The 72089-nt window shown below is 43.4% G+C and overlaps 2 long non-coding RNA genes across 4 annotated transcripts; one reads left to right on the top strand and one right to left on the bottom strand.

The window, feature by feature from the left end:
• Window positions 1-18887: 18887 nt before the first annotated feature.
• On the top strand, window positions 18888-55172 carry LOC142244102 (uncharacterized). 3 transcript variants are annotated; one of them, XR_012724439.1, is made up of 4 exons: window positions 18888-19012; window positions 45752-45894; window positions 47747-47859; window positions 54942-55172. It is a non-coding gene; the product is annotated as an uncharacterized LOC142244102 (long non-coding RNA). The 3 variants fall into 3 exon arrangements; XR_012724437.1 differs by lacking the exon at window positions 45752-45894 and having other exon boundaries at window positions 18888-18974; XR_012724438.1 differs by lacking the exon at window positions 45752-45894.
• Window positions 27633-41892, bottom strand: LOC142244101 (uncharacterized). The gene is made up of 3 exons (XR_012724436.1): window positions 41404-41892; window positions 35458-35543; window positions 27633-27681 (listed from the first exon to the last, which is right to left on the bottom strand). It is a non-coding gene; the product is annotated as an uncharacterized LOC142244101 (long non-coding RNA).
• Window positions 55173-72089: the final 16917 nt, after the last annotated feature.

The raw sequence follows: 72089 nt of genomic DNA, 5'->3' as shown, positions 1-72089 counted from the left end.
ACCCAGCATCACCCATCACTGACTAGATCCAACAGAATGATGGGATTTTTTCCAGTATCAACCTGTTGTATACCTTGATTGTAAACTCGAACTTAAATGTATGAGCATAGTGATTCATCCTCACTTATCCCACATACCATTCCTTTCATGAGCTGTTTGTAGGGATAAAGAGTTAAAAAAATTAATGTTTCAAAAATACCTACAGTTTCAATTACATTTCAGAATGAGCTGCAATGCTGAGTCACTGTTTCTGGTGATTGATTATATGTAGCAATATAATACCAAAAAAAGTAGTTATTTTGTTTTACTTTTGACAAGTACTTGAATTTACTTATAATTTGGTAATCTCATGCATGTTACCCTGTAATTGAAGGGTGACCATAAGGCGCCGTGGTGTTGAGGGGTAACCAAAATCAGGTATGGTCCCCTGGTGCAGAGAAGTAACCATCTTGAGTATGGTCCCCTGGTGTGAAGGGACAACCATGTCAGGTATGGCTCCCTTATTTAATGGGGTGACCATCATGGCAAGGCCCCCTGGTTTTGAGAAGCATTTACATTTTTAAGACCCTGTTAGGGTAGAGTAACTGGGGTAATGGTAATCACATTGTACCTACCTACAAACTAAATTGGTTCCATTGAGCCAAAAACAGTGGCTGGAAGGGAGAACAAGAAGAGGTAGTCATATTATTCAATACTATCTGCAGCTTTCATAGGGTGTGATGGGATAACAGGGCACTGGAGCACCTAGTTGTTCCTAATCACAGAGATACGTCTAATGGTGAAGATGTCTGGGCCGCCTCCTTTGTCCTGCTCCTGGCAAGCCTTGATCTATACCCCTTCACTCCCACCCCAGGGAAGGACCAGAAAGGAGTGGTTGAATTCACAGATATAGACAAATGGGGAAACCAAAAAGTCTATCACACAGCTAGCACACACGGAGATGTAAGACAATACGTGATAAGGATGTAATAAAGAGCAGGTAGGATATAACCAGATGACAAGAGGATTTCCAAAAGCAGACCAAGCAGCATGCAATAAACCACCAGCAACTGGACCACAATAGCACATGGACCGATTTAGCAAAAGCTATAGTCATCAGAGGAAGACAGGCTCCACCAGCTTAAAAAGGCAGGAAGTAACTGTGATAGGTCTCCCACAACATGAGATCCAAGAGGTAACCAAGCAGGGAGTAATTTTATCTAATAAAGGATGTAAAACTCATGGTGGTGAGCAGGCTCGACTTTGGGGGCCAGCCTAAAGGATGTCATACTGGTAACATCAATCAGGGGCAGGCACAGTGGTTAAACACAGGAATGAGGAAAATATGATCATTAGTGCCCTGAAAGTTTACTGGCTCTGTTTGAATGGCAAGCCAATGCTTGCTGCCCCTTTATGGCTGTCTGGCCTGGTGCTGTATGTCAGATAGCTGAGGATATCACAGTACTTGTGAATCCTAATGTACTAGCATTTCACCTGACTCCTACTGTGATTTTTTTGAATCCTGTGATTTAACCCCTTCACCCCCCAGCCTGTTTTCATCTTTATGACCAGGCCAATTTTATCAATTCTGACCATTTCACTTTCTGAGGTTATAACTCTGGAACGCTTCAAAAGATCCCAGTAATTCCAATAATGTTTTTTCGCAACATATTGGACTTCATGTTAGTCGGGATTTTAGGATGATATTTTTTATGTTTTTTTGTGAAGAAATCTGAAATTTTGCAAAAATTTGAACATTTCCCAATTTTCAAACTTTTAATTTTTATACCCTTAAACAAAAAAGTCACACAAAATAATTAACCAATAACATTTCCCACACGTCTACCATATTTTTCGGACTATAAGATGCACTTTTTTCCCTTCCCCCAAATGTTGGGGGAAAGTAGGGGGTGCGTCTTATAGTCTGAATGTAGGGCTGCGAGGAATGAGGCTGCTGCGGTGGAGTGGGTAATCGGCAGCACGAGCAGGCTGTAGCAGCCTGCCGTGACCACGTGGACCTGCTCTTTTAATATGCAAGCCCATCATCCCGCCCATTATCTCTCAGCGCTGAAGCCAGCACTGACAGGTGGGCAGGGTGATGGGCGGGGCATAGTAAACAGCCTGCCCGCATGATCACTCCTGGCAACTACAGCCTGGAGTGATCATGTGCGGCTATATTTACTGCCCCCCGCACATAATCATCAGCGTGGGGTGCAGTGAATCAGTATAACTCAAGGGCCACGATCTCTGCAGCACCGCGATGTCCTCCTGTCTGTGCTGGTGGTGGCTGTGTGGAGACTAGCGGTGCTCACAGTGATAACATCATCGCTGTGCGCATGTGTCCACACGCAGCCGGCAGACAGGAGGACATCGCAATGCTGCAGGGAGCATGGCCGGCTCCACACTCCAGCGCTGCTGCTGACACAGACGGAGGAGGAGCAATGCTGCAGGCAGTGAATGAAGGTGAGTATGAACGTTTATTTTTTTTATTTGCCACACCATGCGGGCCATATAGAAGGATGGGTGTATATGAGCAGGATGGGTGTATATGAGCAGGATGGGTGTATATGAGCAAGATGGGGGTATATGAGCAGGATGGGTGTATATAAGCAAGATGGGTGTATAGGAGCAGGATAGGAGTATATGAGCAGGATGGGGGTATATGAGCAGGATGGGGATATATGAGCAGGATTGGGATATATGAGCAGGATGGCTGTATATGAGCAGGAAGGGGGTATATGAGCAGGATGGGTGTATATGAGCAGGATCGAGGTATATGAGCAGGATGGGGTATATGAGCAGGATGGGGATATATGAGCAGTATTGGGATATATGAGCAGGATGGGGGTATATTATGAGCAGGATGAGGGTATATGAGCAGGATGGGGGTATATGAGCAGGATGGGGGTATATGAGCAGGATGGGGGTATATGAGCAGTATGGGGGTATATAGCAGGATGGGAGTATATGAGCAGGATGGAGGTATATAGCAGGATGGGGCCATATGCCAGGATGGGTTATATAGCAGGATGGGGCCATATGCCAGTATATAGCAGGATGCGGCCATATGCCGGGATGACGGTATATAGCAGGATGTGGGCTATACCAGGATGACGGACATATACTGTATATACAAGGCAGGAGGATCATTACTAGGCTGGGGTACCTTAGTAGAGAATTTGGGGATATTACCCCCATAACAGTGTCAGCAGCAGATCCTCGCCCCATAACAGTGTGCCATGACCACATTTTTTGCTTAAAATTTTATTTTCCTATTTTCCTCCTCTAAAACCAGGGTGCGTCTTATTGTCTGAAAAATACGGTACTTTACATTAGCATAATTTTTGAAACTTTTTTATAGGAAAGTTCTGATTTTTCCAATCAAATTTGCAAAACCATTTTTTTAGGAACCACATCACATTTGAAGTGCCGGCACTCACAGGAGATGAGCATTTCTGCTGATCAGAGCGATGCTGCATTTATAAAGTCCCCTGGGGGGACTAGTAAAATCAATAAAAAAAAAAAATATGAACAAATTATAAGAACCTAAAAGTTCAAATCTCCCCCCTTTCGCCTCATCGAAGATAAAACAATAAAAAAATTATATATATACGGTTGTATGATATCACCACGTTCATAAATGCCCGATCTATCAAAATATAAAATCAATTAATTTGATTGTTATACGGCGTGGCAAGAAAAAAATTCCAAAAGCCAAAATTACGTTTTTGGGTCACATTTTTCATTAAAATGCAATAACTTTCAATCCAAACATCACATCCACACAAAAATAGTATAATTAAAAATGTCTTCTTAAGACTCAAATAATAAGCTGTCATTGAGCTCTAGATTCCAAAAAATTAAAATGCTATGGGTCTCGGAAAATGGCGCTAAAAACGCTAATCTTTTTTGGACAAACGTCTGATTTCTTTTTCACTCCTTAAATAAAAGTAAAAGTTTGCATATTTGGTATCCATGAACTCGTAGTGACTTGTGGCATCATACTGACTTGTCAGTTTTACCATATAGTGATTGTGGTAAACAAAAGATCCCAAAAACAATAGTGCAATTGCACTGTTATTGCAATTTCAGAGCACTTGGAATTTTTTTTTCTCATTTTCCAGTACACGATTTGGTAAAACTAATAGTTTCATTCAAAATGACAACTCATCCTGTAAAAACCAAGCCTTCAGAAAAATAAAAAAAATTGATGGTTCTTGGAAAAAGGGGAGCTACAAATTAAAACGAAAAATTAAAAATGGTCCTGGGGGGGTGAAGGGGTTGAAAATAATAGTGTGATTAAAATGCTCCTGAAAAAAAATATCTGCCAAACCCTGTACTGCTGACTAATTGCACCTCAATGTGTTCCCTTCACAAAATAAAACTCCCACACTTTCCCTCTTATGGTACATAGCCTCCACAGTGTCCTCTGCTTTCCATACTGGGCCTTCAATTCATAATGTCTCCTCACATAGTGTCCAACCTATACTGTTCAGTGTCTATTGTGCCCCCTCCTCATTTCCCCACTCTGAATACTGTCCCCTCACAGTCTCCCTATGCTGCCACCTCTCTATACTGTGCTAACACATTTCTCCTCTATACTGTCACCTCGCACCAAAATTGTCCCTCCACACTTTTTTCTCCCCATACTGTCCTTTCTCCCACTTCTTACCCATAATCCCTCTTCACAATTTTCTCCTATCCAGAATGTTCCCTTACACATTTCTCCACATATTGTCCACTTACAAATTTTTTTCTGTATATCGTCCCCTCAAACATTACTTCCTCCTAATGTCCTTTGACAATATTGTCCCCTCACACTGCCTCCCATCCCTCATACTATCTTCTCAGAAGATTCCTCCAGTCAATAACACTCCTTTTTCTATGCCTCCCGTGGCACGCTTACTATGGAGTGCAGAAGTGACATCAACAGCGATGATTAATTGACCTAAACACGCTGCTGACGTCACTCTGATCCAGAGGTTTTGGTGGTCAATTGTATTCATGCCAGAAAGACAAGAGTACAATTTAATACCGGGAGCCAGCTTCTTACATTTTAATTGTCCTGTATTACAGTATATGTGTCACCCAGGGATAAGGGGTACTCAGATCCAGGCCAAGGGGTCACTTTTGTAGGTGTACGGTGGCGTGACCCGGTCCCAGGCTCCACAGCAAAAAGGGAATTATGTACAGGGGAATTGTAGATGACGCCACCCGTGGGTTGCGGTGATAAGATGGTGGCACCGCCGCTGCCTCTGGGAACCGTGCCCGGGACTGGTGGTGTGGGGCAGCAAGGAGGGATTCTCTCCACGGGTAGGGGAGGGGAGTTGTAGTCCCAGGGCCCAATTGGGAGTTGTGGTGGTGGCAGGGATTGCAGGGAATAGTACACTCACAGTTCGGTTACCGTGGTGCTGGATGAAGCTGGATTGATGTGGAGGGTCAGGAACGCAGATGGAAGAAATACTCAGAGTCTTTTGTAAACCAAATTGCTGGTAACTGGTGCCCACGGCTGCTGTGAGGACGGGTCCCACACCCGTGTGTGTAATTCGGGTATTTTTCTCCTGCCTGGTGTCTGCTCCGTACACAGGAAGCGGCTGGCCTATTCCTGAGGCCCTCACTGCCACTTCTCCTAGCCCCACACAGGGGCTGCTTCCAGAACTCTCTCCTCCTGCAGACTGACTTCAGCTCACACTCTGCTCTTTCTAAGGTCCTCTTTCCCCCCTCCCGTTTTCCTGGGGAGGGGGTGAGTGGGCCCTGATTGGCTAGTTTGTGTTTTTGTGGGAACTCCCCAAGGGAGTGTGAGATCTGCACCAAAAACATGGATGCAGACCTCTGTGACACCCTGGTTTTGCCAGGGCGGCACACACTCCCTTGGTTTAATGCAGACCGTCTGCGGGCTGCCCAGCGACCAGCGTTTATTTTTTTTTTTTTTTTTAACGGGAAAAAGAAAAGTTAAACATTACAAACATGCATCTTCCCACATCGGGAGGTACGTTAACTAAAACTTTAAACTGTTCTGCCACCCCCCACCTGCGGTGCAGATGGCCTCCTCCGGGAACTTGAGGACGCTCAACAGGGGTGACAGTCTATAAAACAGTCAACTTTTTAACTTGCGGGTAGCCATCCATGTTCCACTACCGTCGCTGCTGCCGCCGCCGCTCCCAGTACGGGGCATGGGTCCCGTGCTCCGCCTCCTGTGTAAGAGCCAGGCCCACTCGGATGCCCTCGGCGCCGGCTACAACCGGCCTTGCTAACTGCCGAGGGCTCTTTCTCTCACTGGCTTGCTCCTCCTCTCTGCAGGTGCACTCCGGCTGCTCCACAGACGGGACGGGGTACCTGGGAGCGGCTGGCGCCGCATCTGGGGCAGTCTTCCAATTGGGCGCCACCTCCGTTGCTGCCGAGCGGACTGCCGGAGCTGACGTCATCACCGTTGCGGCCGGGTGGACTGCCGGAGCCGGGTGAGATGTCATCGGGGTTACGGCTCGCTTGTCCAGGAACGGGATTAGGCAAAGTCCTGGCGTCCCTGCCTTTACAGTCCTGGTTACATGACAGGCAATCTTCACCCGCCCCCCCCCTTGGTCTTTTCGGGGCACTCTGCTTTCTTTCTGCACCGCTCTGTTTCCAGGGGGCGGGGCTTCACTCTCCCGCTCTTTTCTCAGAGAAGACGGCTTTGGCGGGAAACTTTACGCCCAAAGATGGCGGATTCTGCGATTTTTCAGCGGGATGTCGCTGACTTCAAGGCGCACTTCCACAGGTAAGTGGATGGATTCGATCCTGTTCGTGACGCCAATTTGTGTCGCCCAGGGATAAGGGGTACTCAGATCTGGGCCAAGGGGTCACTTTTGTAGGTGTACGGTGGCGTGACCCGGTCTGTGATCCCAGGCTCCACAGCAAAAAGGTGATTATGTACAGGGGAATTGTCCGTGACACCACCCGTGGGTTGCGGTGATGAGATGGTGGCACCGCCGCTGCCTCAGGGGACCGTGCCCGGGACTGGTGGTGTGGGGCAGCAAGGTGGAATCCCCTCCATGGGTAGGGGAGGTGTAGTCCCGGGGCCCAATTGGGAGTTGTGGTGGTGGCAGGGATTGCAGGGAATAGTACACTCACAGTTCGGTTACCGTGGTGCTGGATGAAGCTGGATTGATGTGGAGGGTCAGGAACGCAGATAGAAGAAATAATCTTTTTTAGTCTTTTGTAAACCAAATTGCTGGTAACTAGTCCCCACGGCTGCTGTGAGGACGGGTCCCACACCCGTGTGTGTAATTCAGGTGTTTTTCTCCTGCCTGGTGCCTGTGTCTGCTCTGTACACAGGAAACGGCTGGCCTATCCCTGAGGCCCTCACTGCCACTTCTCCTAGCCCCACAAAGGGGCTGCTTCCAGAACTCTCTCCTCCTGCAGACTGACTTCAGCTCACACTCTGCTCTGCTCTGCTCTTTTTAAGGTCCTCTTTCCCTCCTCCCATTTACCTGGGGAGGGGGTGAGGGGGGCCTGATTGGCTAGTGTGTGTTTTTGTGGGAACTCCCCAAGGGAGTGTGAGATCTGCACCAAAAACATGGATGCAGACCTCTGTGACACCCTGGTTTTGCCAGGGCGGCACATATACACTATATATGTCGATATATCTACAAGTCTCCTGTATTACACTATTGTGATAAATAGGAACTGCACAGATGATCTAAAATCATCCAGCAACTGTAGAGTTAAGGCTGCTAGAGGAGGCAGGAAGTATCTAGCAGTGATCCAGGGGATGCTGGTGTGAGGCCCTGGCAAAACCAGGTAGTCACACAATAGGCCCCCACATAACACCTTCCCTCACCTAGGCTACATACAGCCGACCTAAAACCCTAGTCACCCCCCTCAGGACAAGACAGGCTCACCAGTGGGTGGGACCAGGTGGTTAGGAAATGCCCACCTAGGGGTCTAGACAGCCCGGGGTGGGAAAACAAGTAGATTAAGTTTGTAGTTCAAGTTGAGAGGAGTGGAGGCTGGAGCTTTGTGTAGCTCCAGCGGAGGAGAAGTGCAAGTTGGACGGTGTCATGTTCGGAGCCCTGGTACCTTGGCTGGGTGGCAGACAGTGGTCTCCATCAGCAGGAGACAGGAAGATGGCAGTCGGAGATCCGAGGTGGACCGGGACAGGGTTGGAGCCTGCCGGTACCAACATCAGACACCTGACCCAGAAACCGTGTACAGAGGGGGTACTCGGACCCTGAAGCCAGGACCGGGACCAACGGCCTAGCTAATTATCCGATTGAGGGCAGGATTATAGGTCCCGTTCCAATCTAAGTCCCAAAAAGTAGACAACCACCCACAGAGAGGGATAGTGCCACCGCCAGGGCCTGTAGATCCCACAGGTCAGCGTCAGATGGGCACGGTTCCTCAAGCACACAACAAGCCGGGACCAGACTCCCGTGTTCCATACCGGGAAGTACAACACAAGCAAACACAGTGCAGAGGGAAAAAGACGGCGACCACCAGCCCGGCTGGGGACTAGAGTACAACCGCGGCCGGCCACCAGCACCTTGGTTTACCAAAAGACTCGTGTGATTTATTTAAGTGTGAGTAACCAATCATACCCTGGTACATCCGGGCACGCGAGCCCTTGCCATCACCATACCCTGCACAGAGACACTGGGCCCCAGGGCAACCATCCCTACCCAAGGAGGGGTTAACATCTGTCTCCAACTACATCGCCCCCGGGTAGCCCACAAAAGCAGCGGTGGTGTCCCACTTCACCACACACCGTGGGTGGCGTCACAAATTGAATACGGTCAAGGCCGTACAACTACGTCTCCCATTTTAGTCGGCGTGTCCACGTGACCCCTGGGTCCTGAGGATCAATCGAGCCACACAGCGGGTCCAGATCCGAGCAGCACCGGCTGCTGGCACGGGGGCGGCACACTTGGAAGCAGGGAGTATGTATCTTCCTCTATAAAAGGAAAGAAGTGTTTGTCTCTCTGCAAAGAAGAAGCAGTGCTGAAAAGTGTAGTGTATGTACTGTATCCTAAGAAAAGTGAAGCTACAGAGATCTGCCAGTTCAGGACAGAGACTGCCAGGAGTGGAGAACAACTTAGGATAGTTCAAAAGCAAACTCTGTTGTGCAGTAGAAGTATGGGGGAGAAGTGACTACAGGACTCACCCCTCCCCCTCACATCACTGCAATAATAAGGTACAGTGTTCTGCTCTATGTACATCCACTGTGTAAGGAGAAAGACTGTGTACAGAGAGAAGATAATCTCTAAACAGACTGTCATGTGTGTGATTATGAAAGCCCTGTGTAAAGATTATAAAAGCCTTCAATCTACTATTGCCTGGAACAGTGTTCTATAGCTGTGTTTTTGCTGGCAACTGTTACATCACCTCATGTATTAAAGATGCTAGTTAAGAGTGCCCTGACTTCATCCTCCAAATTTCCAAAGAACTCATGTTTACTTTGCCCAGCCTCCCAGTACAGAGTGGCAGACATACAACACCATACTTACATATCTACTGTACAATTCCCCTGTATTACAGTATACACTGCACCCACATATCTACAATTCCCCTGTATTACAGTATACACTGTACCCACATATCTACAATTGCCCTATATTACAGTATATACTGTACCCACATATATATATAATTCCCCTTTATTACAGCATACACTGTACCCACATATCTACATTTTCCCTGTATTGCAGAATACACTGTACCCACATATATACAATTCCCCTGTATTACAGTATACACTGTACCCACATATCTACATTTCCTCTGTATTACAGTATACACTGCACCCACATATCTACAATTCCCCTGTATTACAGTATACACTGTACCCACATATATACAATTGCCCTATATTACAGTATATACTGTACCCACATATATATATAATTCCCCTTTATTACAGCATACACTGTACCCACATATCTACATTTTCCCTGTATTGCAGAATACACTGTACCCACATATCTATAATTTCCCTGTATTACAGTATACACTGTACCCACATATCTACATTTCCTCTGTATTACAGTATACACTATACCCACATATCTATAATTCCCCTGTATTACAGTTTGCACTGTACTCACATATATACAATTCCCCTGTATTACAGTATACACTGTACCCATATATATACAATTCCCCTGTATTACAGTATACATTGTAGCCACATATCTACATTTCCCCTGTATTACAGTATACACTGTACCAACATATATACAATTACCCTGTATTACAGTATACACTGTACCCACATATATACAATTCCCCTATATTACAGTATATACTATACCCACATATCTATAATTCCCCTGTATTACAGTATACACTGTGCCCACATATCTACAATTCCCCTGTATTACAGTATACACTGTGCCCACATATATACAATTCCCCTGTATTACAGTATACACTGTACCCACATATCTACAATTCCCCTGTTTTACAGTATACACTGTACCCACATATATACAATTCCCCTGTATTACAGTATACACTGTACCCACATATCTACAATTACCCTGTATTACAGTATACACTGTGCCCATATATACAATTCCCCTGTATTACAGTATACACTGTGCCCACATATATACAATTCCCCTGTATTACAGTATTCACTGTACCCACATATCTACAATTACCCTGTATTACAGTATACACTGTGCCCATATATACAATTCCCCTGTATTACAGTATACACTGTACCCACATATCTACAATTACCCTGTATTACAGTATACACTGTGCCCACATATCTACAATTCCCCTGTATTACAGTATACACTGTACCCACATATCTACAATTACCCTGTATTACAGTATACACTGTGCCCACATATATACAATTCCCCTGTATTACAGTATACACTGTACCCACATATATACAATTCCCCTATATTACAGTATATACTATACCCACATATCTATAATTCCCCTGTATTACAGTATACACTGTGCCCACATATATACAATTCCCCTGTATTACAGTATATACTATACCTACATATCTATAATTCCCCTGTATTACAGTATACACTGTGCCCACATATCTACAATTCCCCTGTATTACAGTATACACTGTACCCACATATCTACAATTACCCTGTATTACAGTATACACTGTACCCACATATATACAATTCCCCTATATTACAGTATATACTATACCCACATATCTATAATTCCCCTGTATTACAGTTTACACTGTACTCACATATATACAATTCCCCTGTATTACAGTATACATTGTATCCACATATCTACATTTCCCCTGTATTACAGTATACACTGTACCCACATGTATACAATTCCCCTATATTACAGTATATACTATACCCACATATCTATAATTCCCCTGTATTACAGTATACACTGTACTCACATATCTACAATTCCCCTGTATTACAGTATACACTGTGCCCACATATATACAATTCCCCTGTATTACAGTATACACTGTGCCCACATACATAAAATTCCCCTGTATTACAGTATACACTGTACCCATATATACAATTCCCCTGTATTACAGTATACACTATGCCCACATATCTATAATTCCCCTGTATTACAGTATACACTGTACTCACATATCTACAATTCCCCTGTATTACAGTATACACTGTACCCACATATCTACAATTACCCTGTATTACAGTATACACTGTGCCCATATATACAATTCCCCTGTATTACAGTATACACTGTACCCACATATATACAATTACCCTGTATTACAGTATACACTGTACCCACATATATACAATTCCCCTGTATTACAGTATACACTGTACCCACATATATACAATTCCCCTGTATTACAGTATACACTGTACCCACATATATACAATTACCCTGTATTACAGTATACACTGCACCCACATATATACAATTCCCCTGTATTACAGTATACACTGTACACAGTACCCACATATCTACATTTCCTTTGTATTACAGTACACACTATGCCCACATATCTACAGTTCCCCTGTATTACAGTATACACTGTACCCACATATATACAATTACCCTGTATTACAGTATACACTGTACCCACATATATACAATTACCCTGTATTACAGAATACACTGTACCCATATATCTATAATTCCCCTGTATTACAGTATACACTGTACCCACATATAAGTCCAACAATGTAGACCAGCTCACTCCTGTGAATCACCTGGATCCTCAGCTCACCTGGTTAACTCCGTTGTGCCCGGATCAGGATGTAGGAGTCCATCCATACAAATGTGAACAACAACAAGGCAGAGTCCAGCAATAACGTGAGCAATCCAGGATGCTGTTAAAAAAATGTTTTCTTTCTTTTTATTCATAAATTCATTAAAATATAATGGTCCAAGCAATTCAGAACAGCATTATCGCAGGAAAATAGCGCAGATAGGACTACGCGTTTCAGCGGTAAAATCCGCCTTCTTCACGGTCCAGAATCTGATCTGCTTTCCAAACATAGAACCTTATATACATCTCACTCCCATCAGGGTAATTACAAACATGTGTGAGAGATTTAAAAACATGAGCTAGAAAAGCAAATCAAACATGTAAGGCTAAGTTCACATTTCCGTTGATTTGTATCAGTCACATGCGTCGCTTGACGCATGTGACTGATGCGCTGTTCAACGCTGTACAACGGATGACAAAGAACAGAATTCTTTGTCGGATTCCGTTGTGTGCGGGGGGCGGAGTTCGGGTGCAGAGCCGAGCGGGGGCGGGGCCAGGCGCTGAGGATGTCAGTGGAAGTGCTGCGGTCTGCATGGCTGGGGACAGGTGAGTGTATCTGTGAGTGAGTGAGTGTGTGTATGTGCATGTATGTATGTATGTATGTATGTATGTATGTGTGTGCACATGCAAAGTGCGGGAGGGGGCGGAGCCGAGCGGGGGGCGGGGCCAGGCGCTGAGGATGTCAGTGGAAGTGCTGCGGTCTGCATGGCTGGGGACAGGTGAGTGTATCTGTGAGTGAGTGAGTGTGTGTATGTGCATGTATGTATGTATGTATGTATGTATGTGTGTGCACATGCAAAGTGCGGGAGGGGGCGGAGCCGAGCGGGGGGCGGGGCCAGACGAGGGTGTCAGTGGCAGTGCTTGTCTGCATGGCTGGGGACAGGTGTGTGTGTGTACATACATGTGCGGAGTGCGGGAGGGGGCGGGGCCGAGCGGGGAAGTGTCGGCTCCCTGCACACGTAACCAGCCTAAATATCGGGTAACAGCAAAGCACCCGATGTTTACCTTGGTTACCCGATATTTACCTTGGTTACGGGCCTACACCGCTTAGCGCTGGCTCCTTGCACCGTAACCAGGGTAAATATCGGGTAACCAACCAAAGCTGGTGACGTGTGCAGGGAGCCAGAGAGCATGCGCAGCGAAATCCGACGGATCTCGCTGCTCAAAAAACGTTACATGCTGCGTTCCTCCCGCCCGGCGGTCAGTCGTTCCACGACTGATCAGTCGGGCGGAGGGTGCAACGCAGCATCATCAGTCACAATCCGCTGCTCATACAAGTCTATGGGAGCAGCGGAATCCGCTAAACGGATTCCGCTGTTTACAAGAGCAGCGGATTGTGACTGATACATTTTAGCGGAAATGTGAACTTAGCCTAAGCTATCCGCATATTAATCAATATACAGCATGCATAAGAGTTATAAGGAAAGGATTCAGGATTTTGGAGAAAAATACAATCAGAAAATCCAATAACCTGACCATAAAATTATTTTTTAAGTGATACAAAAGCATAACACAGTAGTAATAGCCAGCAACATATAATGCAACAATGTATCAATAGTGCATAATGATATACATGCGATTATTAAAGCCCTGTGGCATGCGAGTCCCCAGCTCAAATATCCACCTACTTTCTCTTGCAAGCACTTTTTTATGAAAATCTCCCCCTCTCAATGGTTTTTTTACATGCTCTATGCCCATAAAAGAGAAACCGCGTAAATCCCCATTGTGTTTTTTTGAAAAATGTCGGGATACTACTGATGCACCAACCATTGGCAAATTGCTAGCATCTGAAAGATGTTTGCGGATTCTGGTTTTAACCCCTTCAGCCCCCGGGCACTTTCCGTTTTTGCGTTTTTGTTTTTTGCTCCCCTTCTTCCGAGAGGCGTAACTTTTTTATTTTTCCATCAATCTTGCCATATGAGGGCTTGTTTTTTGCGGGACGAGTTGTACTTTTAAATGAAACCATAAGTTTTACCATATAGTGTACTGGAAAACGGCAAAAAAATTCCAAGTGCGGAAAAATTGCAAAAAAAGTGGGATTGTACAATAGTTTTTGGGATATTTTATTCACCGTGTTCACTGTATGGTAAAACTGATGTGTGGGTATGATGCCTCAGGTCGGTGCGAGTTTGTAGACACAAAACATGTATAGGTTTACTTGTATCTAAGGGGTTAAAAAAAATTCACAAGCTTGTCCAAAAAACGTGGCGCACGTTTTGCGCCATTTTCCAAAACCCGTAGCGTTCTCATTTTTCAGGATCTGAGGCTCAATGATGGCTTATTTTTTGCGTCTCAACCTGACGTTCTTAACGGTACCATTTTTGCGCAGATGCTACGTTTTGATCGCCTGTTATTGCATTTTGCGCAAAATTTGCGGCGACCAAAAAACGTAATTTTGGCGTTTGGAATTTTTTTGCCGCTACGCCGTTTACTGATCAGATTCATTGATTTTATATTTTGATAGATCGGGCATTTCTGAACGTGGCGATACCAAATATGTGTGTATTTTTTATTTTTTTAACCCTTTAATTTTCAATGGGGTGAAAGGGGGGTGATTTGAACTTTTAGGTTTTTTTATTTTTTTTTAATTTTTTAAAACTTTTTTTTTTACTTTTTTTTTTTATTTTACTAGTCCCCCTAGGGGGCTATTGCGATCAGCAATCCGATCGCTCTGCACTATCTGCAGATCTCAGCTACAGAGCTGAGAACTGCAGATTTGCTGCTTCACTTTCAATGCCGGCTGTATTCCGGCATTGAGAGGAAGTGACTCATGTTAGCTATAGGCGTCATCACATGACCCTGTGCTACCATGGCAACCGCCGAAAGTCACGTGATCATGTCACGTGACTTCCGGTGGGGGCGGGGTAAGTCACTGTCATGGCGGCGCCCATATACATATCGCTGCCAAGACTTTGGCAGCGAAATGTAAGGGGTTAATGGCCGCGGGTGGAAGCGATTCCACCCGCGGCTAGCAGGCACACATATCAGCTGTTGATAACAGCTGATATGTGCGCGTCTCGCCGCCGCCTGCCGGCGGCAGGGGGCGGGGCTTACCGGCACACGATCCATGACGTACCTAGTACGTCATGGGTCGTTAAGGGGTTAAGGGGGTTCATCGTGCAACCTACATATTGCATGCGGCATATATTGCAATTAATTAGATAAACTACATTCTCCGTATTACAGTTTATAAAAGAACGAACATTAAACTGTTTTTCATTGGAAATAGATGTAAATATTTTAGACTTATTAGCAAAACCGCAGCACTTACAAATATTAGCACCGCATTTAAAAAATCGTATTGTTTTTAACCAGTTGCTAGGGGAGATTTTGTCTGGATCTTTGAACATGCTAGGTGATAATAATGTAGCTAAGGTTGGGGCTCTTTTTGCCACAAAGGCAATATCATTATTTTCCACAATGTTTTTCAAAATATCATTCTGAGATAATAAAGGAAGATATTTTCTGATAATTTTGACAATAGAATTAAACTGAGGACTATAGTTGGTGCTGAAAACTACCCCAGATTTTCTGGAGTCAAACTGTCTTTTTTTCTTAGTAGAATCCAACACCTTAACCCTATCAATGCCTGCTATTTTTTTCTTGGCTCTCTTCAAAGACCAATTGGGATACCCCCTTTTTTTTAAATTATTACAAGTTATTTCAATTTCTTCCTCCAATCTATCACTAGATGTGGTATTCCTTTTTAGTCTAATAAGCTCCCCCACAGATTTTCATAAAAAAGTGCTTGCAAGAGAAAGTAGGTGGATATTTGAGCTGGGGACTCGCATGCCACAGGGCTTTAATAATCGCATGGATATCATTATGCACTATTGATACATTGTTGCATTATATGTTGCTGGCTATTACTACTGTGTTATGCTTTTGTATCACTTAAAAAATAATTTTATGGTCAGGTTATTGGATTTTCTGATTGTATTTTTCTCCAAAATGCTGAATCCTTTCCTTATAACTCTTATGCATGCTGTATATTGATTAATATGCGGATAGCTTACATGTTTGATTTGCTTTTCTAGCTCATGTTTTTAAATCTCTCACACATGTTTGTAATTACCCTGATGGGAGTGAGATGTATATAAGGTTCTATGTTTGGAAAGCAGATCAGATTCTGGACCGTGAAGAAGGCGGATTTTACCGCTGAAACGCGTAGTCCTATCTGCGCTATTTTCCTGCGATAATGCTGTTCTGAATTGCTTGGACCATTATATTTTAATGAATTTATGAATAAAGAGAAAGAAAATTTTTTTTTAACAGCATCCTGGATTGCTCACGTTATTGCTGGACTCTGCCTTGTTGTTGTTCACACTGTACCCACATATATACAATTCTTCTGTATTACAGTATACACTGTACCCACATATATACAATTCCCCTGTATTACAGTATACACTGTACCCACATATATACAATTCTTCTGTATTACAGTATACACTGTACCCACATATATACAATTCCCCTGTATTACAGTATACACTGTACCCACATATATACAATTCTTCTGTATTACAGTATACACTCTACCCACATATATACATTTCCTTTGTATTACAGTATACACTGTACCCACATATATACAATTCCCCTGTATTACAGAATACACTGTACCCATATATCTATAATTCCCCTGTATTACAGTATACACTGTACCCACATATCTATAATTCCCCTGTATTACAGTATACACTGTACCCACATATATACAATTCCCCTATATTACAGTTTACACTGTACTCACATATCTACATTTCCTTTGTATTACAGTATGCACTGTACCCACATATATACAATTCCCCTTTATTACAGTATACACTGTAACCATATATATACAATTCCCCTGTATTACAGTATACACTATGCCCACATATCTACATTTCCTTTGTATTACAGTATACACTGTACCCATATATATACAATTCCCCTGTATTACAGTACACACTATGCCCACATATCTACATTTCCTTTGTATTACAGTATACACTGTACCCATATATATACAATTCCCCTTTATTACAGTATACACTGTAACCATATATATACAATTCCCCTGTATTACAGTATACACTATGCCCACATATCTACATTTCCTTTGTATTACAGTATACACTGTACCCATATATATACAATTCCCCTTTATTACAGTATACACTGTAACCATATATATACAATTCCCCTGTATTACAGTATACACTGTACCCACATATATACAATTCCCCTATATTACAGTTTACACTGTACTCACATATATACAATTCCCCTGTATTACAGTATACACTGTACCCACATATCTACATTTCCCCTGTATTACAGTGTACACTATGCCCACATATCTACATTTCCTTTGTATTACAGTATGCACTGTACCCACATATATACAATTCCCCTGTATTACAGTACACACTATGCCCACATATCTACATTTCCTTTGTATTACAGTATACACTGTACCCATATATATACAATTCCCCTTTATTACAGTATACACTGTAACCATATATATACAATTCCCCTGTATTACAGTATACACTATGCCCACATATCTACATTTCCTTTGTATTACAGTATACACTGTACCCATATATATATATACAATTCCCCTTTATTACAGTATACACTGTAACCATATATATACAATTCCCCTGTATTACAGTATACACTGTACCCACATATATGCAATTTCCCTTTATTACAGTATATACTGTATCCACATATATACAATTCCCCTGTATTCTATGAGATACAATACTGTATCTGTACACACACACACACACACACACACACACACACACGTGTCTGCTGTTCTCTGGCATTATAACATCCAATGCACATCTGTATCTACAGTGACTTATACATCACAGAATACTGTACCTATATAACTACAAGTCATTCATATTGTGGTATCTATTCTACCACTACATACAGTATATAGTGCTTGAAGCTACAAAGCACCTATTATCTGTATCCGCAGATTTCTGGTATTGCAGTATACATCACTGCAGCCATATGTTTTTCAGTTTTCTCAGATTACAGAACACAATGTACCTAAAGCACCAAAAAGTCACTGAAATTAAGGTATGTACTTCATCAATAGGTCTGAGACATTTTAGTATAAACGTGCACCTGTAGATATGTACAGTTCCCTGATATTATAAAATATAGAGCACCCATGTGTCCACAGACTTTGCATATATATATATATATATATATACACTATATATATATATATATATATATCCACAATTCTCTTGTATTACAGAAAACAAGTGCCTGTGTGTGCACAAGTCTCTAATATTAGAGTATGTGCTTTACCGATATATTATAGTTGTAAGATAATACAGTATCTGCACCTACACATATCTACATTCTCTGGTATCACAGAAGACAATGCACCCGGAAAAATCTTTTTCTATGTTACAGTAAATCGAGCAGCCGCACATATCTACATTCTGACATATTACAGGCGGCTCCCGCACTTGTCGCGGCACATTAAACAATATGGTTATTATAATTTTGAAATCTCATTTCCCAGCAGCATAATTTGCTTCCAATAAAGAGTAGGAGGTAAAGTTTCGTTATGAAAATGTGGGAAAATCCCAGGTTTACACAGAATAAAAAGCGAACAAGGAAGCTGAGGGAACTATCACTTTGACGAGACTGTAGGAGGAGAAGGAGCTGTGCTGAAGGCTGCATGTTACACCTGAGCACCACACGCTGTGAGGACTATGCTCATCAGCTGCATCTGGTAAGGACACTACACTGGGACATAGAAGACCCCGTCAGGTGAGAGCGATAACCGGTCAGCGCACTGTGTGTGGGGAATAGAGCTGTCAACCGAATCCATGGCACCTTTTTGCTCTGTTCGTAACAAAATGTAAGATGTCCGTGATTTTTTTGAAGCTGAAGAAACTTATACAGATTATTTTGATTGTAATTATCATCATTTTACAGTTTACAGTGAATGCAGCTGATGTCTTCATATCAGAACTATCGGTTGTAGACATGTATCACGTTTAATCATCATGATTTATTATGGTTTTACAATGTGTCCATAGAAAATATTGATTTTTTGATAAACTGATTAGAAATAATAGAAACTCAAGTGGGCAACCCTGGTGGTGAGTACACCTGGATTAGACTGAGTACATGCAGAGACGACTGGAAATCTGTTCCGGTCTCTGATTGGCTTTGTTTCTGCAGCATGGACATGGATTTCTGCAAACCCCATTCAGATGTTTGGAAGATTGAAATATATTTCTGCAACGTGTGACTACGACAAATAGCACTGCTGGCTGCACGTGCAAAGGACAATGGGCAAAGTGGCGTGATGACAATTGTGCCTTGAGAGCACTACATGCATGTTGTGACGACAGAGTCTGGGCACCACAGACTGCGTGTGATAAAGGCAATGTCATGCCGGGAGCTGCTGACTCATGTCAGGACTGAAGCCCAAGCCCAACGAAGAAGAGGCTACTTACCATTTAACATGGTCTGGAAGGTCGGTATATGAGCTGGTGAGTTATAGTCATGTTGAGTTGTCTGGGAGAAGTGGCTTCATCCTACCAGAGTCCATGTCTCTGACACTGTCTTCAGCTGTAGCTGTGTGAACACGCCATGGACGAATAGCATTATTACAAAGTATGCATGTCCCTCCTATGGGCTTTCCTAGTCCTTATTAACTTCCGTGTTTCCACTTTCAGTTTCAAGCACTGGAATGAAAGGTGTATCACTACAAGGCTTGGGTGTGATTACCTCGCATTCTAGAAACAGGCATTTAACCCTCCTCTTACACTAAGAATGTGTACTCTGTGGTTGTAGTTCTAAGTGCAATGTCCTCTCAGGCGACTCTTCTCAGAGGTTATGACGGTACACTAAATTCCCATTGTGCCAACTCATGAGGAATTCCTTCGAGGTCACCGGTGGGGAGCCACCTGCCATGGTTCCCCTGTTGAGTACGCACCCCGATGAATGCTCACCCAGTCCATAACGTTCAATAACCACGCTCATCCCAAACCGACTCTTCTTTATTTTTAAAGTTAAAGCAGAAACAGTCGAAGTAACAGTTTTCTAGGCTATGTTCACACGTTGCTTTTTTGCTGTTTTAGGCTATGTGCACACGTTGCGTATTTGCATGCAGTTACGCTGCATGCGTCCTGCGTCCCCTGCACAATCTATGAAGATTGTGCATAATCCATGCCCACGTTGCGGTTTAGAACGCAGAGATTTTCATGCTGCCAAATCGCTGCACTCTAAAAAGCAACATGTCACTTCTTTTGTGCTTTCTGGATGCTTCCTCCACTCTGTCTATGGGAGAGACAGCATCCAGAGTGCATGAATTCTGCAGTCAGCAAACTTTCAGAACGCAGGTCTTCAGCTGCGTTCTGAGACGCAGATTCAGTGACTTGTACGCTGCGGTGCAGAACGCACACGTGGGCACATACCCTTAAAGTGTGACACTATTGTGACTAGTAAAAGTTGGTCCTTCACATGCTTTTTCTGCGCAGTATCTTCCTCCCCCTCCCTGGCAGAGACACATTTTCAGGACTGAGAGAGGCCGTCCCCCAGCCCTGTGCTGGATGAGCAGGAGGGGGAAGAAGGGTGTTTGAAGAGGAATGGAGGGAGGGTAGGACAAGCAGTAGTATGTAATGACTGGAAGTGAGTCACAGCCCACTGTATAGTGGTAGAGAGATGCAAAACCTCCCATAAAGAAAATGAGTTTACTACATGCAGCCTTCATTGAAAAAAAAAAAAAAAATCAGTAAATTACATAGTATCATCTGCGATCCCACTGAAAGATCTCGTTTCTTTAAGCAAAAAATTGTCATTTTCTCACCGAAGCCAGAGACGTCAGTGACTCGTCACCCATAGTCATTCCAGAAATCATGAACAGCATTGGTTCTGTTAACATTAATGTTGCGACTTCTGTTTAGTTGGGAGTCATGTCTGTCATACAAGATACAACAGATAGCCAAGGAAACTGACAGACTCATTTTTTTTTTTACATTCCCTCATCCATAACCCCCTTCACTCTCCTTCATACTATATTAATAACCACACTACACCTTCGTTGGATAAATTTGGCCACAGCGATCATTTTATTAACATAAATTAAGAATAAAAAGTGGGAAGAGGTCCTTGAAACTACCAGATCCAGCACATATCACCAAATTACAAGGTATATCAATTTTACCCTCAGCCGTGAACCCCCAGCTCAAGAGCAGCATACCACAATAAGTGGCCCAAAATGTGTATCCACAGCTCACAGGGCACCCCTCCATCCAGAGTCCTGTTAACTGCCAATTCATCAGTACCTCATTCCATCCGGGAGGGAATTATCCATATAAATCCAACCCCCAACATCAACTTTACCAACTCCAAGGACCCCCCCATCACGACCACTGTGACATTAAGTACCCCAAAAACCAACCCCAACTGTGACCAATGAAATTCCACACCTCTTTTTTCCTTTTGTTTTGTATGATTTTTCCAGAACACCAAAGAGGGCGGGTGGGCAGGACTCCAGTCTTTGAGCACCCCAAAATCCCCCCTTTTCCAGCACTTTTTTTTAAATACCCCCCATGTCCAACGTCCCTCTCCCATCACCTTTTTCCCTGTCCCCTTACACTCCCTCACGGAGCAACCCCTGTCATGTGGGCCTTTGCTCATTTTTTTTTCCTGCTCCGGCCCTCCCTTTCTCCTTCTGCCTGTTTTTTCACAGGAGGAATTAAACTGAGTTCTGAGCAATTCTCGTTGACAAATTTGAGTCAATTGAAAGAGGCTAAAATGTTAATATGAAAAAAGAATTCGTGACCATAGTTTACTTAAGTGCGTAATGCAGAGAGTAAAACAAATCTAACCAAACAAGATACCTTTAGGGAAGCAGCTGCGTGTGGCGTCTTGTTGGCAGAGCTATGTGGTGAAGAGTGTGCCAATTAGTTCTCTCCCAGAATAAATTCAAACCTATCTGGCAATTGTCACCTAGGAGAGATATATACCCTATAAATCAATGAAGAGCGTCAGACATCAGACATAGGGTAACTACTAGGTATGAGAGAACCCGAACTATAAAGGGACTCAATCTTGAACATGGACTAAAAAGTCTGTGCCAGAGTTTGGAGTTCGTATGCTAATATCGTCTGTTGAAAGATTGCAGTGCAGCCATTCAACAAGTTTTATTGCTTGGGGAAGATACCTGTATGCTGCTGTGAACAAAATAAATACATAAATGAAAAAAAAATTAAGTGGGGTCCCACCTATTTTTTGATAAGCAGCACAGGTAAAGCAGACAATTCTGGGCTGTCTGCTTTACCTTGGCTGGTTATCAAAAATAGAGGGGATCCTAAGCAATTTTTTTTTAATTATTTATTTAAAGAAGTTAAAAAGACAGCATGGGGTGCCCCCTATTTTTGATAACCAGCCAAGATAAAGAAGACGGCTGAGAGCTGGTATTATCAGACTTGGAAGGCTGATGGTTGTTTGGCCCTTTTCAGCCTAAAAATAGCAGTCTGCAGCCGTCCCAGAAGTGGCACATCCATAAGATGCACCAATTCTGGCACATTGACCAGCTCCTCTTGATTGCCCTTCTGCGGTGGCAATCGGGGTAATAATTTTGGGGTTGATATCAACTTTGAATTGACAAGCCCAGGGGTTAAGTAAAGGGTAGTTATCTATGAGACACCCTTATTACTAACCTGTCAAGTTAAAAAACACACACACAGGGAAAAAATTGTTTATTTGAAAAAATACTCCTCCACAATCCCTTGTTCAACAATTTATTAATTAAAAAGAAATCCTGAAAGTTCCAATGTAATCAAATGGTATAATATCCAACGATGCTCCATAGGTCACTTCTGGTTAGTGGCAGGTATGGAATTTCTCACGCTTGATCGAGAGCAAACCATTGTATTACATTGGAACTTTGAGGATTTTTTTCAATTATTAAATTGTTGAACAAGGCAGTGTGGTGTTTATTCAAACAAACATTTTTTTTCCTTCGAGTGTTTTTAACTGTACACTTGCCAGGTTTGTAATAGGGATGCCTGATAGACACTTCTTCATTCCTAACCCATGGGCTTGATGCCAGCTGTCAATTCACAACTGACATCAACCCCAAAATAATTACTCTGATTGGCCCCACACCAGGACAATCAGGAAGAGTCGGGCAAAGAGCCAGAATTGGTGCATCTAATGGATATCAGTGCATATCAGTGAACCCAATGTCAGAGGGTTTGGCAGATGTTCATTTAATGTAGGGGCTTTACATTCAGAGGATCTAGTTTAAGGGTATTTGTCGACAATCAGGCTTCATTGCTTTCTGCACAGCATGATTTATATTGTGGGGACACTAGTGTCCTATGCTGGAGAACACGCTGTCCGTGCCCACGATCAGGATTACTGATTGAGCGTATTTTGAGAGACTCAAGCATCTCCACAAGAATAAATTGACATTCTATGGGTCAGAAATCCATGCCGCAGGTCAGTTTATGGAGTGTTAAAAAGAAGCATGGTGGGCATGGGATTTGTATAAATCCCATCCACTGTGCTTTTACTGAACAACACAGCTTTTTGGAAGCAGCGAAAACACTGCTAACACTGATCGTTGGTACGCAGCCTTAACGTCCATGACCATTGTGGAAGGATTCTCCAGTTGTGATGTGTGTGTTACCTCACCATTAACCACTTGTAAATAATACACGGACTGCATGCGACTTGATTCAAATTGGCCACAGCAGCCTTTATTACCTATTATTTACATTCTAACACAAGGGGGAGGTGTCCAACAGGCGACCCCAAGAAATAACAATAGGTAACACGGTAATACCAATACAGTATATATAACCCAGGGTAGGCCCAGTCCAGGAACCACTTCTTACCCCAATATCCCTGGCTGCAACATACTGACCCCGAGATGAGGTATTAATCACCCACGAATTAATACCCCCAAACTTTTGCAGAACCCTGTGCCTGCAACATCCCGGAACCTGGAGCCACCATACCAAGACAGTGTCTCTCAGTCCAGTTACCATTCCCTTCAAACCGCCTCTGGACCAGACCTACCCCCCGCTGCTGTGACAAAACAAATCAACCCAACCGGATATTCCTACTTCAACAAATGACAAGACACCTCTGTCTCAGCACTCAACCATCTCACCACATATTTTTTTCTCCCTTTTTTTTTTATATCCACCACACTGTACTCAAGCACAAGAAAGGGTGGGCGGGGATCAGTCTTCGTCCGGAAGTCGCAAGAGAAGGTATAACAAACCTCTTCTCTTATCTACCTTGGTATACTCCCCGTCTTCCTCCTAAGACTCCTCCTTCTCATCAATCCCATCCTTCTGCCTCCTACAAATCCAATTCCTGTCCCTGTTAACCCCATCACTCCTTCCCTTCCCTCTAGTCATGTTGCCCCTCCACCTTATGGGTTCAATGGCCTTCTCTCCAGTTTGTTACAGTGTATGCATGCATGTAGGGAGAAACAACTGTGCTGTGCAGATTTAGGTCTGAACAGGTTATCAACCTCTGAAAGTGTTTAGGGCATGTTCACATGCAGAGTAAAAGCAGTTTTTTCCACTGCATTTTTTTACGTTTTCTACGGGTGTCGGCACCAAAATTTGCAATAGCCATCTGCTCTATATTACAATATTTTGTTCTGATTTTTGATGTTTTCCTTTTTTTTGCCTTTTTAGTGCAGATTTCGTGCAACATTTCTTTAAATGCATTTTTTATTGTGCAGCAAAGTGTTTTTCAGATTCCCCACAGAAAAAAAAGCCTCACAATTCTTCAGCATAGTGTGTGCATGAGTTTTCATGGACTCACATTCATTTGCTAGAAATGTTAGGGCTTTTCACACGTAGCATTTTTTTAAGCTGATTTTTAGCATGGAAAAATGCAGTCTTTTACAGTAGCAGAAAAAATGAAAGATCTCATTCACATGTTGCATTTTGCATTTTTTTCTTTGTGCATTAGCACTTCTGATTTGTTTCTTATACATAGCATGTCAAGTCCTTCAGTTTTTGTATTCCATGTTTTTCCAATTTCAACTCAATGAGTCTGAGCAATAAAAAAAAAACAAATCACAGAAAATGCACCAAAAGTAAAAAAAGCATACAATGCATCCTAAACACACACTGGGAGTGAACATACATATATTTGGAGAGGATTTTCTGTACAAAAACATGGCAAATTCAACATGCATTTTTCCTAGAGGATTTGCGTCGGAAATCAGATGTGGACGTGTGACATTATGCGGAATATGTTCCATGGATCCACCCTCGGATTAGAACCATCATCACTCAATTAGATTAATCCGTGGCTTCTGCATAAAGAACCTCTGAGAATCATGAACAGCTTCCTAATTCCTGGAAATGGCAGCGCAATCAGCACAGATTTTCTTGCATGTGAGTGATAGAGATTGTGAAGTGCCAATTTTACCATGGCTTCACAGTGCGAGAAGGTAAAAGTCCTTCTCGAGCTGGTATAACATGCTGTACCTAAATTGGAGGTTTTATGTAATACTTTATTGCATCATAGACCTGAACATTTTTTATATCTTGTGGTCAAAATGTAGCATTAGCTAATGATAACTGCTACATAACACTCACAAGTGACAAAATGAATCCATTTGAAAGTTTAGGAAACATTTTCATCTATATTGCAGAAATGACCAATATATTCCCCATTAAGACCCATTTCACACGTCAGTGAAAAACAGTGACGTTTTTCACTGGCGTGTAAAACACGCACATGTCCCTGCGTGTGCCGTGATTCACAGCACACATGGGTTGTCTAAGTGAAATCTGGGCTCCGTTCTCCATGGCCCGTGATTGCACTTAGAAAACTACTCACCTGTGCGCGCTCCCGCTCTCCATGGTACTGATCGCTCCCGCGGTGCAGCATCCGGCCGGCGGTGACCCCGCAGCAGCTGCTTCCGGGTCGGCTGTGTCGCGCATAATGAATATGCGTGACAATAATGAGCCGGCTCAGAAGCAGCCGGCAGAACGGGCTGCAGAGGACATCGCTGGACGCCGGGTGAGTTAAAATGTTTTTTATTTTAAAAGCACGTTTTTTTCTGGCACGTGTTTCACGGACCACACCACTGCGTGGTCCGTGGAACATCAGTGATGCCAGGAAAAATTGGACATGTCTCCGTGCGGCAATCACGCACACGCGGGTACGCCGCACGGAGACACGTGCAGTGAAAAATCACTGATGTGTGAGCAGACCCATTCATTATAATGGGTCTGCGTATGTCAGTGATTCTGGTATGTTTAAAAAAAAGCACAAACGTACCAGAATCACTGACGTGTGAAAGGGGCCTAAAGGAAATCTGTCACCAGGTTTTTGCTCCTCCATCTGAGAGCAGCATAACGTAGAGACAGAGACCCTGATTCCAGTGATGTGTCACTTACTGAGCTGTTTGCTGCCATTTTGATAAAATCATCATTTTCTCTGCTTCAGATCTAGCAGTTATACAGAGGTCATGAATATGCTGGACTACCTGGCAACACGCCACATAGTCCTCTAATGATAATCTACTGCTGAATAATCAGTGATTTTATCAAAACTACACTAAGCAGCCCAGTAAGTCACACATCGCTGGAATCAGGGTGTGACAAATATTCTGCAGCGTTTTGTCACTGCATGTGCGTTTCAAAACGCAGCGTTTTGGATGTATTTTGAATGCAGAATTCATGTGTTCTGGATGCTTGCTCTACCATAAACAGTGGGAAAAGCAACCAAAACACAGAAAGGAAGTGACATGTTGAATTTTAGAATGCATCGATTTTGTAAAAAATTTGGCATCCAAAACGCTGCGTTTAAAAACGCAACGTGCGCATGGAATTTGTTAAATTCTCATAGACTTTGCTGGGGAAGCAGAACACATGCATTTACGCTGCAGTTTAAAACGCTGCGTAAACGCATGATAAACGTCAATGTGTGTACACAGCCTTATGCTCCTCTTAGATTAGGTGGCAAAAACCTGGTGACAGGTTCCCTTAAAATAGACTTTTCAGGCTAATTCTTAAGAAAGATCTACAACGATGACCTGGGTTATTTTTCTACCAAATTAGCATGTAACTATACAACCATAAGAACTTATACAATAAATTTATAAAATAATTTATAACGCATGTATGGTGGGAGAAAAAAACATTTAAACCTGTGGTGGAATGAATTTCGGTGGCGGCGGTGTGTGTTCCATTAGACTTTGAAACATAACTCAATTTTACCCTTTCCCACAATAATCAGAAAAGACACGGACATGGGCACTATCATGTTGGGTGGGTATCGGTCATAGCTTTATTAAAAGGTATGTGAGAATCATCATAGACCAACACAACTGGCCAATGCCATAGGAGATATGCCGACACCGCTCCCGGTGTGCAATTCTGTGCTGAGCCCGGATTCTTATCATTTGAATACTGCTGTGACTGGTTACAAATAGAATTCTGTTAAGAAATAAAGAAAAAACATGCGTTACTAGCAGATATGATGTAATGAGACATCAAGGGTATCGGCTCACATTCAGTATTTGCAGCAGAAATGTCTACACCAGTTTTGCATCTCATTGCAGGAAAAATGCAGAGACAAAAACACTATTTTGACGTTCATTTTTGGTGCTGATTTTTCCCTTTCATTAGTATGAGTGAAATATGCAGCAAAAATGCTGCAATAATTGACATGCTAGATCGTATGACTCGGACAAGTGCAAGGCGAGAAAATCTCGCATTGCACTTGGGGAATGTTATTCAGTGAGGAAGAGCAGATGGTCAGCTTTTTTCTTATCCAGATTCTGGATGAGCGAAAAGTTGCAGCATGCTGCGATTGTCAGCGAGAGCCGTGTCACTTGCACCCATCTATGAGTGTGAGTTCAACATCGGACTGCACTCGGATGACATCCGAGTGCAGTGTGATATTCACATCAGCTGACAATGAAGGAGATGGGGAGATTAATCCCTCCCCCTCCTCCACAGCTGTGATCTGATCGCAGGATCAGATCAATCACATGACACTTGGCACACGCTCGTAGCACAGAGGGAGCCGAGAGTCATTAGCATATTGCATCCGATGCACTCACATCAAATGACATAAGATCGTGTGAAACCAGCCTTAGGCTGGAGTCACACTTGCGAGTGACTCACGTGTAACTTGCGCGACTCTTGCATCACATCACCTGGCACGGCCGCACGCTCTCCTGACAGGAGCAGTTTGGCTGCATGTATTTCTATGAAGCTGAGATGCTCATGTCCAGGGAGTATGCGGCTGTGTCGAGTGATGCATTGCGAGAGACTCGCACATGTTATACGCGAGTCACTCAAAAGTGTGACTCCGGCCCTAGGTAGCGTTCTGGACGCAGCGTCTCCGCACGAGAAATTGACATGCTGCGGATAGGAAGCCCGCACTGCAGGTCAGTTTATACAGCATTAAAAAGAAGCACCGTGGGCATGAGATTTCTATCAATCCCATCTACTATGCTGGTACTGTACATTACAGTGTTTTATATGCTGGGAAAACACGCCGAGTCCAAAACGCTGCTAATCCTGATCGTGGGCACAGGCCTTTAAGATTTAAATCTGCGCCAAATCTAGAAGAAGAAAATACTCCATGTGTGCATGAGACTTCAATATTCTCATTCACTTTGCTGGCATCAGGATTCCCTTCAGGCTTTGTGACAAATCTGAAATGAAAGACACACTATAATACGACAAAAAAAAAGCAATTTGTGTGGACACAGCCTTAAGCCTCCTTCACACGTCCGTGATTCCAGTACGTATGGCGTCCGTTTTCATATGTATCAGAGACACAGACATATACAGACCCATTAAAATCAATGGGTCTGTGCACACATCCTTGTTTTCTCACCAATGTGTGTCTGTGTGGAACACACGCATGTCTGTGTGTTCCACACGTAGACAAGCCTGTTTTTCTCTGGCAGCACTGATATCACATGGACCACAAAGTAATGTGATCCATATGACATGAGTGTGACACGTACCGGAGAAATACACGTCTTTGAAATAAAATTATATTCTATACTCACCTGTCTCCAGTACTGCGGTTTTCGGTGCTGCTGTCACTTACTTCAGGGCCCTCTATCATGATCTGGTAACCATGGACGATCAAAAAAATCCCATTAATCAGGAAAAAACAAAACCACAAGAGTAGTTGAAAACTGAGCTGACCGCAATCCCCTATCTATCAGACAACACTAGAAGTAGCAGTGGGATGTTCCTAACACACCTAGACACCTCGTCACTGCCTGAGAAACTTGCTACACCTCAAAGATAGAAATGAGGAATCCTATCTTGCCTTGGAGCAGTCCCCAAAGAAATAGCAAGCCCCCAACATGCAACAATACATAGATAGAAAATATAGATCAGCAAAGGTGAAGCCCGACTTACTAGATAGAACAGGACAGGACAGATAACGGATTGCTGCCAGCAAAAAAACCCTGCAAAAAATACCAATCTCCTGATAAAAAATACTGAGACCACACAGACTAGCAGATGAATAATAAAGAAGAGTGAAGGACCGCACTCCATCCACGGTGCAAGAAAACGGTTTATTCAATGGTGCAGGGTAAAATGGCCGGAGACGCGCTGTGAGCTGGCTCCCAGGTAAAGGACGACGGCCGTTTCGCCTAATTAGGCTTCCATGGGTCCATGTGTGGAACTACGTCACCATCCCTTATGAAGGAGAGCTCACAGGTGCGTCGTTAGCCACATAAAAACAACAATGGAGAATGTCATACATAATAAATACAAGGAACATGCCATGCAATGATGTTACACAAATAAAACATCAATAATACAAAACATTTGTGCTCCACAAATGATAGAAAACAGGAAAACAAAAATATATGTTAAATAAAAAAACATACTTTAGATAAAAAGCACAGAGGAATACATACAAAAAAATTACAAAAACACTGACAGATCAACACGATCATTTAACCCCAAAGCACCCTGTGCCCCATAGTCAATGATCAATTTGGCCTCTGCCTGTAACAAAAGTTGCTGAAGGTTGCCCCCCTTAGGAGGGAGGATAACCCTTTTCTGGCCGGCGAAACGCAAGACACCAGGGCATTGTGCTGTTCACGGATATGTGTGATCAATCGGGGAGAACCTTTGCCTGACGTAACCGAATTATAATGCTCCCTAAACCTAATGTATAAACATCTAATTATCTTGCCTATGTAGAATCTGCCACACGGGCAGAGAATCACATAAACAACAAACTTGGTCTTACAAGAAATGAATTGGTGTACAGAATGAGAATGTGAACCAACCTGTAAGGACTGGCCAGTGAAATGCAAGTTGCAAAACTTGCAACTGCCACATCAATAATTTCCCGGTGGGCAGCATCTATCGAGCCACGTCACTGGGTTAGGAAGTCTATTTCTCACCAGTTTATCCCGTAGGTTGCTACACTGTCTAAAAGTGACCAACGGATTGGCGTTTGTCATTTCAACCAAAGTCGGATCACTTTCCAGGATATGCCAATGCCTGCATAAAGTTCTGCGTATCACCTGTTCCAGTGGTCCAAACCGAAAACTGAAGACAAAACTGTCCAAAGCATTAGTCCTCCTCCCAGAGGAGTTGGTATGGTTAGAATGACAAACATCAGAACTAACTCTCTCAAAGGTGGAATCAATCAATTTGTCAGGGTACCCTCTCTGCTGTAACCTCTCCTTTAACTCACGTGACTGCTGGAGAAACGTGTCCTCAGAGCTATTGGCCCTACGCACCCGTAAAAACTGACCATAGGGTAAAGCCGCTTTAGTATGGAACGGATGGGCGCTCTGGAAGTGCAAGAGTGAGTTGGATGCCGTAGGTCTCCTGTACAATTGAGTGTGTATGTTACCATCCCTGACGGAAACCTCAATGTCCAAAAAATTGAGAGTATCGCCACCAAAAGAGGAAGTGAAAGACATATTCATTGTGTTGATGACATTAAGATGTGATACAAAACCAGAGAACAACTCCTCCGTGCCATCCCACACAATTAATATGTCGTCCACATACCTCAAATAATGGCGGATATGTCTCAAATAAGGAAGGGAATCTGAAAACACATACCTACTTTCGAAGGAGCCTAAGAATATATTGGCCATGGCACATGAGACGGGGGTACCCATAGCGGTACCCCCGCACTGCAAGTACCACCGGTCCAAAAAAGTAAAAGCATTCTTAGAAAGGACAAAATCAGGGCCTCCTCCACAAAGTTACAATAACAGGCATCCTTCCCACTCTGCGCCACCATATCCTTAACGGCTTGAACCCCCAAGTTCTGGGGGATACGGGTATATAAGCTCTCCACATCAATTGATGTTAATTGGAAGCCATGCTGCCATGTTATACCTTTTAGCAGTGTTAAAAAATCACCGCTTTCACGGACATAAGAGGGAATATGGCTGAGTAACGGTCTCAGCAGCCAGTCCAAATAGTGCGATAAAGGCTCTGTTAAAGAGCCGATACCAGCCACTATTGGACGGCCTGGAGGATTATCCCTATTCTTATGGATCTTAGGTATACAATACCAGCACGGCCTCGTGGGGTAGGGGGGAATCAACTTCTCAACCTGCGCCTGTGAGAGGAAACCAAGGTTGGCATACTTGCCCAAGAGACGCACCAAAGATTTCTTAAACTCATGGATGGGGCTACCAGACAAAGGGGTATAGGTTGACCTATTAGACAACTGCCTCAGGCACTCTTGTACGTACTGCTGCCAGGTTAGGAGGACCACGTTGCCCCCCTTGTCGGCCTCACGGAACACCGTGTCCTCCCAACCCGGCATAGTACGAATAGCTGCCAGCTCACCCTGACTCAAATTCTGCGTAGAGTCATTATAAACCAATGCCTCAATGTCTTTTAGGACAGTGTCCTAGTATAAATCAACCAGATTACCCGGCACCGTGGGGGGATAAAAATCAGATTTAATGCCCTTAGTAAACCTGCCTGTTTGTGAGATAGTGTTATCAATAGGGCTAGACCCCTGATGAGGTTCGTTTAAGCTCAGCAATAACTCAGCGTCCCGAACCACACCCGGGTCAAAAGCACCCGTAATATCAAAGCGGTCACTATTCACGGTGCATGGGATATGTCCCTCAGGAATCAGACCCGAGCTGTCAGGTGTAGATAAGAAATGCTTGTACAAATGGATCTTTCTGATGGCTTTGAACAGATCAATCCTGAATTCAGCAAAATTAAACGGTTCAGAAACGCAAAACTTTAATCCCTTGGAAAGTACAGAAACCATATCAGGAGATAAATCGTGATCAGAAAGGTTGATAATAGTATCGACTCCAGACTGAGAAATAGAGGGATTAGTTAAGTCCTCCAGGATACAGACTTCCTCTTGCGTCCTCTGCCCCTTGCGTTTCTTCCTGCCCCCCCGTCGGGTGCGCTTCCTAAAGGGGCAGTAGTACTGACAGCACTTGCATTAACCCCAGAGGGGCCTGAGACAACATCCCAGAGCCACTAGACTCTGAGTCGGTAGTCCAGTACCCCCTGTTGGCACCAAAAGTGCCTCTCCTCTTAATATAGGGTCTCTGTCTATAATTTTTTGTGCTATCCTTGGCCCAACAGAAAATCTGCCTCCTTTCATAATCCCTTTTATCTCTGAGAAATTTTTCTCTTTTTTTATTTTTAATCTCGGTCTGGACATACACCAACCTCTTGTCAAGTTTTAAACAAAACGCATTCCAATCATCATTAGACATTCTCAATCGTGTGTCTTGTTTTAAGTCATCCAATTCTGTACTTAAAACAGCATAGTCCTCCTTGTTTTTATTCAAGACAAGATGTAGTAAATTTTTGGAGCATTCTAACTGTATACTTTCCCATTGCTGGGTAAACGCAGTGTCCTCTTGAAAATGTGAGAGAGTCTTAATGATCCGTAATCCACGTGGAACGCGGTCACAGTCAACATAGGATTGTAAAGACTGGATAGTCCAAAAGAGTATCACCTCTTTTTCAGCCAGGGTCTGTATACGATATTCCAAGGTTTTAACTCCCAAAACCTCTGTGTCCTTTTTAAAATTACATTCTCCAAAAAAGGAGCCAGCGTCAGCTCGGCCAGCCTGCAAGCCCGTAGTACCAGAGGGCACATCACTGCAGCTGTCAGTAACCTCCATGATAGCGCTTAAACATGCGATCAGAGCCACACCACTGTATAAAATTAGTGACAAAATGCAGTGTGCCAAAAGAACCAAAGACACAGATTCGTTCAGCAGCAAGAGAGAAGTGGTCCCGCACCACCGCCAGTCACCATGAGGCAAAGCACGTGTGCTTATGGAGGGCTGCAGATTACCGTATCTTGAGTGGGGGTGCTCGTCCACAGGGAAAGTCCATATGCAGATGAATAATAAAGAAGCGTGAAGGACCGCACTCCATCCACGGTGCAAGAAAACGGTTTATTCAATGGTGCAGGGTAAAATGGCCAGAGACGTGCTGTGAGCTGGCTCCCAGACTAGCCCCCACAATATCAGATACCCTTGTGCTAGACACTTTAAACAGAACTGCAGATATAATGGGAAGAAACAAAATCACAGAACAAATAATATTCTAAAGTGCAAATAATCCAAACATGAACAGAGAGCAAGCTCCCTTTCTTGCTGGAAGAACTGCCCTGCTCACAAAAGCAGAAAGACAGATCCTCACATACAAGAAACCAAACACAGAACCAAATGGAATATGCAGAAACACTCTTAAGTGCAAATCCAGCAATTAAGCACAGAAACAGCAAACTTATCTGGAGTAGATTCAGGCACCTAATAAATGGGGAAAAACAGAAGGGAAAACTCCCAGCTATCTTCAGAAGCAGGCAGGAACATTTATCACCGGCGACCACCAGGCACAAATTGCTCTCCTACTTAAACTAGGCTGATTTGCAATAGGATTTCCTGGATTCCCAATTAATTCCATCACCTGTCTGAATCACAGTTTGAAACTCAGCTTCATTACCATTCCTGGCCACCAGAGGGAGCTCCACACCAGCACCCACTTGGATGACATTCACAACAGCCCACTCATTATACTCATGAATATTCACTGCACTGCACTCCCGAAAACAGCAGTGCTGGAGACAGCAGCACCACGGACAGCAGCGCAGGGGACAGATGAGTAAAAAGTTCCTGCTTTCCGTGTGCTATCACAAATAGTACACGGAGGACGTATTGTGCCAAAATCACGGCACACGGATGGCCATACACACCTTCAAGACGGTCCGTGCAAAATGTCAGTGCTTTGCATGGATGTGTGAAAAAGGCCTTAGGGTGCACTCACATTGGCATACATAAAATTGCCCAAATTCTCAGTCAGAAAAGTTGTTGAGTGTCAGGAGAGGTTCATGCATTTTTTTCTTCAACTAGCAGCCACCTGGGGAGCATGCACCACTTGGGGTAAAGGGAAGGAGCATTTTCACACATAGTCAGTTAGCCCCGGGCATAGCTTGGGGTGAGACGCACCTGGGACCTCGATCCAATCTTCTTTTACCTCACACTTCTGGAAGCGCCATAGGATTTGTGGCTTGGAGCATCCAGCTCAGCTTGGGTTCTCTACAGCTACATGGGATTCCAGGGTCTGCGGTGAGTGCAGGAAACACCCATGACCCGTTCCATATTCCACATACACCAGGATTGGAGGGACCCCAACCAAAAAGGACTCAAAGTAGGAAAACCGTCGCTGACTCGAATTGCTCGGGATCGGCTGAGCCCATCACAGCAGTGGCCAGTGCTTCAGAAGCGGCAAGTGGGTTACTTAAAGAACTGTGAGTAAAACACCTGGAATCTGCAGTGACTGTGACCGCCTGTTATTCCTGACGCCGCTGCCCCACACTTCGGCACCCTCCATTACTACTCCCCTCATCATCCTCCCCGGGGCCCGCTCCACCTGTGGGGAGCAGAAACCCCTCGGCTGCTACTACCATCCGCCCCGGAGACAGCGATAGCATACCGCAGGTGGCGTCACAAAATCAACCTCCACCATCATCCATCACCACCCCCTCCATTATTGTACACCTCGGGGCCACGAAACCAGGCAGAAAGGGCCATCCCGTGACATCCTCAGACCCGACATCACCAGGCCCGGTGACGAGTATTATAACCCTAGCCCCGTGGGTGCTACATAAGTCCCCTCCGTGTGCCCCTCTGTGTGTCCCTCTGTTTGAGCCTCTGTGACAAGGACTGGAGTAAGATTTCTGGCATAAGGAACGCAATAGCTTACCATTTTTTAGACGAGCTGTGGCATCACCTGGCGGTGAAGGAGTTAATCTCGATTCAGTTGGAAAATCCGTCAATGATGTAGTCATTCTGCAATACAAATCCTGAATTTATGTGCATGTTGTCACATAAGCAAAGTCCCTGTACAGCAAGTTAATCTAGGAGGGACTTTGGCCTTGATTCTTTGAAAAATTCTGGTGGAAAATTGCTTTGAAAAGTGGCAACATTTTATGAAACTCAGCTGGCATGTGTGAGGAATAATGTGGGCCACACACGACCAATGATATATGAGTACATCATTGGACATGAAGGAGTCAAAACTACTGAAAATGAAATTCACAGACTGCATTTCAATCTGAAATTAAAGAAATGAATCCAATAACGATTGATAGGAAAGGAACATAAATTTCAAATATACAAAAAGTAATACAGAGCAATCACAAAATAACTGTGGATGTAACTGTTCTATTATCATTAAAAAGTTACCTTCTGCTTGAATCAAGATTTTATGTTAAAGTGGGACCCTTTTTAATTTTTATTTAATTAATCAATAGTACAACTGAAAGTAAGCAACTCTATAATATATCTTATCAGACAAATTTGCTTATTTCCCATTACTGAGATAGGAGATGGCAACTGTTACTGATAACATTTTCATACGTAGATAGAAGGGAGGAGCTAGTCCTGTCTAGAGCTCCTCCCTCTAGCTTCTGCATCTAGCTCCTCCCTCTAGCACTTCCCTTTGCATATAGCACCTCCCTCTAGCTCCTCCCTCTTCCTCTAGCTCCATCATCATAGAATCTCATCAGCACCAGCTGCCATCTCCTATCTCAGTAATGGGAAAGTCTTCACTGAACATAGATTTTAGTTCGGAATTGGGAATTTTGACTGATGAATTCTGGCTGAGAAAGAAGCAAATATCTCCGATAAGATATGTTACACAGCTGCTTATTTTCATGTGTACTATTGTTCTAATTTTTATTTCATGGATCAACTGTTACTCTTTAAGGGAAGTACACTCCTTCCTATTTGAATTATTTCCCGGACATTATGGTGGGTTAGTGGGAATTACAGGCATTATATACATAATGTACATTAGATATTATTACCCCAATTAACGTTTTGTATTGGGCAGAATGACAGTGATTGGGTCAGTGTTGCTCTGTGAATATATACATATACAGTACAGGTGCAGACCAGCTCACTCGTAACAGCTCTGAATTAATTGATTCCTCCTGTTACCCTTAACGATGCACAAATCCAGATTGGGAGTAGGTCTTAGGGTATGTGCGCACGTTGCTTTTTACCTGCTTTTTACCTGCTTTTTTGCTGCTTTTTCTTCTGCGCTGTTTAATGCCAAAATGGATGTGTTCTTCTATTCAAGCAAAGTCTATGGGAATTTGGGTTTCTTGTTCACACTATGTTGTTCAAAATGCTGCCTTTTTGTGGCAGAACGTTGGTCAAAGTTTTAGGGGGGTGCCACTGCCAACCTCTGCGGCCAGCTAGGGGACATTTTAGGGTAATGTTCAGGGTCAGGTATCTACACAGAGTACAACTAATATATCTTCCTATAGAGTAATACACCCTTCATCCTATCCTCCCCGCCATATTTCTCCATATGTTATCTTTTTTGAGGTGCATTTTGTACTTACACCTTTTTAAGTAAGTATATATTGGTTTGTTCAATTACACAGGTTAGCAAAATTTGGGTTTATGATTTTTTTTCCCAAATCTAAAGACTGATCGTTATGTTTTCTTATGCCCTGATTTTAAAAAAAATACCCCTATTTTTAACCATCATATATTGATGTTGCACAAGACATTATTGTAGACAAAATTGTACAAAATTGGAAATTAATGTTTGTGCCTTTTCCTTTTCTCTTCAAAGCTTCTCTTGATACATTTCTCTTACACAAGGCCTGCGGATCTTCTCTGTGAAGCATCCAGCAGTCATCATCACCCATCATGTTCACGTTCCATCTACCTTGGTACTCAATGTTACTTTTTTACTATCAGTCCAGAAACATCGCTGCAATACACTAAAGGACCGTCTTAAAGCGCAGCAATCACCAGGATTTTCCTATATAACCTAAAGCCAGTGCATACTGGCACTATCATGCTGATTCTATACATACCTTTAGTTGTCACCTAGGATGTATAGGTTTTGAAACACAAGCAACTAAATTTTGTGAAATAGGCAGCTTTGGGAGTGGTAGCACCTTCCGATCAGCTGATAGCTTGGGTGGGTATTCATAGTTATTCCCTCTCCCCTGCCTGTCCGTCCTTCCCGTTATTTATGCTAATCTATATATATAATTGCCTTTTTCTGTCTGTCTGTCTTGCTCCAAAATGAGTCATTACAGTGACAACCGTCGCATTGGCCGCTCGGCTCGGGCCGGCCACGCCCCTCGCACGCATTGGCCCTTGGCTCGGGCCGGCCCCGCCCCCCCCCCCCCCCCGCACGCATTGGCCGCTTGGTTCGGGCCGGTCACGCCCCCCCACACACTGTGCCCACTCGGCCACGCCCCCCACACTGTGCCCGCTCGGCCACGCGTCCCCACACACTGTGCCTGCTCGGCCACGCCCCACACACACTGTGCCCGCTCGGCCATGCCCCCCACAGTTTGCCCACTCGGCCATGCCCCCCACACACTGTGCCTGCTCAGCCACGCCCCCCACACACTTTGCCCATTCAGCCACGCCCCCATACACTTTCCTGCTCGGCCACGCCCCCCACACATTTTGCCTGCTTGGCCACGACCCCACACACATTGGGCACCTATACACCTCCACCCAGGACTACTCCACCTATTATCCTCCTATCCCCCAGGACTACTTTACCTATTAGACACCTCCCCCAGGACTACTCCACCTATTATACTCCTCCCCCAGGACTCCTCCTCCTATTAGACTCCTCTCCCCCCAGGACTACTACTCCTATTATACACCTCCCCCAGGACTACTCCTTCTATTATACTCCTCACCTCCAGGACTACTCCTACTATTAGACTCCTATCCCCCCAGGACTACTCCTCCTATTAGACTCCTCTCCCCCCAGGACTACTCCTCCTATTATACACCTCTCCCCAGGACTACTCCTCCTATTATACTCCTCACCTCCAGGACTACTTCTATTATACTCCTCTCCCCCCAGGACTACTCCTTCTATTATACTCCTCTCCCCCCAGGACTACTCTTCCTATTATCCTCCTCTCCCCCCAGGACTACTCCTCCTATTATTCTCCTCTCCCCCCAGGACTACTCCTCCTATTATACTCCTCTCCCCCCGAGGACTACTCCTATTATACTCCTCACCTCCAGGACTACTCCTCCTATTATACACCTCTCCCTCCAGGACTACTCCTCCTATTATCCTCCTCTCTCCCCAGGACTACTCCTCCTATTATCCTCCTCTCCCCCCAGGACTACTCCTCCTATTAGACTCCTCTCCCCCTAGGACTACTCCTCCTATTATCCTCCTCTCTCCCCAGGACTACTCCTCCTATTATACTCCTCTCCCCCAGGACTACTCCTCCTATTATACACCTCTCCCTCCAGGACTACTCCTCCTATTATCCTCCTCTCCCCCCAGGACTACTCCTCCTATTAGACTCCTCTCTCCCCAGGACTACTCCTCCTATTATACTCCTCTCTCCCCAGGACTACTCCTCCTATTATACTCCTCTCTCCCCAGGACTCCAACACACACACTGCACAAAACATACCTCCCCCAAAACACACACACATACACACAAACCGTGCAACACACACAGCACCACACACACACAACACTGCAGACACACAGCGCTCCACAAACAATGCAACACACACAATGCAACACACAAACAACACCCCCACACCCAGACAAAACCCAGAACATTTACAGCACCCTAGACAAACACTTGGTAACTACACACAACAACATCTATATATATAACAAAAATCATACATTAACTACACAATAAATTTTAGAATACCCGATGCGTTAAAATCGGGCCACCTTCTAGTTCTATTATAGCATCATTTTACTAAGTGACTAGAAGGACCTGTGCTGATGTTATACCCATGTGACCAGAAGCTGATACCAGGAAGCAACATTATTTTTCTGTTGGCTGAGGCCCCGCCCCTTCTGGTCACATCGGTATGACATCAGCACAGGTCCTTCTAGTCAGTTATTAAACCAATTCTATAATAGAATTAGCATAAATAACAGATAGGTGGAGGAACAACAAGCAGAGGGGCTGGAAACATTATGAATACCCACCCCAGCTATCAGCTGCTGCCAGTCAAAAAGCTGCTCATTTTACAAACTTTACTTGCTTGTGTTTCAAAACCTATACATCCTAGCTGACAACTAAAGGTATGTATAGAAGTAGCATGACAGTGTCAGTATAGCACTGGCTTTAGGTTATATAGGAAAATCCTAGTAACTGGTGCACTTACAGAAAAGTATGGAAGGAATTCCTTTTCTCTTCTTCAGTACTATGAAAAACAGGTAACAGGAGCTAGCAGGTTGTCTTACTTTCATCAAGAGCCTAAAAGTTCTGCAGAATGTTTAGGAAGGTCCAATTCCCTGACTAAATCAATTCATTTGACCTGTAAAAAAAGCTGTGGCTCATTGGAATTAGTGTGACTGCTGCTCTTCATGTTGTGAGTCTCCTGAATCAGGCGTATCTTCAAATTTCTCTAGAGGTGAAGGGACAAATATTCCTGAATCATGAGACACCGGGCCAATTGCTAATGGAAGGTCCGGGTAAATAACTTCCTTCTCATTTTTAAGGTTGAATCCCTCCACGCTGGTCATAGAAAAAAAGTAGTGATCAAAAGCTCTCTCTCTCTTCCCTGTAGGCTAGTTTCACAAATCCGGCATTTTGCCGGATTGTAGGATCCGGCACACTCCAGTACAGTGTAATACAGTACAATGGCATTGCGGCAACCTCCAGTCACATGCTGTCATGTTGACCAGAGCTTGCCACGATGCCATTGTACAGTATTAACACTGTACTGGAGTGTGCTGGATCTGGCAATCCGGCGAAATGCCGGATGTGGGAAACTAGCCTTAGACCTTTTTTGTAGTTCTTCTACACAAACAGAACACACTACACGTGGAGCCCATGACTTTTCCAGATCACCTAGTTTTACATCAAAGTACGCATGATAAACTTTTCTAGCAAAATCTATAATGTTCCTTCCTTTGTTTGTTCACTTCAAAACAATAGCAAATGTAGCAAACGTTTTCAGGTAAATTACTACACCCGCTTATAGCCATTTCGATCAGATTGTTAGAAACAGAAGTGCCGCCCCCATGTCAGCAGCTAAGCTGCTCGGATCCGGGTTTTCAGTGGCTCGAGGGTCTCCGAACCCGGGGGTCGTGTGGCCACTCAAATGAAGGGGGTATTTACAAGGGATATTAAACTTCGTGATGCCACCCGTGGTGCGCGGTACCCGGGGAGAATACCGCCGCTGCCGTTGGGGAGTACCCGGGGTGATAACGGGGGCAGCCATGTGTTGTAACCCTCCACGGGTAGGGGAATGTCCCGGGACTCGGTGTGTAGGGTAAGGCCGTGGGATGCAGGGATCACTCACTCAGTCCATTAAGCAGACACCGACAACCGGGTAAACCAAGTCTCTGGACACCGCTGCCGCTGATGGGAGCTAGTTCGGGTCCCATCCCCAATGGTGCTGCCTGGTGATCCGTGACATGCCTCCTGGCACTAAGTTTACTTCTCTGGTGGTCCCGGTAATGTGAAACTTGCCCGGTCCCGCTCCCCACTGTGACTAAGGCTCACGCTTGGGATTTTCTGGACCATTTTGGATGGAAAGTCCTATCCCCCTCATTGCGCTAGTGCCCCGATTTTGGAGCGGTTGGGAATGAATCTTGAAGGCTCCGTTCTCCAAGGGGAAATTATCGGGTTGCCTGAAGTTACTCCCCAACCCAGGGTCCACGTACCTCTTCGTGCCTCGGTTCCAGCCCGGTGATGGTGCAAGGCCGCCAGCTGTCCTGTTCGACAGATCCGAGCCCCTTGCAGCGATCCCCTGCGACAGGGGGTCCGATTCCTCTAGGTCCAGACCACCGTCTGCTACCTAGACAGTTTCCTTCTGGGAGTCCCCACTCCCGACCTCCTCAGAGCTCCTCACAGCTCGAGGGCTACTCTCCTCTCTCTACCACTGACTACTCCCACTCTACTGACTACACTCCTCACCTCCCCTCCCTGACCCCCCAGGTGGGCGACTCTATTCCACTCAAGCCGTCCACTGGTGTGCCTGGTGGGTGTGGTGCAGGGTGTATCTAGGATTTGATTAGCTGATGTAGGCAACACCATTAGATAGGGACCCATAACCGAGAGGGAGGTGGATACTGCACGGGAGGGCAGATTGTGCAATACCCTGTGATGACCTGATAGTCCAGGGGCGTCACACAGACGCTTGATTTACCACAACCTCTAAATGCTGAAAGGAATCTGGTAAGCAGCACCACACTCTGATGAACCCTGTCTGAAAGAAAGTCTACCCCTGCTCCCCATAGCAACCAATCACAGTGCATATTTCAATTCTTATACTGCTGAGGTAAAATGAAAGCTGTGCTCTCATTGGTTGCTATGGACAATACCCTTGCCCACCTGTGTTATTACCTTTTTTATTTTTTCTTGCCAACCATTTTATTGGATATCAAATAAAGTATTTTATTTTTAATACAGGGATTTTTTGTATGTTCATATTGTATAGTGGATCTATACTGACAACTGAATAAGATAACTCCCTAGTAATCAATAAGGGAAATATTCTGAATCCATTAAGTATAAAACTCAAGACCCTCCTGTTATGCAACAAATTACGACCTTTTGTATAATATTATCTGAGTTCATAGACATGATGTGATACAGTGCTAGTACCTAATAGAATATTACCAATTAATATAATTCAGATTTTTTTTTCTTACAGAAAATATCGGCATGATAGCTGCAGACACGTTACTCACATTGTGGATTTTATGGTGATGTTTTGTAGTATTTCTGCTGCATTTCCACATTAAAATCCGCTCATCTTACTTATAGATTTTGTTGGGAATTTTATCTTATGCATTACAAGACTGGAGATTGCACAAAGAATTGACGTGCTCTGGATTTAAACCCCTCACGTCCATGGCCATGTCTGCCCTTTTAATGCAGACTCTTGTGGCGAGCCCGCATTATTCCCTGCACATGTCTGATGATCCGATCAGTAGACATGTGTAGCTAACAGGCGCAAGTGGATCTCTGATCCACCAGTGCCTGTTTAACCCTTAAATCGTGCTGTTAGCTTTAAAGCGCTTTGGTGGAGATCGCACTGTTCCCCGCCGCCATCAGAGGCCCCTTGATGTGATCACGGGGCTCCAAAGGGTTGGCATGGCAGTGTGGGGTCAGATGACGTGTTTCTGGTGAATTGCAACAGAGCACCGGAACTCACAGTAAGGCCCCCTTCACACGTCCGTGAAACACGTGCGTGTTTGGTCCGTGTCCGTATGTACCAGAGACACGGACAAACGTGGACCATTGTTATTCAATGTCTGTGTATACACGTACGTTTTTCCATATGCTCCGTATGTCCGTGTGCGTGACACGTATGTGTATCCGTGCCTCACGGATGCTTGTCCGTTTTTGGCACGGAACACGCACACGCGCATCCAATGATAGTCTATGGGTGCGTGAAAACACGTACGTGACACGGATGCATCTACGTGTGGTCCGTGTCCGTTTTTTCAACTTTGCTTGTAATTAATGTATCTCTTTATTGCCAGGTGTCTTCAATTTGCTTTGAGCTGTATTTAATGTCATTTTGCAGCCTGCAGGCATTAAGGAAGGAGTGTGAGGCTTCATTTGAGCGTTTCTTCAGCTTGTTTTTAGTTTAGTGCTTGAAAAACTAAACAAGACCCAGTATGGAAGCACACCAAAAAAACCAAATCCGGATTAGTGGCTCATTTAAGTTGGAAAATGTTAATTAACACCAGCATCAACACATTAAATCATTAATGTGATGACAATCCACAGAAAAACGTTCTTGAAAAATGGATGGCAAACGCTAGTGACACGGATCACACACGGACTCTAAAAACGGACAAACGGATGAATCATACGGACATACGGAGGCAACACGGATGTTACACGGAACAAGAATACGGATGAAAAAACGGACAACGGACATGAAAAACGGACCGTGAAACACGTGCGTGATTTTAACGGACGTGTGAAGGGGGCCTAACACAGTATTCCTCCTGATCAGAGCGATGGTGAAACATTGCTCTGATCAGGAAAAACGATCAGACTGTGTAGCCATAAAGTCCCCTAGGGGAACTAGTAAAAAAAAGTAAATAAAAAAAGTTTTAAAAAAATATGAAAAAACCCGCTAAAAAACTAAAAGTTCAAATAACCCCCTTTTTGACCATTGAAAATAAGACAATACTAATAAAAAATTCACATATTTGCTAAAGTCAAGCTCTTAAATGCCCAATTTATCAAAATATAAAATCAATTAAATTGATTGGTAAATGGCGTAGCGAGAAAAAAACTCCAAACGCCAAAATTACATTTTGTTTTTTTTTAGTCACTGCGACATCGCATTAAAATGCAATAACAGGAGATCAAAACAGCGCATGTACACAAAAATAGTATAATTAACAAAGTCAACTCAAGACACAAAAAATAAGCCATCACTGAGCCCCAGGTCCCAAAAAATGAGAATGCTATGGGTCTCGTAAAATGGTGACAAAGCGCAATTCTTTTTTTTTTTGTTTTACAAACATCTGAATTTTTTTTAGCACTTAGATAAAAGTAAAATTATACATGTTTGGTATCTATAAACTCGTACTGACCTGTGGAATCATATTGTCAGCTCAGTTTTTCAAAATAGTGAACACGGTAAATGAAAAGCCCTAAAACAATTGTGCAGTTGCACTATTTTTGCAATTTCACAGCATTTGCAATTTTGTTTCCCCATTTTCCAGTACAATATGGGGCAGAAATAATTGTATCATTAAAAAGTATAACTCATCCTGCACAAAACAAGCCCTATATGGATGGCTATGTTGACGGAAAAATAAAAAAAGTTATTGTTCTTGAAAAAAGGGGAGGAAAAAAACTAAAATAAAAAAAGGAAAATTGCCCGGGGGTGAAGGGGTTAAAAATGTTCACAGCAGGTCAATTTATGTGCAAAAATGTAGATTACATTTTTAAAATCTCATACACTTATCAGGTGTTGTATCATTGTGCAGTTTTTCTGCTCACAATATATTACTGTAGATAGCCACCTATGTGAATTCTCACATTACAAAAACTCAGAGGAAGCGTTATCATTTGCCAATGCAAACAAATATTTTCAGATGTCAATGAAAAGCCCAAGTTTTACTTATTTTAGCCAATCATGCAGAAATATTAATGTATCACCATTCATTGTAATAATTATATATATTTTTTTTGCTTTCAGGAATTTTAGCCCCTTCCCATGGGTGACTCTTAGTTGCTGCACAGTGACCTACATTTTGTACTAATACCGGTAGTTATTTTGGCTCTGCCGATTCCTCTCAATTACCGTCTTCAGCATTGTGATCAATCATAATTTCAGCATTGTACAAAGGGAGTCACCTTACATTCACAGAATAGCATCCAAATTGATTCATGCCACTAATACGTTTACAAATTAGCTGAAAAAAGTACCCACTCCAAAATGCTCCACCTTTCCTAATTTAGTCAGCATGACTACTGTGCTTACAGGATATTAGAATTCATATATTAGCTATGGGAAATAGATTTTTTTTCTAATGTACATTAATTATGTATAAAAACTATTTTACATTTTTTACTGTTTTTATATTCCCACCTTTAATTTGTTTGAGCTAGAATATTGGTACATTATATACTTTTAAAATAAATGTACATTGTAATAGAGCCACAAAGAGGACGCGATAGAAATAACATCTTCAATGAGGAAAAATAAGTTATAAAATTTGGAATCCTGAGACAAAAAAAAATAAAAATACTATATACATATATATATATATATATATATATATATATATATATATATATATATATATATATATATATATATACGGTATATATATATATATAATATATATATGTGTGTCGGCACTTATTAAGTAAATTCGGTTACTTGTGTTTTTTATTGCATTTTTAATGCTGTGGTTTTTGTCTCTTTTTGGTAAGTCTTATTTTAAATAACACTGTTTTGTTTTTGATGCTTCCTAGTATTTGGTTTTGACAAAGCTTAATAGACAAATCCATGGCTTTTTCTGTTCTCCACAGTGGAAATGCGCCATCAATTCACATGTGTTTTTTTACCTGCAAACTTTCTGCATCTAACACAAGTTTATGGGGAAAATCCAAGCATAAAACTCAGTACACCCGCTAGAGAGACTGACATGTTGCAGATCTCAAACACACCGCAGGTCAGTTTAAGCAATGTAAAAAAAGTACAATGTGCAGGAGATTCTATAAATCCCATCCATTTTTCCGGGACTGTAAGGCTATGGTCACACAATGTGTTTTTGCTGCATTTTTGTGCAGCAAAACCTTATCTCTTGGCAGTACAAAAATGCTGCAGTTTTGCTGGGTTTTTGGTGTGTCATTTGTCTAAAGTATGTGTTTAAATAAAGTTACTTTCATTCAGCAAAAAACACAGCAAAAAAAAAAGTAGCAAAAACTGCAGCTGCATTTTTTCACTCATTTCTTTCAATGGTGAAATAATCAGCAAAAATGCTGAAAATTGACATGTTGCTTTTTTCAAAACTGCATCAATTTTTCCATTTTTTTCAGAAAATAAAAAGCAAGTGTGTGTGCATGAGATTTCTGGAATTTTATAGGTTTTGCTATTACTGTAAAAAGCTGCTTTTTATTAGCATGTATTTGCATAAAACCAATGACAAAAAGCAGTAAAAAAATGCAGCAAAAACACCCTGTCTGAACATAGCCTTTTGGATAGTATACGGGTCAAAACTCACAAAAAAAATCATTCACAGAATGCTGATGAAGTCAAGAAATAGGATTTTTTTTCTGCAGTATTCATTGAGACAAACTGTACCATTCTCCATGACATTATATTGCAGTGTTTTAGAGGAGACAATACCTCCACAATAACTACCACTAATCTGACTTAGTATATTATGTGACTAATAACCCTTTTAGTACTGTAACATTTTAGGTCTTCTTGACACATAAATTATTATTTTATACCAGCTTTCACCATTTTCGCTTGCCTGTGCTTTAGTTTTGTAAAATAGCTTTTTGTTTTCTTTTACCAGCTATACTGCATCTTTTATCCTCTACATTTTTTTGTTTGCACCAAAATACTCCATAGCATTCTGCTCTGATTATTGTAATGGAATGGAAAAATGCTGAGATTTTATTTTACACTTGTGTTACAATTGTGTTTTTTACATATATGCATTTTTTTAAATTCTACCTGGAGAAACTAATAGGGGAAAAAACAGTAAAAATGACACAATTCAAAAGAGCCTTTCAACAAATTGTGAGCTTAAATTATCAATCACATCCTCTTTGCTTGAATTACTAATCAGAGGAGATTTTCCACAACAAAAAAAAACTATCTGTACACTATATATATATATATATATATATATATATATATATATATATACATACATACATACATACATACATACATACATACATATATATATAAATATATATATATATATATATATATATATATTTATCTATATAGACATATCTATATCTAGACATAGCTATATATATATATATATATATATATATAGATAGATAGATATAGATATATACAGTATATATATATATATAGATATATATATATATATATATATATATATCTATATATCTATATATATATATATAGATATATATGTATATTGTAGATTTTTTTTTTTATAATACCGGAGTAATATACCTGTGCATATATTTCTCAATAAAAATTGTTGCAAGTTTTATGAAACCACCCCAAAAGACCACAATCTTTTACCGGGGACTTCTCCTGACCTGTATTTTTCTTCTCCTTTTATCCTATGAATGTGAGCTCTCTCCTTTCTATGTGATTGTGCCATTTTGGAGGTTCTTCTATGTGTTAATATGGATGACATACACCTCTGCTCATTTGTGGGGTTGGGAGTCCTTTTATCATAAACTTTACTCAAGGATTTTCTTTTGTTTATACAGCGTATGTTATATGTATACTTACTGACGTACCAAGGCTTCTTATGGTAATCTCTCCGTCTTTCTTCTGTGTTTGTTTCTTTTTTTTTTATATAGACACAATGAGGCTCTTGTAATTTTCGTGTCGGAAAGTGAAGCGAAAATGAAAGAAAATCTACGAGATAAATTCTGATACCAACAGCATATTAAAAACAAGTGCGACTGTACAGGTATATAAGATATAAAGCAATATATTATGCCAGTTGTTTGAACAAGTAATTGCTATGAATTCAATGAGCAAGGTCGGTTGGACAGACTATAATTCCAAAATTTTTGATTTTTAATGACGACATACCCTTTCCAGACAATTTTGTAGAAAATATTCTTGCAGGTGCCTTCTGTACTACACCCTGATTTCACCCCTTAGGCCAGAATCACTCTTGCTAGTGCCTTGCGTGTAACTCGCGCGAGTCTCTCTCATGGCAGAACCCGGCTTGGCCGCACACTCCCCTGACAGGAGCGGGTCGGTTGCATGTATCTCTATGCAGCTCAGATGCTCCTATATGCATAGTGTGCGGCCAAGCCGGGTTCTACTATGAGAGACTCGTGGGAGTTACACACGAGGCACTAGCAAGTGTAATTCTGGCCTTAGATGTAATCGTCAATGTTCCCTCCATCTTCTCTCTCTACTGAGGGAGTAACAATGGGATGACTGTCAGGTCTATACTGACAGAAATAGTACAAAGAAATACAGAAGTATTATATGAGCACATTCACATTCACCTATCCTACAAAGACTTAAAAATATTAAAACACCCAAAAAACAGTTGAGAAAAAATTCAAGCTAAAAAAAGGAAATAAAACCTATAATTGGCTTTGCAGCAGCTGGAATAACCAGTGCAAAAAAAAATAAACTCTTAAACTAATTATTCTGCAAGTTAACCACTATAAGGGCTCGTACGCACGTTGCATAATTGCATGCGTCCTGCGTCCCCAGCACAATCTATGTAGAATGTGCATAATCCATCTGCACGTTGCTTTTATGAACGCAACGATTTGGATGCTAACATTTTGATCCAAATCAGTGCGTTCATAAAATCAGCATGTCAATTATCTGTGCGCTATGAATACAGCTCCCACTCTGTCTATGGTGGGGGCAGCAGCCATAGCGCATCAAATCGTCTTTTTTATACAAAAAACTGCACCCATTATACAGTGTTTCTGCAGTGATTTGAAGCGTACATGTGCTGTCAAATCGCTGCAGAATATTCAGCAGATACGTGCACATGAGCCCTAAGGCTACAATCCCATGACAAGTTTTTGGTCAGTTTTTGATTTTGCAGAATTTCTGCACCTCATTTTTTTCCATTGCGTTTTTGTGTGCGTTTTTTAAACATACTTTTTAATAGCGTTTTTGATAATTCATTTTTTGTCTCTTTTTGGTATGCCATACTGCTTAGTTTTTTAATACTTCTCCTGGTATTTGGTTTTGACAACTTTATTGATATACTTAAGAGTGGATTTTTTTATGTATTTAAACCGTGAAAACGCACCTCTCATGCACCTGCATTTTCTCCTGCAAATTTTTCGCATCTGAGGTAAGTCTAAGGCTATGTGCGCACTTTCCGTTTTCACCTGCGTTTCAGCTGCTTTTTTAGGTCGGTTTTGAACTGCAGTGTTTTCATGCCAAAATGCTTTTTGATTTTCCAGCAAAGTCTATGGAAAATGGGGATTTCTTGTGTGCACTTAGCGTTTTCTTTGCATAATTTGTGGCAAGAACCATGCTTTCAAAGAAGCAGCATGTCAATTGTTTTTGCCATTTGGGCTGCGTTTTGCTAACATTGAAGTCAATGAGAAGTAGCAAAAAGCAAAAAACATTAAAATTCCAGGGTTTTAAATGCTTTTTTTGCTGCAGAAAGAATGCGTTTTGGACTACCCAAACGCATGCTTTTCTGACATCATAATAATGGAATGTTATGTCCCTTTACAAACTCACAAAGTCCGACAATTAAATTAATGAAAAGTATAATTTTTTTGGCTATTTTAGCCATAATTAGTATAAAACCACTATAATTATATGAAATATATGATTTAAATAATTATATATGTGTTCCTTTTTTTCTGCTTTTTTTCATTGTGTTTGACTGTTTAAACTTTATTTAGCAGTGTCTTAATGTTCAAAACGTATCTGTCTAAACGCAATGGAAAAGCATGTAAAAAGCGCTAAAAACGCGGCTAAAACGCGGTAAAAACGCATGCGTATTTACCGCTATTTAGTGGTCAAAAGCAACTTTGGCAAAAGCAATTTCTGCCAAAGGATGCGTTTAGAACTGCAACTAGGATGACGCAAAGTGCGCACATAGCCTAAATCTGTACGTAAAACTTAGCGAACCCGCAAGAGATATTGACATGTTGCACATTTGGAAACTGCACCACAGGTCAATTTACGCTTAGTAAAAAAATAATCACAGTGTACAAGAAATTTATATAAATCCCATTCACTTTCCTGGAACTTTAAACTTTAAAACTCAACAAAAGCTCATAATGGGACCATAGCCTAACAAGGTTTTTATTTTTCATGAAAAAAGTAACAAAAACTACCCCAAAACTATATTTTGTGCTTGTAAACAATTCCTGAAACAAATAGAAAAGTAATAATCATATAGGGATTTCAATGAAGCCAAACAAAAGCATAAAATTATCTAAATAAACAGTTTCTGTTGTTGAAGAATAAAAAACATTCATAAAAAGAGAATTTGATTAGAATTGTAATGGATGGTGCAAAAGTGTAGAGGAGATAACACATATTCATTAACATCAAAATACCGTATTTTCCATTTTATAAGACGCACCGGATTATAAGACGCACTCCTAATTCAGCGCAAGAAAAGGTGAAAAAAAAATGGAGTCCGTCTTGTAATCTGGTGGTGTCTTACCGGAGGGGGCAGTAGCGGTGGTGGAAGAGGCTTTGCTGGTGAAGTGGCGGAGGCTGGGGCTGCAGCGAAGGCTGAGGCTGCAGCGAAGGCTAAGGCTGCGGCGAAGGCTGAGGCTGCGGCGGTGGCTGGGGCTTCGGCGGAGACTTGGGCTGCTGTGCTGGACAGGCTGTGTTTGGGCTTGGGCTGCAGCAACTGCTGCTGCAGCGGAGGCTGGGGCTCGGGCTGCCATGCTGGGGCAGTTGTGCTGGGAACCGGGCTGCGGCGGCTGCGGACAGTGAGGGCTTCAAAGAAATGGTGCACGGAGTCAGCACAGATTGATCCCTAGGCTTAAAGGCAAGCCGAGATCTCATCTGTGCAAGCGCCCCCTTTGGGCGCCATTTTCCTGAAGTCCACAGGAGGGAGAGCAATGGGCCGGAGGCGGCGCCGGCAGAGATGAGAGCTTGAGCCAAGAGCTCCAACTGCACACGAGCCGACTCCGGGCAGCATTATTTGTAGTCCTCACCGCCTGACCAGCAGCGCCAGTAAAGCCACCGGAGACCCCGTACAGCCAAAGCAGCACCAACCTCCGCAGACCCCGCCCCAACACCAGCCACCGCAGCATTCCCTCCGCCCCTTGCAACCCCTCTCCACCACCCCGGTAAGCTACATTCAGATTGTAAGACGCACCCCTCACTTCTCTCTCAAATTTTAGAGGACAAGTGTGTCTTACAATCCTTAAAATTCGGTACTATCTGCCCAACTTTTATCTGTACACTAAAACGTTCAAAGTGATTTCCATTGGTGACATATCAGATGTCCAGGCGGAATTCCATCTCTGTTCCAATGCGGGCCAGAATCTCATCAGCTATGGACTCCTCTATTTCAATGATACGCTGTCTCTGGTCATTAACCACTGGGCTCTGTGATTGCCAAATCTAATGTCCACTAACATCATTCTGTGGGGCTACATCAAGGACTTAGTGAGTGTATCTGCCCGACCAGGCACAGGATCAGAATGACCCAAAACACATCAGTGAAACAGTGGAGCCTTGATCCGATGCTAGTGTGTATCAGGACCAGACTGGACTATTGCTGAGAGATCTGCTGTGTCACCAATGAACACTTGTAGTGTAGAAGTGAAACTTGGATAGATAGTGTTTTTATGCTCTTAATTTTTATATTTTCTTTGTTATTAATATGGAGATGATCTTTTTGCACCATCCTTTTCTAATCACACTGCACATATACCCCATAATGGTGTGATTTAAGTATGCTCACACAATACTTGCGGGGAATGCCATGCAGATCAGGTAAAATACCTTCACCCCCACCAATCTCATATTAACGCCTATTCTAGCCTATCCTAGGTCAGCAATTTTAAAATACTGCATACCCCTTAAAGGAAACCTGTCACCAGGTTTTTCCCATATAAATTGCGGCCACCACCAGTAAACCCTTATATTCAGCATTCCATAATAATGTATATAAGAACCCAAGCCACTCTGTATAACATAAAAAAAGACCTTTCAATGTACTCACCTATAGGGTGGTCCAGTCCGATGTCTTCATTCGGTGTCTCCTCTCCGCTTGCAATCTCCGTCCTCTTTCCCTGCTTTATGTGTTCTCCATTGTGCACATGCACTTCTCTGTTCTTCTGAGGGCAGAACAAAATATTGTAATGCGCAGGTGCGAGGAAGAGTCAAAGAACGTCCGCACATGCACAGTACAGTACTTTGCTGTACTCAGAGCAGGGCAGAGAGAAGGGTGCGTGAGCAGGAGTGCAATAGAGAACATTTTGTGGATGATGTAAGATGCGTCATCCACACAAAGCAGAAAAAGAGGATGGCAAAGTCAGTAAAGAGGATGCTCTGGATCAAGAGCAGCGACGCCCATTGCACTGGACCGCCCCGCAGGTGAATATACTAAAAGGTGTTTTATATGTTAGGCCTCCTTCACACATGTTTGGTCCGTTTCGTCACGTGCCAGAGACACGGGCACACGTAGACCCATTAAAATCAATGGGTCTGCACTCACGTGCATGTTTTGCCATGAACCGTGTGTCCGTGTGGAGCATACATGTGCCCGTGTGTTCCACACGTAGACATGTCTGTTTTTCTCTGGCATCACGGGTGTCACACGGACCGCACATGGACTGCACGGATGCGATCCATTTGACACGAACCAGAAAAAACACTCGTGCCTGTGAATTAAGAATTTCTGTACTCACCTTCTCCAGCCCTGCAGTCTCTGCCGCTGCTGTCACTTGCTCCCGACCCCGCTCATTATGCTCATTGCATATTCACTTCACGGCGGCCGGAAGCTGCAGCAGCGGGGAGTCGGCAGGACCGGAGACCGAAGATCAGCACCACGGACAGCAACGTCAGGGACAGGTGAGCAGAAAGTTCCCGTTCTCCGTGTGTTATCACGGATAGCACACGGAGAACACACGTGTGTCATAAACAAGGCACACGGAGGGCAATACGCGCCTTTGACACGTCCGTGAAAAACGTGCGTGATTTTCACAATTTAAGGCCCCTTTCACACGTCAGTGATTCTGGTACGTTTGTGCTTTTTTTTAAACGTACCAGAATCACTGACATACGCAGACCCATTATAATGAATGGGTCTGCTCACACGTCAGTGATTTTTCACTGCACGTGTCTCCGTGTGGCATACCCGCGTGTGCGTGTTTGCCGCACGGAGACATGTCCATTTTTTTCTGGCATCACTGATGTCCCACGGACCACGCAGTGGTGTGGTCCGTGAAACACGTGCCAGAAAAAAACGTGCTTTTAAAATAAAAAACATTTTAACTCACCCGGCGTCCAGCGATGTCCTCTGCAACCCGGTCTCCCTGCTGCTTCTAAGCCGGCTGATTACTGTCGCGCATATTCATTATGCGCGACACAGCCGACCCGGAAGCAGCTGCCGCCGGCCGGATGCTGCACCGCGGGAGGATTCAGCACCATGGACAGCGGGAGCAGGTGAGTTGATTTCTAAGTGCAATCACGGGCCACGGAGCCCGGATTGCACTTAGACAACCCACGTGTGCCGAGATTCACAGCACGCGCAGGGACATGTGCGAGTTTTACACGCCAGTGAAAAACGTCTGTGTTTTCACTGACGTGTGAAACGGGCCTAAGGACCATTTCACACGTCAGTGAAAAACACTGACGTTCTTCACTGACGTGCAAAACATGCACATGTCCCTCTGTGTTCCGTGATTCACGGCACACGTGGGTTGTCCATGTGCAATCCGTGATTGCATATGGACATTACTCACCTGCCTTCACTGCTGCTGTCCATGGTGCTGAACTCCTCGGGTCTGCAGCGTCCGCCCACCGCTCTCAGCAGCTACTTCCTGGTCGGTTATTCCTGCTCTCATGAATATTTATGAGCCAGGCAGGAGCTACCGAGAGCGGAGGCTGCAGAGCGAATCGCAGGCAAAGTAAGTTGAAAATATTTAATATGTCCGTGATTTTCTTGTACGTGTTTCATGGATCACACACGGATCACACCATAGTGTGGTCCATGGGTCATCAGTGATCCCAGAAAAAAACTGACATGTCTCCGTGCAGAATCACGGCCAAGGGTGCACGCTGCACGGAGACACGTTCAGTGAAAAATCACTGATGTGTGAGAAGACCTATTGATTATAATGGGTCTGCGTATGTCAGTGATTCTGGTACGTTTTAAAAAAGCACAAACGTACCAGAATCACTGACGTGTGAAGGGGGCCTAAATGCCGCTGTCAATCAGTAAATAAATCAGTAAATAATAAAAACAATCAAACAATCACAGTTTCAGGTACTCTAGGGGACTAAATAATAAAGTAAAAATAAAAAAAGTTTTTAAAACTATCAAAATTAAAAAAATAGAAAAAAGGGGGGTGGTTTAAACTTTTATGGTTGAAAAATAAATAAAAGCATTTTAAAAACACAAACGTATTTGGTATTGTTGTGTCCATAAAAATCTGACATATCAAAATATAAAATTGTTTACATTGTACGTTAAATGCCAAACAGGAAAAAAAAAATTTATATAAAAAATATATGTACCTCAAAATGGTATCAATCAAAACTACAGCTCAGCAAGTAAGAGACCCTCATACAGGTCCAGTGACAGAAAAATGAAAAAGTTACAGGTCTCAGCAATTTTTTTTCAAGTTTTTTTTTAACTGCTTTTTTATATACAGTATATATATATATATATATATGTATATATATATATATATATATATATATTATATATATATTAATGTCACCGTAATTGTACTGACCTGGGAAATAATGTTTCCAGGTGATTTTCAATGCTGTAAAAATAAACCTCGCCAAAAAAGTAGGCAGAATGTTTTTTTTCCAACATTTCACCCCACCCTGTTTTTTTTCTGTTTTCAGTAGACTACATACTGCATACAACAAGCCCTCATGCGTATTTGTCGTCAGAAACATAAATAAAATGATTTTTGAAACAAGGAAAGGAAAATACGAAAGAACAAACGTGAAAAAAAAAAATTCAGGTGACGAAAGAGGAAATGTTAGACATATTTTTCAGGTAGAACGACATTCCCTATATGTTTTATGCTGTAAATAAAGGAGTTGTTTGACTGCTTGTAAATAAATATAACACCAAATAAAAATATTTATTGATTTTAATTGTTCTGCAATTTTTTTTACAGTTTTATTTTTGAATGCTTATTTAATTTAAAGAATGTGGACAGCTTTGGGAACTATTTGATTTTTGCCTTTAAATTAAATGGTATTTATGACCATAAACTTTAGATAAACTTTCAATGGTCATAAATAAGCTGAGAGGAGCTCAGAAGAAGGCTGGGGTGAGGCAAACTACACAGACAAAAATGAACCCAATGACCAGGAATCAATCTTCGTCTTTATGAAATAACCACAAACTATTTTTTGGCAGATATTGATCAAAGCTTTACTAAAATATATATATTTTTATAAACTTTTTCTACTCAATATAAACTAAACATTAGAGCATTTTTCCATCTGCGATTTCCTGCTGCGAGTGCAATCCGATAAAAAATCGATTGCACTCACACTAGTGTTAATCAATTAGACAGTTTCATCTGTCCCGTTTTTCCTCGACACGAATCGGGCTCTCGGTACATTCGCAGCATGCTGCGATGTGCACCTAGTCTCGGCTCACGTGTGTGTAAAATCGCACTGCACTCGCATGTTATGCAACTACACTGCTGTGCACACAGAGACAGACAACGGAGGAGATGGGGAGAAAGTGCTCCCTCCCTCTTCTCCACTCCTGTAATGCGATCACAAGAGTGCATCACAGTCGCATGACCCTCGGCTGACACACGCAGCAGAGGGTCATTAGCATATTGCTTCCGATGCTCTCGCATCAGAAGCCTTACGCAAGTGGAAAAGCACCCTTAACATAACTCTCAAGGTGAGAAGGGATCTCCAACACCGGACCGAGGACTTCTGCTCTCCCACCAGATTGTTTTTCATAAATTCCACTGTGACTTCACAGAACAAGACTGTAGAACTGCTAATAACAGAAAGAAAGACAGTATCAAATACAACACAATAGTAACCACAGGGAGGGAGGGAGGGACAAGCTGCTGCTGGATCCCAGACTCCAGGGGAAGAGGCCAGACAGCAGCCTGAGCCCCGATATAAAGGTAGGATACACATCCCATTGTTGGGATTTAAACAATATGGAGGGGCCTGGACGGTGCCCCCTCCTCCACCCACGGCGAGTGGGATGCTGAAGGAAGACGGGACTGGGACACATACAGCAGCAGGGTTAACCCCTTGCTGCACAGTCTGGGGCGGTCTCGCTAGTCACTACACCACCCTCCAGGAAAAACAGATTTTTCATGCATATGCCATTTGTATGTCTGTTTTTTATATCTGTATGGAATCAATTTTAATACAGTAACAAAAATATACAAGATGAGATACAGTTTCCTACTGTATGTCAAAGGAGATATCTGGGACTTTCGTTATTTTTTTTTCTCTCCTTATTATAATGGATATTACAGCTCCTCACTCAGCATGGTAGTCCCCTAGGCACTCCTCACTTAGTATGATAGCCCCCCCCGGCCTCTCTTTCATTGCAATGGCCCCCACAGCCTATTACTCAGTATGATGGCCTTCACTGTCCCTCATTTAGTATGATCCTACATAGTTTCCCACTTAGTATGACAACCCCAGAAATACTCACATTTAAATAAAAAAAGAACACTATTAGCTTATCCGTTTTCCCCCAAAATACTGCTCTGATGTGTACAGTGTAAGCATGCGTACATTGTTGCTGTAGTGACATCATTGTCCATGCAATTGTGTTGATTCTCAGACACACAGGTTTAGGTTGAATGGTGGCACAGGAGCATGATACTCCATTCTAATTAGCTTTTTCCTCATCCTCAGGATACATGTACTGCTGAAGTTGTGACAATAGGTGTGAGGCATAATCTGCCTCTATGGACGGGGTGCCACTGTCATAGTGTAAGGGGGTGTAGGGCTCTGCCGCCCCAGACCTGCAAATCCTCTGTCTGTAAAATGTAATGTCTATAGTTGATAGTTGATATAATGGTGTAATACGTGTATGTGGTCACTAGGTGGCGACAAGGAGTAAAACTGCTTCCCTAGTGCTCTCAGGGCTGGTGAGAGTTAATTTCGGGAGGAGATTAGTTCACAAAAGGGGTGAATAGACAGGAAGTGACAGGAGAGTCCCGGTGGGAGAGAAATGAGTAACACCCATGAGAAGGATGAGGAAAGACCCCAATAAGATTAATTTGGCTGACCCTCTGGGTCAAATCCTGATGCCGGACTTATGGGGCCCTAGTGTGGATAGGGTTGTTCAACTGCTTCCCAAGGTGTGGGTGAAGTCCGTGTGGCCTGGATGGTAGCCATTCCCTGGCATGTACTCAAAGAATCCGCTCAATCAGCAGCGGGGAACCAAGCAGAGGAGTGCCATTCAAGAAGGCCCTGTTATAGCTTCTGACTAAATCCCTGTGGTGGGACGAGGGGTGACCCGAAGGACTATTTGAACCTGCCCTGAACAATGAAGATGAGTGAGGGGATGAGGGGCTTAGGAGCTCTACCGGAAGCCCGAGTACCAGGAAAGTGGTTGGCTTGCAAAGTGAATGTAATACCGGTTGCTATTGGTAACCCCGACGGGGAACAAGAGTGTGCAGTGTAAGTATGAAAAGAAGAAGATGTATGTCCCCTGTAACATCAAAAGCATGTGCCCGCCTCAGACAAGAGAATAGACTGTTTGTGAAGTTGTCAAGTAAAGAAATGTTTGTTGTTGAGAAGCACTTTGTGCCAGTGTGGTGCTTGGAGGTACTGGGAACTGCTGCAGCTGGCAGCTTGGAAGAGGTCCAGAAGAATGAAACAGCCATGGGCTCTGGCCCAAAAGTGAGTACCACACATCACAAGTCCCAGCAAATGTCCCCTTTCACTGTGGGGGTGACCAGGGTACGGACTGATGCTGCAAGGCTGCTCAGCAGCTGGGATTCGTCCCCGCCCGCGACCACAACTGCCCCGTGCCACCCCTACATTAGTAGATTGCAAACCAGCAGTCTTTAATGCACATCCTCTCCAAGTTCACAGCCAAGTATTTCCTGGTAAGTTACAAAGGGTCCACAAGCAGTTCAAAAGGTGTTAGGTGTCCTGGATAGCCTAAGGGTATATGCACACACTGCAGTTTTAACTACACCAAAACTGCAACCAACACTGCAACCAAAACTGTACCTTGTCACAGAGAGCCTGGAAATATATATATATATATATATATATATATATATATAGATATATATTTGTATATATTTGTATATATATATATATATATATATATATATACATATATATATACATATATATATATATATATATATATATATATACGGTATATAAACCCGCTAGTAATGATTGTCCATTTTTGCCGCATTTTTGTTGGTGCGTGTTTTAAAGGTGAAATAAAATATGATAGGATAGGATAATTGATAGTTAGCTAGAATAGAAAGCTAGATAGAAAGAACATATAGAATAGATAGAAAGAACAGAATAGCTTGATAGAGGGATAGCTAGCTTGGCCAACTATTTTTTAACTTTTTGGGGGGGTTAAAAATGAATTGGGTTCCCACTAGAGATGAGCGAACCGGTCCCGGTTCGGCTCGAGGTCGGTTCGCCGAACGGAGGTCCCGTTCGAGTTCGGCTCGTCGAACGTTCGACGAACTGAACTCGAACTGCATAGGAAACAATGGCAGGCAATCACAAACACATAAAAACACCTAGAAAACACCCTCAAAGGTGTCCAAAAGGTCACAAACAACTCACAACACAACACAAACACATGGGAAAGTGACAAGGACATATACTTATGCAAAAACAAAAGAGCTGGACAAGGAAAAAGAGGAGGAGACACAGATATAGGCATGGCACGCCCTTCTAAAGTCATGTAAAACACCGCAAGGTGACTCCAAGCGGAGTCTCCCTTTTTTCCAAAAATTGGGCCCTACACACACCCACCCATTCAGTGGCAGCACTTGTGCCCCAGTTGTACACTTCACAGCTAGATTTGCATCAAGCACATTCAAAAATACGCCATAATTAACCGTCCCCAGGATGACACCAGGGTAGGTAGCAAAGTCTTTCCTGATCCCAGCTCTGTTCATCTTGGCTTCTTTTAAAAACACAGCAAGCAAGGGTTACTCCAAGCGGAGTCTCCCTTTTTTCCAAAAATTGGGCCACACAGACACCCACCCCATCAGTGGCAGCACTTGGGCCCTAGTTGCAAACAGGATGTTTTGATTTGCATAAAGCACATTCAAAAATACGCCATAATTAACCGTCCCCAGCATGACACCGGGGAAGGTAAATAAAGTTTTTGCAGAACCATGACTTGTTCATCTTGGCTTCTTTTAAAAACAATGTAAGCAAGGGTTACTCCAAGCGGAGTCTCCCTTTTTTTCCAAAAATTGTGCCCCACACACACCCACCCATTCAGTGGCAGCACTTGTGCCCTAGTTGTACACTTCACAGCTAGATTTGCATCAAGCACATTCAAAAATACGCCATAATTAACCGTCCCCAGGATGACACCAGGGTAGGTAGCAAAGTCTTTCCTGATCCCAGCTCTGTTCATCTTGGCTTCTTTTAAAAACACAGCAAGCAAGGGTTACTCCAAGCGGAGTCTCCCTTTTTTCCAAAAATTGGGCCACACAGACACCCACCCCATCAGTGGCAGCACTTGGGCCCTAGTTGCAAACAGGATGTTTTGATTTGCATAAAGCACATTTTAAAATACGCCATAATTAACCGTCCCCAGCATGACACCGGGGTAGGTAGATAAAGTCTTTGCAGAACCATGACTTGTTCATCTTGGCTTCTTTTAAAAACAATGTAAGCAAGGGTTACTCCAAGCGGAGTCTCCCTTTTTTTCCAAAAATTGTGCCCCACACACACCCACCCATTCAGTGGCAGCACTTGTGCCCTAGTTGTACACTTCACAGCTAGATTTGCATCAAGCACATTCAAAAATACGCCATAATTAACCGTCCCCAGGATGACACCAGGGTAGGTAGCAAAGTCTTTCCTGATCCCAGCTCTGTTCATCTTGGCTTCTTTTAAAAACACAGCAAGCAAGGGTTACTCCAAGCGGAGTCTCCCTTTTTTCCAAAAATTGTGCCCCACACACACCCACCCATTCAGTGGCAGCACTTGTGCCCTAGTTGTACACTTCACAGCTAGATTTGCATCAAGCACATTCCAAATCCACAAGCATTTACTCTCCCCAGGATGACACAGGGGTTGTAAATTCCTTCTGGATCCATGACTTGTTCATTTTGATGAACGTTAGTCTGTCCACATTGTCACTGGACAGATGCGTGCGCTTATCTGTCAGCACACACCCAGCAGCACTGAAGACACGTTCAGAGACAACGCTGGCAGCTGGACACGACAAAATCTCCAAGGCGTAAGTTGAGAGCTCTGGCCATTTTTCTAGGTTTGAAGCCCAAAAGAAGCAAGGCTCCATTTGCAAAGTCATGGCATCGATGTTCATTTGGAGATACTCCTGTATCATCCTCTCCAGCCGTTGACTATGTGTCAGACTTGTTGTCTCTGGTGGCCTTGCAAAGGAGGGTCTAAAAAAATTATGAAAAGATTCCATAAAATTGCTGTTACCAGCACCAGATACGGTCCTACTGGTACGGGTAGACTGTTGAAGATGACGAGACCGTCCCATGTTTGGCAAGTTACAACTGGGAGATTCCCTCCCTGCACCTGCACGGTTGTTTGGTGGAAAAGCCGAGCTAAGATCGAGTAACAGCTTCTGCTGATACTCCTGCATACGTGCGTCCCTTTCTATGGCTGGAATTATGTCACAAAATTTGGACTTGTACCGGGGATCTAATAGTGTGGCAATCCAGTAGTCATCATCACTTCTAATTTTGACAATACGAGAGTCATGTTGGAGGTAGTGCAACAAGAAGGCACTCATGTGTCTTGCGCAGCCATGCGGACCAAGTCCACACTGTGTTTGTGGCATAGAGGTGCTACCCGTTATTTCTTCTTCTGACATCTCCCCCCAACCTCTTTCAACTGAAATTTGACCAAGGTCTCCCTCATCCGCTGAGTCTTCCATGTCCATGGACAGTTCGTCCTCCATTTCTTTATGTTCTCCTGCACCTTCCTCAACATTTCGCCTGCTACTATGCGCCCTTGTTGATCCCTGTCCCCCATGGTCCCATGCCTGCTGCGTTGGTGATGATGAACGTCTGGACCTTGGTGATGTTGTTGTCCCTTGCGCATATGAATCCTCCTGTAGTTCCTCCCCTTCCTGTTGTCCCACCCCCTGACTCCGAATAGTGTTTAGCGTGTGCTCCAGCATGTAAATGACTGGAATCGTCATGCTGATAATGGCATTGTCAGCGCTAAACATATTCGTCGCCATGTCGAAACTGTGCAGAAGGGTGCATAGGTCCTTGATCTGAGACCACTCCATCAGGGTGATCTGCCCCACCTCTGCATCTCGTTGGCCCAGGCTATACGTCATGACGTATGGCACCAGGGCTCTGCGGTGCTGCCACAGTCGCTGTAACATGTGGAGAGTTGAATTCCAGCGTGTCGCCACATCGCATTTCAGGCGATGAACCGGCAGGCCGAAAGACTTCTGGAGCGATGCAAGTCGCTCAGCTGCGGCGCTTGAACGGCGGAAGTGAGCAGACAGTTTTCGTGCCCTGTTCAGAAGGCCATCTAGGCCGGGATAGTGTGTTAAAAATTGCTGGACGACAAGGTTCAACACGTGAGCCATACAAGGTACGTGTGTCACCTTGCCCAGGCGAAGGGCCGCACCCAGGTTTGCAGCATTGTTGCACACGGCCTTACCAGGCTGCAGGTTGAGTGGAGACAACCATTTATTAAACTCGGACCGCAGAGCTGACCACAACTCCTCAGCTGTGTGACTCTTATTCCCAAGACATGTCAAGCTAAAGACCGCCTGATGCCGTTGCACTCTGCTGCCAGCATAGTAATGAGGGGTGCGTGATTCCTTCTGCGCAGTGAGAACGCTGGTGGCCTGACCAGGCAGGCTTGGGGCGGAGGTGGAGGACCCAGATGAGGTGGAGGATGCAGAAGCAGTGGCGGAACTTGGACAGACAGAGGATTGACACACAAGTCGTGGGGACGGCAAGACTTGTGCAGCAGACCCTTCACCATCTATCACCATAGTTACCCAGTGCCCAGTGAGCGACATGTTTACTGGTCCAAGTATCGGTGGGGAAATGCACCCGTTCACACACAGATTTTCTCAATGAAGCGGTGATGTTGTGTGCGACATGCTGGTGTAGCGCGGGCACACCTTTCTTAGAAAAGTAGTGGCGACTAGGCATCTGGTACTGGGGCACAGCGACAGACATAAGGTCTCTAAAATCCTGTGTGTCCACTAGGTGGAAAGGCAGCATTTCTGTAGCCAACAGCTTACAGAGGGATAGAGTCAACCTCTTAGCTTTGTCATGGGTCGCAGGAAATGGCCTTTTATTTGTCCACATCTGAGGGACAGAGATCTGGCTGCTGTGTGTAGACGGTGTTGAGTAGGGTGTCCCTGGAAAAATGCAGGTTTGTGAGGAAAGTGCAGGCGGAGACATGATGTTGCCTTCATCCAAAGTTGGTGCTATCGATGTCTGAGAGAGCTGTACACACTCACTTGTTTCCCCTTCCAAAACAACTGACGACCTACCAAGCAAACTGCCTGTTGCGGTTACAGTGGTGGAAGTTGTGGGTGGAAAAACAGGTGTGACAGCTGTCCCCACAGTCCTAGAAGATGACGAGCGCGCGGATGCACTGGAAGGGGCAGGCGGTGGATGGTTCGCTCCGCTAGGCCGCATTGCAGCACGGTGAGCTTCCCACCGGGCCATATGATATTTATTCATGTGACGATTCATGGAAGAAGTTGTCAAACTGCTGAGGTTTTGACCTCTACTAAGAGAACCATGACAAATTTTACAGATCACATAATTTGGCCGTTCTTTTTCTATGTCAAAAAAGGACCAGGCTAGGCAAGGCTTAGAGGCCATGCGACCTGTTGATCCACCCCGAATAATGCTCAGAGGCAGAGTGGTGGCTGAGGATGCAGTTGTAGACGTGCTACCAGTACTCCGACTCTGTCCAGGAAGGCGCAAGTAACTTCGTCATCAGTTGCATCCTCCTCCACCACCTCTGTTGACCTCCTCGAGTGCCTGACTGTGGGTTGACAGTAGGTGGGATCTAGAACGTCATCATCAATTGTTGTGTTTGCACTCCCCTCCCCCTCAGACCGAGCCTCTTCTTGCCCTGACCGAATATTTAAGTTGTCATCCCAATCAGGTATCTGAGTCTCATCTTCATCAGTATGTTCCTCATTGTCTATAACCACAGGTGTTACAGTTTGTGACAAAGGGTCAACATTATGCTCCGAAACTTGGTCCTCACGGCCTGAATCAGAGTCACAAAGGTTCTGGGCATCACTGCAGACCATTTCCTGTTCTGTACTCACTGTAGCTTGGGAGCAGACCTCTGATTCCCAGGCTATAGTGTGACTGAACAGCTCTGCAGACTCAGCCATCTCAGTTCCACCATACTGTGCAGGGCTGATGGAGACTTCAGAGCTGGGAAAAATCAAGTTTGATTGGGATGACAACTCAGAGGACTGGTGTTTTTTGGATGCGGTACTTGAAGTGGCTGACAGGGCACTTGTTGGACTACTTGAGATCCATTCAAGCATTTTCCTTTTTTGCCCATCATCTACCTTTGTTCCTGTTGTTCGTGTCCGTAAAAAAGGGAGCACATCGGATTGTCCACGGTAAGTAGTAGACATCTTACTTTTGCTGGTAGATGGTCTATCTTCAGCAGATGATAATGGAGCTTTGCCACCTTCCCCACGGACAAAACCTTTTTTGCCTTTTTCACCACGCCTCTTCCCCTTTCCACCAGCATCTGTCATTTTGCCACTCATGTTGATTGCGACAAGATTGTGGACTGAAAATGTGGTCGTAAAAATTGAGAGGTGGTGTAGATTGCAGTGGTGGTCTAGCTTTAACAGCAGAATAATAAAGAATAAATATCCCTGACAATGCAACTACGGCCCTTAAACTGGCAGCAAAAATTGCTAGTATAATGGCTTAGTTATAATGAGTTGGAGTGTGCAATGCAGGCAGACGTGCTCTGCAAATGTCTTTGCACTAGTGGGACTATAGCAAAGTCCAATAGCCACGTTTAGGATGCCACTAGGTACACTGAGTGTTTGCTAGTATAATGGCTTAGTTATAATGAGTTGGAGTGTGCAATGCAGGCAGACGCGCTCTGCAAATGTCTTTGCACTAGTGGGACTATAGCAAAGTCCAATAGCCACGTTTAGGATGCCACTAGGTACACTGAGTGTTTGCTAGTATAATGGCTTAGTTATAATGAGTTGGAGTGTGCAATGCAGGCAGACGCGCTCTCCAAATGTCTTTGCACTAGTGGGACTATAGAAAAGTCCAATAGCCACGTTTAGGATGCCACTAGGTACACTGAGTGTTTGCTAGTATAATGGCTTAGTTATAATGAGTTGGAGTGTGCAATGCAGGCAGACGCGCTCTGCAAATGTCTTAGCACTAGTGGGACTATAGCAAAGTCCAATAGCCACGTTTAGGATGCCACTAGGTACACTGAGTGTTTGCTAGTATAATGGCTTAGTTATAATGAGTTGGAGTGTGCAATGCAGGCAGACGCGCTCTGCAAATGTCTTTGCACTAGTGGGACTATAGCAAAGTCCAATAGCCACGTTTAGGATGCCACTAGGTACACTGAGTGTTTGCTAGTATAATGGCTTAGTTATAATGAGTTGGAGTGTGCAATGCAGGCAGACGCGCTCTGCAAATGTCTTTGCACTAGTGGGACTATAGCAAAGTCCAATAGCCACGTTTAGGATGCCACTAGGTACACTGAGTGTTTGCTAGTATAATGGCTTAGTTATAATGAGTTGGAGTGTGCAATGCAGGCAGACACGCTCTGCAAATGTCTTTGCACTAGTGGGACTATAGCAAAGTCCAATAGCCACGTTTAGGATGCCACTAGGTACACTGAGTGTTTGCTAGTATAATGGCTTAGTTATAATGAGTTGGAGTGTGCAATGCAGGCAGACGCGCTCTGCAAATGTCTTTGCATTAGTGGGACTATAGCAAAGTCCAATAGCCATGTTTAGGATGCCACTAGGTACACTGAGTGTTTGCTAGTATAATGGCTTAGTTATAATGAGTTGGAGTGTTCAATGCAGGCAGACGCGCTCTGCAAATGTCTTTGCACTAGTGGGACTATAGCAAAGTCCAATAGCCACGTTTAGGATGCCACTAGGTACACTGAGTGTTTGCTAGTATAATGGCTTAGTTATAATGAGTTGGAGTGTGCAATGCAGGCAGACGCGCTCTGCAAATGTCTTTGCACTAGTGGGACTATAGCAAAGTCCAATAGCCACGTTTAGGATGCCACTAGGTACACTGAGTGTTTGCTAGTATAATGGCTTAGTTATAATGAGTTGGAGTGTGCAATGCAGGCAGACGCGCTCTGCAAATGTCTCTGCACTAGTGGGACTATAGCAAAGTCCAATAGCCACGTTTAGGATGCCACTAGGTACACTGAGTGTTTGCTAGTATAATGGCTTAGTTATAATGAGTTGGAGTGTGTAATGCAGGCAGACGCGCTCTGCAAATGTCTTTGCACTAGTGGGACTATAGCAAAGTCCAATAGCCACGTTTAGGATGCCACTAGGTACACTGAGTGTTTGCTAGTATAATGGCTTAGTTATAATGAGTTGGAGTGTGCAATGCAGGCAGACGCGCTCTGCAAATGTCTTTGCACTAGTGGGACTATAGCAAAGTCCAATAGCCACGTTTAGGATGCCACTAGGTATACTGAGTGTTTGCTAGTATAATGGCTTAGTTATAATGAGTTGGAGTGTGCAATGCAGGCAGACGCGCTCTGCAAATGTCTTTGCACTAGTGGGACTATAGCAAAGTCCAATAGCCACGTTTAGGATGCCACTAGGTACACTGAGTGTTTGCTAGTATAATGGCTTAGTTATAATGAGTTGGAGTGTGCAATGCAGGCAGACGCGCTCTGCAAATGTCTTTGCACTAGTGGGACTATAGCAAAGTCCAATAGCCACGTATAGGATGCCACTAGGTACACTGAGTGTTTGCTAGTATAATGGCTTAGTTATAATGAGTTGGAGTGTGCAATGCAGGCAGACGCGCTCTGCAAATGTCTTTGCACTAGTGGGACTATAGCAAAGTCCAATAGCCACGTTTAGGATGCCACTAGGTACACTGAGTGTTTGCTAGTATAATGGCTTAGTTATAATGAGTTGGAGTGTGCAATGCAGGCAGACGCGCTCTGCAAATGTCTTTGCACTAGTGGGACTATAGCAAAGTCCAATAGCCACGTTTAGGATGCCACTAGGTACACTGAGTGTTTGCTAGTATAATGGCTTAGTTATAATGAGTTGGAGTGTGCAATGCAGGCAGACGCGCTCTGCAAATGTCTTTGCACTAGTGGGACTATAGCAAAGTCCAATAGCCACGTTTAGGATGCCACTAGGTACACTGAGTGTTTGCTAGTATAATGGCTTAGTTATAATGAGTTGGAGTGTGCAATGCAGGCAGACGTGCTCTGCAAATGTCTTTGCACTAGTGTGACTATAGCAAAGTCCAATAGCCACGTTTAGGATGCCACTAGGTACACTGAGTGTTTGCTAGTATAATGGCTTAGTTATAATGAGTTGGAGTGTGCAGAGGACAGTAGGGTACAGTGCCAGGATTGTGGGGCTCTGGGTAGAGGAATGGAAGCCTGCCTTTCTATTCCCTCCTAATAGGGAAATGCAGGGAGGAAATCCCTGACCTTGGCTACACAGACGCTGTCACTGTTTTCAGGACCTGTCACCTTAACTCTGACCCTGCCGGTTTGAGCCCTTAAAAGGACTGCTAGAAAGTGCTCTCCCTAAGTTGTCCAGCGCTGTGTATGGAGCGCATACAGCTGTATCAGCAATAGGACAAAGGACGGAGCTGCGACAGTGATGTCTGACACCAAAGACGCAGAAGAGATAATGGCGTTCTGGAGGAATCGTCCGGTTTTATAATGCAGGGACATGTGACATGGACATCCTATCACACATGCCGTTGCTTCTCTGGCTAAAAGTCCACTTAGCTGTGTGTGTGTCTGGGATTGGCTGACATGCTGGCCCGCCCCACTACACGCGCGCGCTTAGGGAAGGAAGACAAGGAAAAAAAAAAAAAATGGCGATTATAGAAACAGCAGTGATCTGAAGGCGCTGTTCACGCACACTATACATTGAAATGTCATAATAGTGTGATTCACAGAGTGACTTACACTATTACAGCGGAAACCAAGCTAGGATTTAGCTGGTTTTTTGCTGCTAGAACCGTTCTCGAACGTTTCTAGAACTATCGAGCTTTTGCAAAAAGCTCGAGTTCTAGTTTGATCTAGAACAGGCCCCAAAATCACTCGAGCCTAGAACTGGAGAACCTCGAACCACGAACCGCGCTCAACTCTAGTTCCCACCCATTTTTCCTATCCAGCACAGGAACAGCAGCAACTGCAGACTGCAACCCTCAGCTGTGTGCTATATCTTAGCTGGTTATGAAAAATATCTTGCTTTTTTTTAATTTGATTTTCTTTTTCTAAAAAAAAAAATCATGGGGGTGCCCCCCATTTTTCTGAAACCAGCCAATGTGCAGCAGAGAACTGGTGGTTGATATTATTAGGCTGGGAAGGGCCATGTTTTTTTGGCCCTTTCTAGCCTAACAATAGCAGCCGACAGCCGCCCCCAGAAGTGGGGCATCCATAAGATGCGTCAAAACTGGTGCTGGACCCGGCTCTTTCATTGTCCTGGTGCGGTGGCAATCAGGGTAATAAGGAGTTAATAACAGCCCACAGCTGCTACTAAACCCTAGATGACAGAAAGGGGGAAGCCAGCACTTCTTGAGAATGACATGCAAACAATTAAAAGTGTAAATTCACAAATTATTCCAACTGTACTATAATGCAAAATGAGATTTTTTGCAAATAATTGATCATTTTTTGAGCCACCCCTGCCACGTCACAGCAAATCTCAATAGGGGGGTCCTACTCTATATTTAATATTTCAATTGTGCCATGTGGCCCCCTAAATTGATTAAAAGCAGAACCATATTAAAGCAACACATACCTGTAACATTTCAGAAACCGCTTCCATGTTTGCAAGAAAAGGCAACCACGAATAAAGGCAGTCCAGATCCCAGCATGTTCAGCAAACGCCATACACACCAGGAAAATGTCAGAACTGGCCCTCACAGTGCCAGACCAGGGTCCATGAATAAAGGTGGAACAGGCCCAGGTACAGCAGAGAAATGTGGGCTGATATTGTTAGGGTGGGAAAGGCCATTTTTTTAACCCTTTCTAGCCTAACAATAGCAGCCCACAGCCGCCCTAGAAGTGGCGCATCCATAAGATGCGCCAAATCTGGCGCTGGACCCGCCTCTTTCATTGCCCTAGTGCGGTGGCAATCAGGGTAATAAGGAGTTAATAACAGCCCACAGCTGCTACTAAACCCTAGATGAGTGGTGGCAGGCGTCTATGAGACAACCCATCATTAATCTGTAAGTGAAAGAAGAATCCTTTATTTGAAATAAAACACACACAAAAAAAAAATTACCTTCTTTCACCACTTTATTAACCCCATTACACCCTTCCAGGTCTGACATAATACACAAGGTCCCTCGACTTTTCCAGCACTGCTACATTTGACGCTCACAGCGAGCACCATAGAACATGACTGCTCGCTGTGAGCTCCACGCAGCAACTGAAGTGAGCCGCGCAATAAGCAGTGACGTCACTCAGGTTAGCCACAGCCACAGCTGGAGTCCTCCACCTGTGACAGCAAATCACCTAAGTGACTGAAGTGAGCCATGCGATCAGTGGTGACGTCACTCGGGTGATTTACGGTTACAGCTGGAGTCCTCCACCTGTGACTGCAAATCAGGCTGTGACTGAAGGTATCCGCAGGTGGAGGACTCACCTGAGCGACATCACCGCTGATCGCGGGACTCATTTCAGTCGCGGCCTGAACCTCGCAACAGACAGTAATGTTCTACGGCTCTCACTATGAGCGTAAAATGTAGCACTGCTGGAAGCGTCGTGGGACCTCGCGTGGATTAAGTCAGACCTGGAGGGCTGTTTGGGGGGTTAATAAAGTGGTGAAAGAGGGTGCTTTTTAGTCTTTTATTTCAAATAAATGATTTTTTGGGTGTTTGTGTTTATTTACTTTTACTTACAGATGGGGGTGTCTCATAGATGCCTGCCATGACTAATTTAGGACTTAGTGCTGCCATGAACTCCTTATTACCCCGATTGCACCCACACCAGTGCAATCAGGAAGAGCTCGGTAAAGTGCCAGGTCTGTCACATCTAATGGATGCGACAATTCCGGGCAGCTTCTGCCTGATATTTTTAGGCTGAGGAGAGCCTAATAACTATAGACCTCCCCAGCCTTAGAATACCAGCTCCCAGCTGTGGGGCTTTATCTTGGCTGCGTACCAAAATTAGGGGAACCACACGCCGTTTTTTGTTTGTTTTTTTTTTAAATTAATTATTTATTTTACTGTATGATATAGACTCGCCCACCGGCATCTGTGATTGCTTGCAGTCAGACAGCTATCACTCAGCATGAGGGCGCATCTGACTGCAACCAATCACAGACGCCAGTGGGCGGGGGAAGCAGTGAATATGTATGAGCCTAATGAGCAGCTCCGAAAGAAGAATGAGAGGCTGCAGGAGTAGTGTGACAGCCGCGCTGATGACCGGTGAGTATGAAGCATTTGCTCCTACCCCCTTTGCGTCTGATTCTTGTCACCATAGATTATATGGGGACTGGCATCTGGCCAGGATCAATCCCCTGCTAACCCCACGTTGCGGGGGATTGATTTGTGAATCCTCCCATCACTACTGAAACACGTAGGGTCAAAATACAAAAATAATGAATATGCTACATTTTTTTTGTCAGACGTTTGTGACAAATAAACTGCAGACAAAAAAACTGTAATGTGCGTGCGCACAGCAAATCTGAATTCTCATAGACTGCTGTGTAGTCAAAAGTCAGAACTTTCTGACAACAAAACTGCACCAAAAAAAAGCGCAACAAAAAAATGCAACATGTCATATAGCCTAAACCATATGATCACCAGAAAATAGTCAGTGACACACAGAATTATGCACTCAGACAAAAATCTAAAGGATATCTTCGTCGGAGCTTGTTTGATGCATTTTTTTCTGCATGAAAAATGCAGACTATTGACAAAATTCCACAGAGGATATTTAACACATTTTGATATGTTTTTAATGCTAAGCCATTTTGATCTTAATGGGGAAATTTGCAATTAAAAATGCACTATAAATAAAAAAAAAACTTCTTACATGTAGGTATTTATAGATTTGATAGGAACACTTATTATCTACTACAGTAGTGAAGCCAGGGATTATGGCCAATTAATAGAAACAATCAAAGATAGAATCAAACAATGACGTTGGTGGCCTTGTGTGTCAATAAGGTGTGTATTACAGTAATACATAGATATAACAGAGAAAGCAAGATACAGCTTGGTTAATGATTGATATGAAGTCAGAATGTCAGTAGAGAATACCAATTATATCGCAGCACTGTTATGAACACGGCTTTATCTATCTATATAGTGCATTGTCTAATATTTATTCATTATAACTAGTGATGAGGGCACATGCTTGGCACTGCTCATTACTCATTCGAGCATTGGGTTGCTCAAGACACTCGTCAATCGAGTATCTCTATGTTTGGACACGCTATTTGAATTCCCAACCAGCATGTTTTGCGGCTGTTTTCAGTCACTAAACATGCAGGGATTGCTTGCCAATCATTGTAATGCAATAGCCATGTTGGCTTCTGGCAGTACTGTGATTGGCTGGCCACATCACATCATCAGGTCTATTGAAGACCTGGTGACGCGATGCCCTCACACTGTACCCAAATAGTATAGTGAGAGCTTCTGCTGCAGAAGGGATATTTATTAGGGTGATTCTAGCCTTACAGTCCTTGTTGCTGCTACGTAAAAAATCTATTCTATTTTATAATAAGATCACTCTTATCTGAATTTAGTTTAAGGAAAGCTGCTGGAGATGGGATAGTGTATTAGAGTAATGTAGCTGGAATTTTAGTCTTCAGACCCTGCTGCTGCTACACTAACCCGAAAGTTATTTGCAGGGCTAATTCAAATCTGTTCTATTTCTAATAATACTGCTCTTAGCTACAATAATTGTAAGGAGAGTTGGTGGAGAAGGGATACTGTATTAAACGCATCTAGGCAGTGATTATTGCCTTATAGTCCTTGCTGATGTTACGTTAACCCAAAAATCATTTTCAGGGCAAATTACATTTATTCATTTTTCTAATAACACCACTCTTAGCTGCAATTTATGTAGAAAGAGCTGGTGTAGAATCAGGGCCACCACTAGGAATTTCAAGGCTTCATACTGGTGAAATTTTCGGGCCCCCTTAAGACTCTACCCAGGCTTTACCTCAGTTCCGTCTCCACCCCTAAAACTTTCCACATTCTCACTGCCACTCTTGGGAAATATATATATATATATATATATATATATATATATATATATATATATATATATATACACACAGTCATTGCCAGAAGTGTTAGCACCCTTGAAGTTATTCTAGAGAATTGAGTATTTCCCTTCCTACACTGCCCTTCTCCATAAAACATCCTCTACACAATACACCTTCTACATGGCCTCTCTCCATAGTGGATTAACATTATGTATAAATACAATTCAGTACAAAAAGTAGGGCTTATAGAGTAAACGAGGACAGGGAAAAGCAGCACATTAACGCAAACATGAAAGAAAGATAATGGGCTGATTATCACCTCACCCATGGAATTCCAGAGTAACTCACAGGAAAATAGGAGCAGTATCCCATGGGGAGGACAGGGTAAGTTAGGT

The sequence above is a fragment of the Anomaloglossus baeobatrachus genome, chromosome 6 (genome assembly GCF_048569485.1).
Source record: "Anomaloglossus baeobatrachus isolate aAnoBae1 chromosome 6, aAnoBae1.hap1, whole genome shotgun sequence".
Taxonomy (NCBI): domain Eukaryota; kingdom Metazoa; phylum Chordata; class Amphibia; order Anura; family Aromobatidae; genus Anomaloglossus; species Anomaloglossus baeobatrachus.
This window is presented reverse-complemented; position numbering and strand designations above follow the sequence as displayed.